We start from the raw sequence: 72,089 nt of genomic DNA, 5'->3' as shown, positions 1-72,089 counted from the left end.
TATTTAGTGCCCAACACCAAAAACCGCCATAACGCGTTTCAGCCTAAGGAGGCCTTGATCACATTACAACGTTTGAAAGGGCGGGATATTCCTTTTAAAGTGTACCAAGTCATGACATGTAATTGCAACAGCGTCAGCATAAACATAGAAAACATACTGCATTGAAAACTAATATAAGCAAAACTTGAAATGTGTCAAATTTGATTAAAACAGTCAGTTAATCAAATAGCCATAGACTTGAGTAAATAATATCACTAATAACACTAATTATTTAGATCAAATATAAAACATATAAATAAAGAAATACATTTGTTTAAAACATAAATATTCCTCAACATTGCTGTTAAAAAAAACTCTAAGCGGTAAAACCAATGTAAACCACGTGTCAATATATAGTGAGACTAGTAAAATCCAGTTTAAATCAATAAATAACTAAGATATACTGACATCTCTCAAACTTTTTTTTTTTTAAAAGTACATATAAGTGGTATCATCAGGTTAATCTAAAGTCACGTTGTTCTGACTAAATATAGAGAGAACAATATGAGATAAAGCCCAAGTGGGCAGATGCCTGATGTCATATTAGTTTTAAAAAGAAATTGTGCAAATTTCGCAAATAAATACAGTCATGAAATATGGTACAAACCCTGTGATAAAAAGTGACAAGATAATACATTTAGAATATTAAAATTAACCAAAATGATCAAATGAAGAAGCAGCTAGTTTCAGTGTACAATATAACAGGCATAATTTGATTTAAATTCACAGATAAGTAAAGCAATCCTCGCTAGCGTTCAATTCATTCAGTGTTTTAGAATCTAAGAGAATGATGTGTCTAGTCTCTAATTTCCGTAGTAGTGCCTCTCGGTCACCACCTCTCCTTTGAGGAGGGACTATATCAATTACAAAATACCTTAGATCTATAGGATTTTTGGTGTGTTTTTCCTCAAAATGTCGAGCGACTGGGTACGCGGTGTTGCCGTTGGTAATGGCCCGTAGGTGCTGGAGTATTCTTTTGTACACCTGTGGCCTGGTACTACCCACAGAGCGCAGGCCACAGGGACACTCCAGCACATACACCGTGTACTCAGTCCTACATGTTAGCTTATGTTTAATACATACAGGTTTCTCATTGAAAGGACTCTTGTATTCAGTTTTGCTGATTCCATTCCTGCATGCCTTACACGTCGAACATTTGAGGAAGCCTTTGCTGCTATTAAGCCAAGAGCCAGTAGTTCTCACTTCTGGGCTACTGGATACCAGACAATTGTTCATAGACCTAGCTCTCTTGTAAGCAATACTAGGAGAGCAAGTAACCTAATTGCCCAGTACTGGGTCACTGGTAATGAGAGCCCAATTCCTTTTCACAATACTACGAATGGTTTGGTGTTGACAGCTGCATGTGAAAATCACCCTGGTCTCAGTTAGTTCATCACTAGCTCTGTTCCTAGTGCTGCAAGTGCTACTAGTCAATAGCTGTAACCTACCATGAGAGTTAGCTCATTTCATTGCCTTGTCTAAGAGATTAAGTTTGTAACCTCTTCTCTAAAACCTGGCCTTGCATGCTACCTGTGCCTCTCTGCAATCCACGTCCGTACTACATATTCTCCAGATACAAGGTATTTCTCCGTTTGGTATACTTCGTATAAGATGAGCAGGATGATGACTAGAAGCATGTACCACGGCATTATCGGCTGTGGGCTTTCTGAACAATTTAGTTTCCAATTTACCATTGCGAATAAAAATCTCTACATCCAAAAAGCATATTGATTTGGCGCTGATTCGACTGGTGAACCCAAGGTTCAAATTGTTATCTTTAACATTATCTATGAACTGTACTGCTTCGCTTTCCAGACCATCCCAAACAATCAAAAGGTCGTCTATGTATCTCATCCATTTGACGACTTTTGAACACATGATTGTCGGGTAATTGGGTTTGAGGACCTGTTCCTCCCGGTATCCCATGTGAAGACAGGCATAACTAGGGGAGAAACAGGCCCCATAGCCACACCCCTGACCTGCTGGAACAACTGGTTAGCGAATAGAAAGAAATTATTTTCAAGGCATAAGTTAATCATAGACAAAATCATCTTGCTATGTTCATTCAAACAAGAGGGTCTCATGCTTCGATAGTGTTGCACGGCTTTCAAACCATCCCTGTGGTAAATACTTGTATACAGGGAGGTAACATCTAGGGATATCAGCAAATAACCGGGTTGCCATGTGAAATTAGCAAGTTTGCTTAGTAAGTCTCCTGTATCTAAGACAAAGGATGGACATTTTTTAAAATACTCTTGAAGAAAAAAGTCCACATATTTGCTGACATTCTCTAGGATACTATAGCAGGCGGAAATGATTGGTCGACCTGGTGGCTTAATGCAATTCTAATGTATCTTTGGGATGAAGTATACTACAGGCATGACTGGATGTTCTTTTTTCATGAACTTAAACTCCTCCATAGATATTAGGCCCATGCTTCTCCACGCCATCAGGTTCGTATATATACAATTCCAAGCCTGCTGAACTTCACTCAATTTAGTCCTCTTGTAACAGTCTCTATCCTTAATTTGGCCAAGGGCTTCTTCCATGTACATTTGTCTCGGCCACATATATACATATATTACCTAATGGCAGTCGCCAGTAGGTAGTTATAGTTAGGACCTATTATCCATATGAAAATCGTAACATTCTTTTCCCAATAACTTTGGCGCTGGTTGACGAATTTTCACGAAATTTTCAAAACTCGTGAGGCGCTCTGGTCAGCTCCTATCTGAAAGGTTTCGGGGTGATTCGGCAAGCAGGGGCCTAGAAAAAAGGGGGTCACAAAACGTGTTTTCTCCATGTTATTTCCCATAGGAAACTTTAGACACGGCTACAGCCCGAACTGCATAACGGAATTACACCAAATTCGGCAAAAAGGTAGCCCTTGGTTCATAAAGAACTCTTTTTGTTAAATGGTGTAAATCCATTCAGTAGTTCCTGAGAAATTTGTAAACGAAAAAATATCAATATCTGGGCGGAGCCTAACCACATATGTCATCGTGAGATCTGATTGGCTGTCAGCATTTCATCCTGGAGTTGCTGGCAGCTATCTTGGAACCAATATACATGATAGTACCCCATTGAAATGCATTGTAGCGAATTAAAGATTTTGAGGGTTACCAAAAGGAGAGCTATAAAGGGTGATAACAGACTTTAGTTACATAAGAATTAATTTGTTGATGGTACCATACTAATTTCAGGAACTGTGGTGTGTTCTAAGGTGATTTTACCCTGTGAAAACCCTTCTGCTGGGATATCATGAATCATGTTTGAGAGAAAACTATTTTCACATACTTGTAACATAGAGTTTTGAAGGTGCTCCAGAAGCTAAAATGGGAGCATATTTTCTGTAAATTCACATTATCTTTCTCAGTCATGTGAGAATGAAGTCTGACATTCTCAGTAAACATGTACATCCAACAAGGGCAGACACTGTCAGTTGATTCCTTTGTGTTCTACTGCAGCTTCCCAGAGTGTTCTAAAGAACAACTAGAACGCTAACAGCCTTACTTATGACAAACGTGTGGCACACCTGAAGCCATCTTGATTGGAATAAACTGGTAACACTTAAAACATTTAATTTAAAAAGGAACAAAATGATGGGGTTCATTTTGTCATAGAAATTATGGTTAGTGCTGTAGAAAGAAAAAATAGGACATGCTTCAAGTGTGATCTCAAATATCTTCCTGTTATAACAGGAGCAGCCTGTCAGTTGATGCCTTCATGTTCTACTGCAGCTTCCCAGAGTGTTCTAAAGAAGCACTAGAGCACTAACAGTCTTAACTCGTAACTCTTGAAACATTTAATAAGGAACAAAACGAGGGGGTTCATTTTGCCATTAAAATTATGGTTAGTGCTGCAGAAAGAAAATGTAGGGCATGTTTTAAGTGAGATCTCAAATCCTCTTCTATTTCATTAGAAAATTCTGACATGCAGACTGAAATAATTACTTTCAATACCAGCAGTAGACTTCCAGTTAACTTTCTGGTGAGCAGTAGCTTTACTACAGTGATCTAATGAACAAGTAGCCTATTAACATTCTGAATTTATGGCAAATGTGTGACACATCTGAATGCCTTCTTGATGGAATCAAAGTAAAAACTGAAAGCATTTCCTACTGAGGAGACTGCAGTAAATGAGGAAATTAGGAAACTTCATAACAAATAAGTCTCCCAAGATGGCCACCAGAGAAAAAAGAACCCAAATGTAGCACAAATATCACCCAGGTGTAGCCCACATATAGCCCAATGACAGAAGTGCGCACAACACTTTTTATTTTTCATTTTTCTGCAGTTTTATATAGTGCTGACTGATCAAGTATTCGAGCGTTACATCTTACTCGGACCCCTTATTGCGTATTTTGCATGAAGTAGATGAGATTGATCTTGCGAAATATTGAACTTTACAACTTGAAGTTGCTCTGAACCGGGCTTTGTAACACCCGTTTTTACCTACTGGTTTTAATTAATTCTCACTGTATTGTATTAGGAAAGAGAATTTACTGTTTTTATGTTCACTTTTATGATCTATGTTTCTAAATCAGTTCGAATAAAGTTTAATGAATTCTATGGCAGGACAGAGGCGAGGATTATGCATATCTTTCCTCACTTTATTTGCATAGCAGTTCAAAGAAAACATAACATAACAATCATTAAACAAAAGACTACACAACCCATGAACCATTAGGGGGGTAGTCTCCAAAGCAACTATAGTCCAATCATATCACAGTCCATCATATATAATATCGTGACGTCCTTTCCGCTTCCTCTTTTTTCACTGCTCGTCAGTTAAGTGCATTCCTTACATTCTTGGCTTAATCTGACGTTGTTGCTGTTTATATAGCGGTTTCTTGTGCATGTTATTAGCATTATTGCCTTGATATTGTTTCATATTCCCTGCGCAGCAGGCTCTTGCCCGAGAGCGTTCTCCCCCTCGCAGTTTCTCCCGCAGTGCCCTCTGAGCACATTGAGATCCTGTCAGGCGCGTCTGGTGCGAGCGAGGCAGCTCCGTCGAGTGCTCCCACTGGTCTTTACACGCGTTTGGGAATCCGGTCACTCCTTTTGTATCCGCTTGATTTCCGACCAACCCACGCCTAATTTTAACACCGCTACGCGGTGATTTCCCCACACGGCCACGTTAGTGACCATCGCCACCTGGTGGTTGTAATTGGTATTGCACCTCAGTCTATTCTTATACCAGCTTTGGGGAAAGTCCAGCTGTTGGAGCACCGGCGAGGAGGCTGCTTTAAGGATTTTAAGGGCATTTGTTCTGTGCTCACATCCTCTGCTATCATGTCTTCTCCAGAAGACCATTTTTACTCCTCCTACCAGGAAGTGGAGGAGGACTGGCCCCCCAACTTCTCCCTCCAGCAGGGGACCAAGCCCTCTCTATTGCTATTTCTAGGGCGCTGGCTCCTCTTAGTGATCAGGTTGATAAGCTGGCGAAAAGCATCCCTGGGGTGTTCAGTGACCTAGCTCGGATGGCGGCGGATCCCATTAGCTCCCAGATGGGGAATAAAAGGGCCGTTAAGCATAATGCAGGGCATTTGGAAGGATTTGATACATTTACGGAGACCTTCCTCTAGAGTGTGCAAATGCTAAAACATGCACCCTGCCGGGAGGAGGAGGAGCCGGAGAAAATTGCGACGCTGTCACCACTATTGTAGACCCCGACGGTGGGTTTCCCTTAGAGGGAGAGGGTGTGTCGGAGGACGATTTCTCCTCCGATGAGGATAAGGACTCGGGGCGTCCCTGGTGTCCAGAGTCCCACTCCTCTCAGTCCCCGGTTGGGGATGGGGTCCACTCAGACATGTTCGAGCTTACCCAAATTTACCATCCTAGGTCTGCGGAGTGGACCCCTGATGCCAAAGTGGCAGAGTATGTGGTGGGGAAAATCCATTAACCCCTTGAAAGGGAAGACATGAATAGGATGAGGGGAGAATGCCCAATGCCCAAGGCCCTCACTGAAGGGGAAGATGGCACACATGCCTGAAATTGATAAGAAACAATGTTCCTTTTTCTCCAAGTATATGAGGGATCCCAAGAAAGGAATTGATAGTTCTTGGACGTGGTAGGGCCCTTGACCCAAATTATTCAATTGGCGGAGCGTTCAAAAGAGTCAGGATCCCCTTTGTCCATGGATATTGTGTTGGTTGGGCGCACTACCCTAAACCCTAAAACACTACCCCCAGCAAGCCACCCTACAGCATCCAAACATAACTGCACTACCCTAAACCCTAAAACACTACCACCAACATGACTCCCTACATTACCCAAACACCACTGCACTACCCTAAACCCTAATTCTATCCCCAGCACAACCCCCTATACTACACAAACACCACTGCACTGCCCTAAACCCTAAAACACTACCCCCAGAACGACCCCTTCACTACACAAACACCACGGCACTGCCTTAACCCCTACAACACTACCCCCAGCATGACCCCCTACACTACACTAACACCACTGCACTACCCTAAACCTTAAATCTACCCCCAGCATGACCCCCTACACTACACAAACACCACTGCACTACCCTAAACCCTAAAACACTACCCACAGCATGACCCCTTTCAGTACCTAAACACAACTGCACTACCCTAAACCCTAAAACACTACCCCCAGCATGACCCCTTGACTACCCAAACACAACTGCACTACCCTAAACTCAAAGACACTACCCCCAGCATGACCCCCTACACTACCCAAACACCACAGCACAACCCTAAACCCTAAAACACCCCCCTACACTACACAAACACCACTGCACTACCCTAAACCCTAAAACACTAGAACCCAGAACGACCCCCTACAGTACATAAAAACCACTGCACTACCCTAAACCCTGAAACACTACCCCTACACTACACAAACACCACTGCACTACCCATAACCCTAAAACAGTACCCCCAGCATGACTCCCTACACTAAACAAACACCACTGTACTACAGTAAACCCAAAACACTACCCCCTACACTACCGAAACACCACTGCAATACCCTAAACCCTAAAACCCTACACCCAACATGATCCCCTACACAAACATCACTGCACTACCCTAAACCATAACACTCTACCCCCAGCACGACCCCCTACACTACCCAAACACAACTGTACTACCCTAGACCCTAAAACGACCCCCAGCATGACCTCTCACACTACACAAACACCACTGCACTACCCTAAACCCTAAAACACTACCCCCAGCACGACCCCTACACTACCCAAACACCACTGCACTACCCTAAAACACTAACCCCAGCATGACCCCCTACACTACCCAAACACCACTGCTCTACCGTATACCCTAAAACTTGACCCCCTACATTACACAAACACAATTGCACTACCCTAAACCCTAACAAACTACCCACAGCATGACCCTCTACACTACACAAACACCCCTGCACTACCCTAAACCATAAAACACTACCCAACCACTGCACAACCCTAAACCCTAAAACACTACCCCCAGCATGACCTCCTAAACCTTAAATCTACCCCCAGCATGACCCCCTACACTACACAAACACCACTGCACTACCCTAAACCCTAAAACACTACCCACAGCATGACCCCTTTCAGTACCTAAACACAACTGCACTACCTTAAACCCTAAAACACTTCCCCCAGCATGACCCTTTGACTACCCAAACACAACTGCACTACCCTAAACCGAAAGACACTACCCCCAGCATGACCCCTACACTACCCAAACACCACAGCACAATCCTAAACCCTAAAACACACCCCCTACACTACACAAACACCACTGCACTACCCTAAACCCTAAAACACTAGAACCCAGAACGACCCCCTACAGTACATAAACACCACTGCACTACCCTAAACCCTGAAACACTACCCTTACACTACACAAACACCACTGCACTACCCATAACCCTAAAACAGTACCCCCAGCATGACTCCCTACACTAAACAAACACCACTGTACTACAGTAAACCCAAAACACTACCCCAGCACTACCCCCTACACTACCGAAACACCACTGCAATACCCTAAACCCTAAAACCCTACTCCCAGCATGATCCCCTACACAAACACCACTGCACTACCCTAAACCATAACACTCTACCCCCAGCACGACCCCCTACACTACCCAAACACAACTGTACTACCCTAGACCCTAAAACGACCCCCAGCATGACCTCTCACACTACACAAACACCACTGCACTACCCTAAACCCTAAAACACTACCCCCAGCACGACCCCTACACTACCCAAACACCACTGCACTACCCTAAAACACTAACCCCAGCATGACCCCCTACACTACCCAAACACCACTGCTCTACCGTATACCCTAAAACTTGACCCCCTACATTACACAAACACAATTGCACTACCCTAAACCCTAACAAACTACCCACAGCATGACCCTCTACACTACACAAACACCACTGCACTACCCTAAACCATAAAACACTACCCAACCACTGCACAACCCTAAACCCTAAAACACTACCCCCAGCATGACCTCCTAAACCTTAAATCTACCCCCAACATGACCCCCTACACTACACAAACACCACTGCACTACCCTAAACCCTAAAACACTACCCACAGCATGACCCCTTTCAGTACCTAAACACAACTGCACTACCTTAAACCCTAAAACACTTCCCCCAGCATGACCCTTTGACTACCCAAACACAACTGCACTACCCTAAACCGAAAGACACTACCCCCAGCATGACCCCTACACTACCCAAACACCACAGCACAATCCTAAACCCTAAAACACACCCCCTACACTACACAAACACCACTGCACTACCCTAAACCCTAAAACACTAGAACCCAGAACGACCCCCTACAGTACATAAACACCACTGCACTACCCTAAACCCTGAAACACTACCCTTACACTACACAAACACCACTGCACTACCCATAACCCTAAAACAGTACCCCCAGCATGACTCCCTACACTAAACAAACACCACTGTACTACAGTAAACCCAAAACACTACCCCAGCACTACCCCCTACACTACCGAAACACCACTGCAATACCCTAAACCCTAAAATCCTACACCCAGCATGATCCCCTACACAAACACCACTGCACTACCCTAAACCATAACACTCTACACCCAGCACGACCCCCTACACTACCCAAACACAACTGTACTACCCTAGACCCTAAAACGACCCCCAGCATGACCTCTCACACTACACAAACACCACTGCACTACCCTAAACCCTAAAACACTACCCCCAGCACGACCCCTACACTACCCAAACACCACTGCACTACCCTAAAACACTAACCCCAGCATGACCCCCTACACTACCCAAACACCACTGCTCTACCGTAAACCCCAAAACTTGACCCCCTACATTACACAAACACAATTGCACTACCCTAAACCCTAACAAACTACCCACAGCATGACCCTCTACACTACACAAACACCACTGCACTACCCTAAACCCTAAAACACTACCCAACCACTGCACAACCCTAAACCCTAAAACACTACCCCCAGCATGACCTCCTACACTACCTAAACACCACTGCACTACCCTAACCCCCCTACACTATACAAACACCACTGCACTACTCTAAACCCTAAAACACTACCCCCAGAACAACCCCCTCACAACACAAATACCACTGCACTACCCTAAATCCTACATCTACCCCCAGCACGACCCCCTACACTACCCAAACACAACTGCAATACCCTAACCCCTAAAAGACTTCCCCCAGCATGATCCCCTACACTACACAAACGCCACTGCACTACCCTAACCATAAAACACTACCCCAGCACAACCCCTGCACTACACAAACACCACTGCACTACCCAAAACCCTAAACCACTACCCCAGCACGACCCCCTACACTACCCAAACGCCACTGTACTACCCTAAACCCTAAAACACTACCCCCAGCACAACCCCCTACACTACTGCACTACCCTAAACCCTAAAACACTATTCCCAGCATGACCCCCTACACTAACCAAACACTACTGCACTACCCTAAACCCTAAAACACTACCCCAGCACGAACCCCTACACTACCCAAACACCACTGCACTACCGTAAACCCTAGAAAAGAAGCCCCCACCCCATGCCCAATCCCACTTACCTCTCACTCCTTGTGGTTCCTCTCTCTTCGTGGTTCCTGCTTCACGTTGTCTCTGAGGGGCAGTACTCATCATTGTGAGGAAACAGAACAGCCTATGTTTCCTTACAATGACGTTGATTGTCTAAAAGTTTTTTAGAACGCATGGTCATTTACCATAAATACCTTTACAACAAAATTTGTTGTAAAGCCATGCATGGTAAATGACCATGCGTTCTAAAAAAATGCGTAGTAATGACTTTGCGATGTACAACGCATGCGTGGTAATGCATGCGTTGTAATGGTATCGTGAAGTAAAAAAGTCGTTGTAACGGCTGTTTACTGATCGAAGCTGGCCCTTGTTCTTCAGTGAGATGTTTATTTGATTAATTAGGAGGAAGGAATGTGTTTGTTTTACTGAAAAGGGCATTCACAGCTGTTGTATTGTGAAAGTGTCTGCGTGGCCTGGTTTCACTTCCGGTGAGAGAGTGGAAGAGTCTGTTTGGATCTAAAGGAGTTCTGTTGTTGAACGGGGCCGGCGCGGCACGTCATAAGAAAACATAGCTAATGGAAAGCATCCTCCCTGAAGTGTGGAGCGTGACCCAGGTGCCGCCTCCAGGGTACGGGAGGCAGAAGCAGCATCGCAGGTCCTCTTGAAGACCGTTGTAGCACTAATTCTACATTTTGGTACTAGGGCATTTTAACTTCGTTGTTCCTGCCAGATACAAAGAGAAGATCCTGTGTTATTCAGTGCCCTCATTACCTTTTTTGTGGGTTGCGGTGCTTGTCACTTCGCTGCGCCGCTGGTGCACAAGACTGGGAACCCCACATGCTGTGGGATCTTCATGGCCTCGGATCACTGGTTTCGGTTTCTGGAGTGGCAACATAAAAAGTTACTCCCAAAGGACTAGCCTGCACACTTAGGTGAATATCCCCTGCACCAGCATTCCACGGAAATTGTTTCCTAGCTCTCCCACGTTGACGAGGACGTCATAATAGCACGACTCGGCTCGCGACACCGTATGACGTCATCGGAGCCATAAGAGGACCTGGTCGGCATGCTGACGTCATTTCCACCCATTTTCTCCATGCCACTGAAATGAAATGAAATGAAATGAAAAAGAAACTTATAAAGCGCACTGCGGCCAAGCGGCTTCCTGGCGCTGAGGATCACATCAATATCTGCCTAAAAGGTACGGGGGAGATTTAGCCAGGGAAAGCCTGAAGAAAGAAAAAAGTTTTAAGGGCTTTCCGAAAGTGAGAGAAGATAGGAATGGAGCGAATAGAGAGGGGGAGAGAGTTCCAGATCTGAGGAGCCCGCACAGAGAAACGGGTGCCACCAGTGCGGGATTTGCGGAAACGGGGGACGTGAAGAAGAGAGAGGGAAGAAGAGCGGAGAGAGCTGCTGGGGGCATGAGAAGAGATCAGAGAATTGCCAGACAAGCAAGTTTAAACTGGGACCTAAAATGAACGGGGAGCCAGTGAAGGGTTTTGAGGGCAGGAGTGATATGGGAGAACTTAGGAAGACGGAGAACAAGACGGGCCGCCTGGTTCTGGATGGCCTGGAGACGGCGAGTCTCGTAGGCGGGAATGCCTACAAACAGGCCATTTCCATAATCCAGGCGGGATGTATGAGGGCAGTAATGATGACTTTGAGGGCATCAACAGAAAAAAACCGGGAAATTTTGCGGATGAGGCGGAGGGAGAGGAAGCAGGAGGATACGACAGAACTAATGTGCGCATGCATAGAAAGATCATTGCTGATCTTGATGCCCAGGGTCCGAACAGAGGGAACAGGGGAGGGGGGAGGACCAAAAGAAAGGGGCCAATGGGCTGAAGACCAGGGATTAGAGGGGCCACCAGTGAGAACGAGCTCTGTCTTGTCAGGGTTGAGCTTCAAATGATTGAAGCTCATCCACTGGGAAATAAAGACAAGAGTAGAGCTGAGCTTGGGGAGGGAGTGAATGGGGGAGGATAGATCGAAAACGAGCTGGAGGTCATCTGCGTAGTTATACACCGAGACCCCCAGCTCAAGAAGCGAGGAAATGAGGGGGCGGATATAGAGATTGAAGAGAAGGGGGGAAAGAGAGGAACCTTGGGGTACCCTACAGGTGACCGGGAGGGGGGGTGCAGAGAAATCAGAGAGGTGAACTGCCTGTGATCGTCCCTGAAGAAAGGACGCGATCCAGGAGAGGGCAGAGCCCTGGATGCCCGCTGCGCTGACACGGTCAAGAAGAATGGCATGATCGACCGTGTCAAACGCAGCGGACAGATCCAAAAGGACTAAGGCCTGAGGAAGGTTACTATCGGCCTTGCCTTTCAATTCATCCAGGACCGCAAGGACCACACCCTCGGTTGAGTGGCCAGGTCGGAAGCCAGCCTGGTGAGAGGCCAAGATGTTATTCTCCTCGATGTAAGAGGAGAGGCAAGATGTCACGTAGCTCTCAAGAATCTTCCCTAGATAGGGAAGAAGGGAGATCGGCCTAAAATTCGATGGAAGGGAGGGGTCCAGGCCAGCTTTCTTCAGGATGGGAAACACAATGGCAGACTTAAGGGAAGAAGGGACAGAACCCAAAGCCAGGCAAGAGTTGAGAAAGGTTAGGGGGGGGGGTAGGGCAACTGGTGTATAGGGTTCTGAGGATGCGAGCAGGTGCACAGTCCGCCGGAGAACCAGACTTGACCTTAACGAGAAGGTCAAGGAAAAGCTCTGGTGAAATGGGTTTGAAGTGATCCAAAACAGAAGGGGAGAGGGAGGAATGATCCGGCAGGTCGAGGTGAGGCACAGTCGGGATGTTGGCCTTAATGGTGATTATTTTATTGATGAAATAGTCATTCAAAGAGTGACAGAGAGATTGAGAAGGAACAGGGGAAAGGCCTGCACGGTCAGAGGTGGCAAGGCTACGGACCAGTGAAAAGATCTCACGAGATTTATTGGCCGAAAGGGCGACGCGGTCCATGAAATATTTGGATTTGGCCGCTAAGATGGCCAATTTGTAGTTATTAAGGAGAGCCTTATAATTCAGGCGGAGAGTGGGACAGTAGTTGCGGCGCCAACGACGTTCAGACCGCCTAAGCTCTAGCTTCAGGGATCTGAGGTCGTTGGAAAACCACTTGTGGGCGTCGTGAAGGCGGGCCGATCTGATCTTTTTAAGTGGAGCGGCCTGGTCACAAGCCGAGGAAAGCCAGATGTGAATGGCATCCGCCTGATTTTCCACAGAGAGGTCGGTCAGGACAGGAGCCGATAGGGACAGAGAGGAGGAAAGATCATTGAGATCAACCTTATTCCAACTCCGAGCCCAGATGTTTTTGGGCAGAAGGGCTTTCTCGGGTTGACCTAGGAGGATGGAAAAGGAGATCAAAAAATGATCTGACCAAACACAGGGGGAGATCGAAGAGACCGAGGGATTACAACGTAAAGACCAGATCTGGTCGAGGATGTGACCGTGGGTGTGGGTGGGGGTCGAAACGTGAGGTAAAAAATTGAGACAACGAAGGGTAGCAGAGAAATCTTTAGAGGAAGAGTCCTCCCGCGGATCACCCGGCCAAAAATTAAAGTCCCCAAGCAGAAGTAGCGAGGAATTATTTACAGCCAGGGTGGCCAAGAGATCCTGCAGAGAAGACACAAAGGATGGCATGTTTTGAGGGGGGCGGTACAGAAGGATCACCGTGAGGGGGACCGGGAGGTTAAGAGAGCGGGCCACCAGAAAATCAACACTGGTGATACAAGGATGCAAAAGGAGCTGGAATTGCAAGGAGCGGCGAGCTATCATAGCCACGCCACCCCCAGTTCTTCCATCTGGGCGGTCAGCACGGAGGGCGTAATGAGTTGCAGGGAGAATGGCAAGAAGGTCCGGAAGTGAGTGGGAGGAAAGCCAGGTCTCAGTGAGGAAAAGGAAGTCCGGAGGGTCAGTGTCCAACAGATTGAAAAGAGCGGTTTGTTTTTTTACAGCAGAACGCGTGTTAAGAAGAATAGCAGAGGCAGCAGGGAAACCGGGGGAAGCACGAGCAGGGGAGGGCGTAGAAGAGATTGAAGGAGGAGGAGAGGGCAAGACAGCGCCAGAGAGGGGGGGGACATAGATACCGTGCGAAGATAGGTGTAGAGCTACGGAGGGGGAGAGGGGGATTGAAGCAGAGAGAGAGGAAAGTTGGGCCGAAGAATACGCCAGAGGAAGGGCAGAGTCTATGGCCCCTGGTCCCGGCCGGTCGCGGACGGGCGCAGACGGGCTTGCCTTAGGCGCGCCTTCGGCGCGCAAACGGCGCGCCCGCTGCGCCCGTCCGCTGCGCGAGCGGTGAAAGCACATGATAAATAGTGCAGCTAGAGGGCGTGGTCAAGGAGTGGGCGTGGCCGGGGGAGCGTCCGCTGAAGGCAGCAGGCGATTGAATGAGAGGCCGCGGCAGCGTCAAACTCGGCTGCGCGGGCGGCAGGGTCGAGGGCAGGGCCCCTGAGGCAAAGTGAGCAAAGTAAGTTTAAAAAGCGCGGAATAGCGCTAGATAGTGGGGGTACTGGGATTAAAACAAAGTAAGTCTAAATGCTCCCGCGGAAGGCAAGGGAGTGATCCAATGAGGGATGAGCTAGTATTCAGCTCCTAAATACCGGCCCAAGTGGGCGTGGTCAAGGAGTGGGCGTGGCCGGGGGAGCGTCCGCTGAAGGCAGCAGGCGATTGAATGAGAGGCCGCGGCAGCGTCAAGCTCGGCTGCGCGGGCGGCAGGGTCGAGGGCAGGGCCCCTGAGGCAAAGTGAGCAAAGTAAGTTTAAAAAGCGCGGAATAGCGCTAGATAGTGGGGGTGCTGGGATTAAAACAAAGTAAGTCTAAATGCTCCCGCGGAAGGCAAGGGAGTGATCCAATGAGGGATGAGCTAGTATTCAGCTCCTAAATACCGGCCCAAGTGGGCGTGGTCAAGGAGTGGGCGTGGCCGGGGGAGCGTCCGCTGAAGGCGGCAGGCGATTGAATGAGAGGCCGCGGCAGCGTCAAACTCGGCTGCGCGGGCGGCAGGGTCGAGGGCAGGGCCCCTGAGGCAAAGTGAGCAAAGTAAGTTTAAAAAGCGCGGAATAGCGCTAGATAGTGGGGGTGCTGGGATTAAAACAAAGTAAGTCTAAATGCTCCCGCGGAAGGCAAGGGAGTGATCCAATGAGGGATGAGCTAGTATTCAGCTCCTAAATACCGGCCCAAGTGGGCGTGGTCAAGGAGTGGGCGTGGCCGGGGGAGCGTCCGCTGAAGGCGGCAGGCGATTGAATGAGAGGCCGCGGCAGCGTCAAGCTCGGCTGCGCGGGCGGCAGGGTCGAGGGCAGGGCCCCTGAGGCAAAGTGAGCAAAGTAAGTTTAAAAAGCGCGGAATAGCGCTAGATAGTGGGGGTGCTGGGATTAAAACAAAGTAAGTCTAAATGCTCCTGCGGAAGGCAAGGGAGTGATCCAATGAGGGATGAGCTAGTATTCAGCTCCTAAATACCGGCCCAAGTGGGCGTGGTCAAGGAGTGGCCGTGGCCGGGGGAGCGTCCGCTGAAGGCGGCAGGCGATTGAATGAGAGGCCGCGGCAGCGTCAAACTCGGCTGCGCGGGCGGCAGGGTCGAGGGCAGGGCCCCTGAGGCAAAGTGAGCAAAGTAAGTTTAAAAAGCGCGGAATAGCGCTAGATAGTGGGGGTACTGGGATTAAAACAAAGTAAGTCTAAATGCTCCCGCGGAAGGCAAGGGAGTGATCCAATGAGGGATGAGCTAGTATTCAGCTCCTAAATACCGGCCCAAGTGGGCGTGGTCAAGGAGTGGGCGTGGCCGGGGGAGCGTCCGCTGAAGGCGGCAGGCGATTGAATGGGAGGCCGCGGCAGCGTCAAGCTCAGCTGCGCGGACGGCAGGGTCGAGGGCAGGGCCCCTGAGGCAAAGTGAGCAAAGTAAGTTTAAAAAGCGCGGAATAGCGCTAGATAGTGGGGGTGCTGGGATTAAAACAAAGTAAGTCTAAATGCTCCCGCGGAAGGCAAGGGAGTGATCCAATGAGGGATGAGCTAGTATTCAGCTCCTAAATACCGGCCCAAGTGGGCGTGGTCAAGGAGTGGGCGTGGCCGGGGGAGCGTCCGCTGAAGGCGGCAGGCGATTGAATGAGAGGCCGCGGCAGCGTCAAACTCGGCTGCGCGGGCGGCAGGGTCGAGGGCAGGGCCCCTGAGGCAAAGTGAGCAAAGTAAGTTTAAAAAGCGCGGAATAGCGCTAGATAGTGGGGGTACTGGGATTAAAACAAAGTAAGTCTAAATGCTCCCGCGGAAGGCAAGGGAGTGATCCAATGAGGGATGAGCTAGTATTCAGCTCCTAAATACCGGCCCAAGTGGGCGTGGTCAAGGAGCGGGCGTGGCCGGGGGAGCGTCCGCTGAAGGCGGCAGGCGATTGAATGAGAGGCCGCGGCAGCGTCAAGCTCGGCTGCGCGGGCGGCAGGGTCGAGGGCAGGGCCCCTGAGGCAAAGTGAGCAAAGTAAGTTTAAAAAGCGCGGAATAGCGCTAGATAGTGGGGGTGCTGGGATTAAAACAAAGTAAGTCTAAATGCTCCCGCGGAAGGCAAGGGAGTGATCCAATGAGGGATGAGCTAGTATTCAGCTCCTAAATACCGGCCCAAGTGGGCGTGGTCAAGGAGTGGGCGTGGCCGGGGGAGCGTCCGCTGAAGGCGGCAGGCGATTGAATGAGAGGCCGCGGCAGCGTCAAGCTCGGCTGCGCGGGCGGCAGGGTCGAGGGCAGGGCCCCTGAGGCAAAGTGAGCAAAGTAAGTTTAAAAAGCGCGGAATAGCGCTAGATAGTGGGGGTGCTGGGATTAAAACAAAGTAAGTCTAAATGCTCCCGCGGAAGGCAAGGGAGTGATCCAATGAGGGATGAGCTAGTATTCAGCTCCTAAATACCGGCCCAAGTGGGCGTGGTCAAACAGGTGGACCGAGACATTTTCACATGTATACATAGTATAATAAATATATATATATTCACTGAAAAAACCATAGGTTTTAGGCACATTATAGTTAGAAATTAGCATTTAAAAAAACCTTCGAAATTCACTGAAAAAACCATAGGTTTCAGGTGCGTTATAGTTAGTTGGGCATTTCACTCGTACAAAAACATAGAAATTCCCCCATTATAGTTAGTTCAGCTAACTATAACTCGCGCACCCGCAATGCACTGCTGATGATGTCACATCTTACATAACTCATGACATGGTCAGTGACATCACTCATGACATCACTGATGACATCTCAAATGACAGCGCTGATGACATCACTGATGACATCATCCAGTGAATGCGTGTTTTGCTGAAAATTAAATATGTTTTATGTATGTATATCTCAAGGTCGATGAAAGAATACATGGGTACATAAGTGTCTAAATGGATGATTTTATTTGTAAAATTGATTGTATAACTGACTGATTAAGTGTATCTTAGTGAATACATGGGTTAGTGAGTAATGTTTAAATAAGTAAACATCTGTATCAGTCTCTCACTTTGTGTATAAGTGGCTGCATGGGTTGGGGGTAGTTACATGAGTGTCTATATGGGTTATTAGTTAGTTTTTTGAGTATCAGTATGAGTGTCTGAGTGTGTATGGTTCGGTGAGGGGTATTGTAATGGTTGCAAGTAGGTTCCGCAGGAGCGTCAGGAATCCGAAGAATATTCCACAGCCTTCCCCTACGGTCTTCCGACTCTATCAAACACTAGAGTACGAGAGACTCGCCAGGGGAAAACAGGGAGACAAAACAAGGAAAGGTTGGGGGAAAAAGTGCATGAAGGTGGTCTTCAGAATGGATGCGTGGCAACTCCAAGTGGGGACTGGACAACAGGTAGGCTGCAAGAAAAGATAAGTAAGCAACCTTGTCTAAAGGAAACACATACCTACATACACTATGATACCTTTATGCATCTAAACATTACATACCAAAGGGTTGTCTGAAATGTCGCAGAACAGATATGTAGGATCATATTAGGAATCCTATCTGGAGCTGTGGCAAAAATGACACAACATAAACGTAAGCAACTTTTACTTCAATACAAGTAAGTGCAATACTATTTGACTGGTTATACTTCTCACTCTGGCTGTTGTAGAAGACTCGAAGAACACATCCAATAGTATGATGGAATGCAATAAAACTATCGCCAATATCCCTGTCGGTTGTATGAACATCTATGAAAACAAGACATATATTCAGATTTCAGTTCTTGACATGAACCTAAACGAATATAATGTGCAGCGCAAAGCGCTGTTACCGTGATTCTAAGTCGGGAAGATGTAGGCTGCCCCCCACTCAGGTCCACGCAAGAATACGTGAAGCTGACCCCAGGACAAGATATCAATCAAGGGGATAAGCTTCCAAAATGGGGAAAACAATAAATAAGAGGACCAGGGAATCTATATATTTCAGAGGGAGAAAAATAGGAGAAATAAACTAACTAACTATCTAAAGGGATAGTAAGAGAAAACCCAACCGGGCAGCGGAGACCAAGCCCGGCTGCCGGGTGGAGCAACTCAAACGAGGGAGAGACAGGAATAAGCCCGGCCGGACAGCGGAGAGCAAACCCTGCTGTCGGGCGGAGCTAAACGAAGAGGGGGGAATCAAGGAGGCAGAGCCAGCCGGATGGCGGAGAAAAACCCGGCCGCCGGGCGAGACTCTAGGCGGGGAAGAATGTTCACGGAAATACCCGTAAACGTACAGCAACCAAGTAACAGGCACAGAAAGAGAACGCCTGCTGTATTCTAGCCGCTGCAGGGGGAGGGAGAGTATACCGGAGCCCGCAAAGGAACGCGGGGGCCGGAGACACTCCCTCCGAGCTGAAAATGCAGGAAGTACACGGAAACGGAAGTCAGGCAAATCAGGAACAGGACGGACACTGCACAGACGGAGCTAGACGCAAGAACGTGAAGCGTCGCTCCTTAGGTCTTGGTGTCCTAAATAGCGAGAAATTTAAAGGGACAGTGTTGCAGGAGGCTCACGGCATGACAGGTATTACTTAGTGCATAGATGCATGAATGAGTGACTCACTGTTTGTATGTGTTGAAGACAGCATGTGTGCAGGACTGTATATGTGGATGAGTGTGTGTATGGGTGTTAGTGAGTGAATGACTGTCTCAATAGTGTCTTTATGAGTAACTACACATGTTTTAAACTAGTATATGTGAACAGATAAATGCAAACGCCAGCGAAAACCACTACAACTGTGTTTTATAGACTTCAAAGCCGCATTTGATCGTGTGAACCGCGGGCAGCTATGGACCAAATTACAGAATCTGGATCTCCCGGAAACAATGTTACGACCCATTATACAACTCTATACGTGCACGTGGGTCCGTGTGAAAATGGCGAATGGTACAGAATTATCCAAAAAAATACAAACTGAGATTGGACTAAAACAAGGTTGTGCATTAGCCCCCCATCTATGTAACCTCTTTATGGCAGACCTCTCACCTCGACTGGATCAAGCAAATACACATCCTCCACACTTGGGAACACTGTCCATACCGCATCTCTCGTACGCAGACGATATAGTTTTGTTTAGTCTGACCCGAGTAGGCCCACAAAGAGTACTTAATGAGCTCCTAATGTTTGCTAATACCAACGCACTGAAAATTAACAACACTAAAACAAAAACTATGTCAGTCACAAACTGCACATGGTATCAGTATCAATTCAAAATGGGAAACACGGGCCATGGAATAGTAAGTACTTATAAGTACCTGTGGGTATACATAGACAAAAGATTACATTTTCAATTTCAGAAACAATATCTGGAAAAAAAGGAAATGGCATTATTTATGCTTTTTGCACAATCGCAAAGAAATGATATGGTCCCTCCTTCAAGCCACTAATATCAGTGATGGCCGCGAAGCTACTACCTGCAATAACCTATGCAATTATAGTGTTAAATGGTAAAGATGGAAAACTCCTAGACTCTCTGCAAACAAAGGCCTATAAAAAAGTCTTCAGTCTACCACTGACAGCAGCCCCGGCACAGGTCCGACTGGAATTCGGCCTTATCAAGCAGAAGATAGGGAGAAAATATGCCATGATTAAAAAGCCCAGGAAGACGATCAAAATTCAAGCTACGGCAAATTCTTGAAAATGGCGTTGAAGGATACTGAGATAAAGGAACTTTGGGCGCAGAACCCTACCTTCCAAATCTTCAGTATCCTAACAAACAAAGCGGTGAAGCTACAATCATTATTAGAAGACAAATGTACCTTAGCAAAAAGATCTCACGGCTAGATGGTTCTCAAATCCTATACATCACTCCGGCCGGCGGAATACCTCGGCACAACATACTCGCCTCTCAGGAAATGCAAGCTAATGGCCATCAGATTTGGGGTATTACCAAGCCTGGCAGATCAACCAGCATAGAAGTATACAGGCGTTAAGTCTTATAGCTTATGTGGTGTAGCATGGCAAGATTTTATCCACCTCGTATGTGTCTGCCCCAGCCTAAAATCGAAACGGGTTTCGCAACTAAAAAAGGCTTTTAATGACAGAGGAATTCGAACTTGTAGATCTGCCATCATAAGAGGATTTGGTACAACAGACCCTCAGCTGACCTGTAAAATTATGAAATTCCTATTATTTTATGAGAAAAACTATGTGGCACTGCCAATACAGTAATGTTTAGGATTTTTTATTGCAATTAACAAAAAAAAATGTTTAAAACTTTTTCAATGTTATTATTTGCTATAACCGTAACTCGATAACAATCTGACGTTACAAAATTACGAACATATTTTAATTGGTCTCATGATAAGGACACCACTTCCGGTTTTCAGGACTAAACAATTAACATGTCTTTTCTTTTTTCTCTCATTTTATACACACTTTTAATCATTTTATATTGATACTTTACTTGTAGTATGACATTGTTATGGTTTTAATTAAAGAATTGAACTGAACTAAGTATTGGTGTATATAAGTGAGTATATGTGAGAGTAAGAGATTGGAAGAGTTCCTGTACAAATAAGTAGATGTTTCTATAAGTGATTGTTTAAGAGAGTTAGTATGTGTACGTTTCTGTAGAAGTAAGTGTGGTAGTGTGTGTATTACTGTATATGCAAGTAAATGGATGTTTGATACTTTGTTTGCATGTGTGACTATGTGTGTGAGTAACTCTATGGATGATTGGCGGTGTGTAACAGGATGTATAGGTGTATGAGTATAAATTGGTGAATGAGTGGATGAGTGTGTAGATCTTGGAATTACTGAATAGGTGTGTTGTAACTGGTATTGGTATGTCAATTGTTTTGAAAATGTTAGTTTGTATTTTTGAGTGTGTGTATCAAAGGTTATAGTAGGGTGAGAGTGGGTCTGCCACTCTATCACAAGGATGTTGTCATCAGTGATGTTATCAGTGATGTCATTTGAGATGTCATCAGTGATGTCATGAGTGATGTCACTGACCATGTCATGAGTGATGTATTATGTGACATCATCAGCAGTGCATTGCGGGCACGCGTGTTATAGTTAGCTGAACTAACTATAATGGGGGTATTTCTATGTTTTTGTACGAGTGAAATGTCCAACTAACTATAACGTCCCTGAAGCCTATGTTTTTTCCAGTGAATATATATACATATGTGTTCACTGAAAAAGCAATAGGTTTCAGGGATGTTATGGTTAGTTGGACATTTTTCTCATAGAAAACCATAGAAATTCCCCTGTTATAGTTAGTTGAGCTAACTATAACTCGCGCCCCCGCAATGCACTGATGATGATGTCACATACTACATCATTTATGACATCACAGATTACATCATCCAGTGAATGTGTGTTTATATATATATATATATATATATATATATATGCCAAGGTGTATTGAAGAATGAATGGGTGTATAATAGTCAGGATGGATGATTAGGTAGGTGTGTGACTGACTGTATAAGCGAGTGATTAATTGTGTCTTGCTTAATGCAAGTGCTAGTGACTGGTACATACATTCACACAGTTTAGGTTGTTAGTTGTTGTGTAAGCAGTTGCATGGTTTGGTTAGCAGCTAAATGAGGATCTATATGAGCTATTGATTGCTTGTCTGGGTACCTGTATGGGTGCCTGAGTGTCTGTGTGGATGATTGGTGGGTGTGACTCTGTGCATAGATGTGTGAGTGGATAAATCACTGGGTATATGTGTTCAAGTCTGTATCTGTAAAGGGCTGTATGGCTGGGTGAGTATGTGTATGAGTGTCTTGGTGAGTGAATGTTAGCCTCAGTGGTACATGTGTGAGTAACAAGCATATGTGAAAGGCAGTATATATGAGTGTTGGACTGTATAAATGACTATATGTGAAAGTGAGTGATTGTGAGAGTGCCTGTATGGATCAGTGTGTGCTTGTATTAGTTATTGTATTTGAGTGTAAGTATATGTTAGTATATCTTTAAATAAGTGCTGTAGTATGTGTATAACTGTACAGGTGAGTAAATGAAAGTGTGATTGATTATTTCCATGACTGACTAGGTGTGAGAGTAACTTTATGAATGAGAAGCGGTGTGTGAGTGTCTGTATAGATAATATGTGAGTGCATATGATAATGCTGTATTCATGGCTGACTGTATGTATGACTGACTGTATGGGTGAATGAGTGGATGTGTGTGTAGAGCTAGGAATTAGTGAGTGGACATGTCCTAACTGGTATTGGTATGTTCATGGTTTCGAAAATGATAGTCTGTATTTTAGAGTGGGTGTATCAAGTGTTATCTTAGGGTCTGATAAGGTGCATCAGATTTTCACATAAATTATGTCATCAGTGATGTCATCAGCGACCCTTGACCTTCTGGTAGGTCGCTCTCCCCTCCGCTGCAGTGCCACCAACGCCAGTGCCACTCTTGTGCCCTCTGCCGCCACCCCTCGCTCCTGATGCCTCCCTGTTCCTGGTGCCCCTATCGCCGACATCGCCGCCTTCTGCTCCTGAGTGCCTGTGCCCGGTCCCTTCTGCCTTCTGTACCCTGTCTGCCTGTGCCCCCACCCGTTCTCCTCTGTACCTCGTGTGCCTGCCCTTCTGCCCTGCCCTACTGTTATTCACCGTTGAGCGTGCTTGCCTTCGCCTGGCCTCGCTCTACCTGCTTCTGCCACTGTTTTTCCCACCGCTGCCTCCCTTGCGGCCCGCCCCCGTGCCCATTTGCTGCCCTCTTCCCGCCTCCCGCCTCCCAGCAGACCCTACCCTCCCCACCTCCCCCTCATATGGCGGCTGCTGCGCGGTAGAGAGAGCGACCCTTGACCTTCTAGTAGGTCCCTCTCTCCTCCGCTGCAGCACCACCAATGCCAGTGCCACTCTTGTGCCCTCTGCCACCTCCCCTCGCTCCTGCTGCCTCCCTGCCCCTGGTGCCCCTATCGCCGACATCGCCGCCTTCTGCCCCTGAGTGCCTGTGCCCGGTCCCTTCTGCCTTCTGTACCCTGTCTGCCTGTGCCCCGCCCGTTCTCCTCTGTACCCCATGTGCCTGCCCTTCTGCCCTGCCCTACTGTTTTTCGCCGTTGAGCGTGCTTGCCTTTCCCTGGCCTCGCTCTACCTGCTTCTGCTGCCCTTTTCCCCGCCACTGCCTCCCCTGTGACCCACCCCTCCGTGCCTATTCGCTGCCCTCTTCCCGCCTCCGGCCTCCCAGCAGACCCTCCCTCCCCACCTCCCCCTCATATGGCAGCCGCTGCGCGGCAGTGCCGCTAGCGCACCGATGGCACGCCTAAAGCTAGCCCATCTGCGCCCGTCTGCGCCTGGACCGCGCCCAGCACCAGAACCCCTGGCCCCCGCACCATCGATGAAGCACAACTCCACTACGACGCCAACACCCTCATCACTCTCAACCACGGACCGACCACCAACTGCTACAAGGCCACCCCCAAGCGCACCCACGGCCCCTTCATCTCCCGGAATTGCATTTTCGCCTGCACCAACGACACCGATGCACCCACAACAACGGAACCCAACTGGTGCGATGCATCCTGCTCAACACCCGCTCTGTACGCAAGCACGCCGTCGAGCTCTGGGACCTATTCACCACCACATCACCAGACGTCGCCTTCCTGACCGAGACCTGGCTGAACGAAACCTCCTCCCTAGACATCGTAGTGGCCATCCCCACCGGATACAAAATCTCACGCAGAGATCGCACCAACGGAGTCGGAGGAGGAATCGCCATCATCCACAAGAACACCATCAAGGTATAAACAAACACCGATGACACCCTCACCACCGCTGAACACCTGCACTTCAAGATCCACACGGACCCCAAGACCACCCTCAGAGGCACACTCGTCTACAGACCACCCGGCCCACGTCCCCAATTCTGCAACTCCATCACCGACTTCATCAGCTTGCACGCACTGACCTCCACCAACTACATCCTGCTCGGTGACCTGAACTACCACCTGGAAAACAACAACGACAGCAACTCCTCCACCCTGATCGACAACCTCGCCACCCTCGGGATGAAACAGATCGTCACCACCCCGACCCCCATCTCCAGCCACACGCTCGATGCCATCTTCTCCTCCAGCCCCCACGTTGCCTTCAGCCACGCTTCCGAGCTCAGCTGGACCGACCACCACTGCGTCCACTTCACCTTCCAGAAACCGGTCACCCACCACCGCACCCTACATATCCCCCGCCAACGTTGGGGCAAAGTCACCAAAGAACTACTACAAACACACCTCGCACTCAATCCACCGACCAGCCCCACCGACCCCGATGAGGGGGCCCGCACCCTCAGACTCTGGATGGAAGCATGCGCCAACACCGTAGCACCATTGGCACAACCCACTGACAGAGACACACCAGCCAGAGAGCCAGCTGGTTCACCTCGGACCTCCTGGCCTCCAAACGCACCTGCCGGAAACTCAAAAACATCTGGCTCAGCGATAGAACGCCCACCAACCGCGCAGCCCACAAAGACGCCATCCGCAACCATTTAAAGACCGCCTTGACAACAACGCCCACAACAGCAAAGAGCTCTTCAACATTGTGAAAGAACTCTCCAATCCTAGCTCCTGCACCAACGACATCTCGCCGTCACAAGCCCTGTGCGACACCCTTGCTGCCTTTTTCTACCGCAAGATCACCGACATTCACAACAGCTTCAACCCCCGGCTGAACCCTGCGGACCCCGCCACGACGAACAATCTGAACCCCACCCACCACGACCTTCTGACCACCTGGACCAACGTAAGCACCGAAGACATAATCAAGACCATGAACACCATCCACTCAGGCTCCCCGTCTGATCCCCTTCTGCACCGCATCGCCAACAAAGCCGACAGCCTCATCGCGCCCCAACTGCGCAACATCATCAACCTCTCCTTCGGAACCGCCACCTTCCCTGGGAGCTGGAAACACGCCGAGGTCAAAGCCCTACTAAAGAAACCCAAGGCGGACCCGAGCGACCTCAAGAACTTCCGTCCCATCTCCCTGCTTCCGTTCCCTGCGAAAGTCAACAAAAATATTGTCAACACCCAGCTCACCCGCTACCTAGAAGACAACAGCATCCTGGACCCCTCCCAGTCAGGATTCCGCAGCAACCACAGCACTGAGACCGCCCTCATCGCCGCCACAGACGACATCAGAATACTACTCGACAACGGCGATACAGCGGCCCTCATCCTCCTGGACCTCTCCGCCGCCTTCGACACCGTTTGCCACCACATACTTCGCACATGCCTCTACGACGCAGGGATCCGAGGCAAGGCCCTGGATTGGACCTCCTCCTTCCTCACCGACAGAACCCAGAGAGTCCGCCTCCCCTCGTTCCAATCCGGAACCACCAAAACCATCTGCGGCGTCCCGCAGGGATGCTCCCTCAGCCCGATGCTGTTCAATGTCTACCTGGTGCCCCTCGCCCGCATCACCAGACTACACACCTCAAAATAATCTCCTACGCTGACGACACCAAGCTGATTCTCTCCCTCACCAAGGACCCCCTCATCGCCAAATCCAACCTGAACCAGGGTATGAAAGCCGTCGCCGATTGGATGGAGGCAAGCCGGCTCAAAGTGAACACAGACAAAACAGAGATCCTCTTCTTCGGGCCCAACCCCTCAGTGTGGGATGACTCCTGATGGCCAGCATCACTGGGAACCCCCCGGCGCCAACCAACCACGCACGCAACCTAGGGGTCATCCTCGATTCCAAGCTCAGCATGACCAACCAAGTCAACGCAGTCTCCTCCTCCTGCTTCCACACCCTCCATATGCTCCGCAAGATCTACAGATGGATCCCGGCGGACACACGGAAAACCGTCACCACGCCCTCGTGAGCAGCCGACTCGACTACGGTAATACCCTCAACGTCGGAGCCCCCTCCAAACTCATCAACAGACTCCAAAGAATCCAGAATGCCTCCGCACGCCTGTTCCTAGGCGTCCCACGCCGGGACCACATCACCCCGCACCTGAGAGACCTGCACTGGCTCCCCGTCGACAAAAAAATCACATTCAAAATCATGATCCACGCATACAAAGCTCTCCACATGACCGGCTCAGCCTACCTCAACAACAGACTCTCCTTCTACGTACCCAATAGGAAACTCTGCTCCACCGACCTGTCCCTGGCCGCCATCCCGTGCATCCACAGAACCACTTCCGGGGGCAGATCATTCTCCCACCGCGCCGCCAAGACCTGGAATGCCCTCCCCCTCCACCTATGACAGACCGCAGACCTTCCAGCCTTCCAGCCTTCAGAAGACTGCTTAAGAACTGGATCTTCGACCACTAGCTGCAGCCCCTCCCCCCCCGCGCCTTGAGACCCTAGCGTGTAAGCGGTGCACTCTACAAATCCCCTGATTGATTGATTGATTGATTGATTGATTGAGTGATGTCATTTGAGATATCATCAGTGATGTCACTGACCATGTCATGAATGATGTAATATGTGACGTCATCAGCAGTGCATTGCGGGGGCGTGAGTTATAGTTAGCTCAACTAACTATAACTGGGGAATTTCTATGGTTTTCTATGAGTGAAATGTTCAACTAACTATAACATCCCTGAAACCTATGTTTTTTTCAGTGAATTTCTAAGGTTTTTTAAATGCTAATTTCTAACTATAACGAGCCTGAAACCTATGGTTTTTTCAGTGAATTTCAATGTTTTTTTAAAAGCTAATTTCTAACTATAACATGCCTGAAACCAATGGTTTTTTCAGTGAATTTCAAAGGTTTTTTAAATGCTAATTTCTAACTATAACGTGCCTGAGACCTATGTTTTTCAGTATATATATACTACTCTTATAAAGAGAGAACTGTGAACCTTTGAGGCGGGTAAACTCTGGAAGTACAGCACCAATCATAACACCCAATACACCATTGGAAAGGGGAGTGAATGCAGATGGACATAGGCTACACATCTGGGCACCATATAAATTAGAAACGTAAAACACCATAGGGGGGTAAAGTAGTCCCTTCTAGTTGTTCTAAACGACAGTGGCCGTGTTGGTGGGCGTGGTGTGGTCATCATTGGGGGGCATGGCGTGTGCTCTCTCATCGACCTCAAACTACACTACAGTGGGCGGAAGCGCCCAGGGCCGGACTGGCTACCGGGCAGTTGTGTGTGCTGCCGAGCGAGGGGCTAATTTCTCTGTGGTGGGAGCTTATTTCGTTGATGGGGACCTGCGTGCGATTTGAAATAAAAAAAGCAAAACGAATTTCGTTTTGCACACGCAGGTCCCCATCAACAAAATTAGCCCCCAGCACGGCAGCACACACAACTGCCCGGTAGCCAGTCCGGCCCTGGAAGCACCGCACGTTAAACAGAGTGCTGGCAATTACAAACTAAACACACCATCGCATCATGAACAAAATTTCGAAGTACAAACGCAAGTTCGCCCACAACTTTCATCAACAAGTGGGCGTGGCGTGGCCGTCATTAGGGGGCATGGCGTGTGCTCTGTCATCGACGTCAAACTACACTACTACAGTGGTTGGAAATGCTGCACGTTAAACAGAGTGTTGACAATCGTATCAATCCTTTCACATTCACAGGGGGCCCCATTGGACGCCTAATGAAGGTGTCAATGTGCGCGAAAAAGGATTACAATTCCAAGCGCCGCACGTTAAACACAGTGCTCACAATTCCAAACGAAGCACACCATCGCTTCATCACAATTGGGGGGCGTGGCGTGTGCTCTCTTATCGACATCAATAAACAACTTTTAACAACCGTGTCAATCCTTTCACATTCGCAGGGGGCCGGATAACAAGAAGAATCGCCTCATTGGACACGTACTCATTTGCCTGCATCAACACGCGCACAGTTACAGATAAGGAATGCAGATGCGACCTCATTGCATGCGTTAATGTACACACACGGGCGGCAATAGCTCTTAGAGTTCTTTAAGAATGCAGCAGCCTACGTAGTGCAGCCATGTTGGCGGTTAATACAGCACTTCAAATTTATTTTTTATTTTAAGGTTTTGTAGAGCGCGTAGTAACCCTGGAGCATCCCAGCGCTTGAACCTGAACTCAGGGGGGGGTCAGCATCGGAAGGGGAAAGGGGTTAAGGGAAGAGAAGGGTCTTCAGTGCCTTCCTGAACTGAAGAAGATAGGGTTCGGTTCTCAGTCTCCGGGGGAGGTTGTTCCAGAGTTTAGCCGTGTGGACCGAAAAGCGGCGACCTCCGGACCGGGTTTTTTTGACTCTGGGGACAGTAATGAAGTTCTCTCCGCTTGAACGGAGGGCCCTACTTGCTTTGTAAGGGATGATGAAATCCTTAAGGAGGGGTGGGCCTTTGTCATGAAGAGTCTTATGGGCCAGACAAAGGGCCTTGAAAGCAACCCTTTCTCTGACTGGGAGCCAATGCAGGAGCTTCAAGGCTGGCTTTGCTGAGGATCTGGCGGGGGTGTCGGTAAGTAGACGAGCCGCGGCGTTTTGAATTTTCTGCAGGGTATTGAGTGTGGCTTCGGGGGCACCCAGGTAGATTGCATTGCAGTAGTCAAGCCTCGCCAGAATGAGGCCCTGAATCAGAAGTTTCTTGGAAGTGGCGGGAAGCAGGGGGAAGACTTTTCTGCAGGCCCTGAGGAGGCCGAAGCAGATTCCTGCCGTCTTTTTGGCCTGTGTTCTAAAGCTCAGGTCCTTTTCGAGCCATACGCCCAGGCTCTTGACCTCCTCCTTGGGGGCTGGGGGGTCACCTAGACAGTCAGGCCAGATGTCTGGCGGCAGGGAGGGCCCTTTATGTCCGAGCAGCAGAATCTCGGTCTTGGACCCGTTCAATTTTAGTGCTGAGGAATCCATCCAATTGTGGATTTCCGTGAGACAGCTATGAAGGTCAGAGTGGGAATGGTGAGGGTGTGAGAGGGTTACCACCAGCTGGGTATCGTCGGCGTAGTTGATAATCGAGACGCCGAACGGGTTGACTAGTTTCTCCAGCGGGGACATATACACGTTGAATAACGTAGGGCTAAGAGATGAGCCCTGCGGCACTCCACAGCGGAGGGGGATTGCGGGGGAGTGGCTGTCATTCTCCCAGACTTGAAAGGAGCGACCATCTAGAAAAGATTTTAGCCACTTCAAGGCCGTGCCCCTTACTCCGATGTCTCCCAGTCGTTGGATTAGGGTGTGGTGGCTCACAGTGTCGAAGGCCGCACTGAGGTCCAGGAGGATCACTGCCACTGATCCTCCGGTGTCCAGAATGCTTCTGGCCTTCTCCACTGCTGCCAGGAGGGCGGTGTCAGTGCCCTGTCCTGGGCGACACCCTGTCTGGGAGATCCCGAGTAAGTTGTTGCTCTCCAGGAATAGTGATAGTTTTTTATTCACTAGCTTCTCTGTGATCTTACTATTTCCTGGGAGGAGGGAGATAGGTCTATAGTTGGCTAGGTCCAGGGGGTCTAGAGAGGGTTTCTTTAGGAGGCCTTTAACCACTGCCGCTTTCCAGCTCGGAGGGACTAGACCCTGCGAAAGGGAGGAGTTGATAAGGGACGTGAGGGGGGGGATGATGGTGCTGGACACTTTTTTCAGAAAACGGAGAGGGGCGGGATAATGCAACGCGAGTCTCATCGGAGCACCCCATCTAGGGGCGTGGCAGTATGCATATATAAAGGTGAAGTGATCAGGCACGTCATGTTTCCGCAAAGCCTGTGAGGAAGAAGCTCTGTCTTCGAAACCCGTCAGGCGACGGATCAACTGTTGGACTCTTTCAGTGTGTTGTGAGCTGCCCATACCTGAATAAAGTTATACACACTGCAGTCGAGTGCTTCCCATACGTTGGACAACCTTGAGCAGGAATTTAATCAGGCGGCAGTCCTGCTGTTGGGAATTGCACCACCCTGCAAAATCGAGGGGGCCACGAGGCGACAGCTGCGAAGCCTTGTGTGTGGACTACAGTGAAGGATTGAGGGCAACTCCACATTCTGGGGCTCATTTAGAGTTCTTAAGAATGCAGCAGCTAAGCAGTGCAGCCATGTTGGCGGTTAATACGGCACTTCAAATCCCATAATGCAACACGAGTCTCATCGGAGCACCCCTTCCAGGGACTTGGCAGTATGCATATATAAAGGTGAAGTGATCAGGCACGTCATGTTTCCGCAAAGCCTCTGAGGAAGAAGCTCTGTCTTCAAAACGCGTCAGGCGACGGAACAACTGTTGGACTCTTTCAGTGTGTTGTGAGCTGCCCATACCTGAATAAAGTTATACACACTGCAGTCGAGTGCTTCCCATACGTTGGACAACCTTGAGCAGGAATTTAAACAGGCGGCAGTCCTGCCGTTGGGAATTGCACCACCCCGCGAAATCGAGGGGGCCACTAGGTGACGGCTGCGAAGCCTTGTGTGTGGACTACAGTGAAGAATTGAGGGCAACTCCATAATCTGGGGCTCATTTAGAGTTCTTTAAGAATGCAGCAGCTGAAGCAGTGCAGTCATGTTGGGGGTTAATACGACACTTCAAATCCCATAATGCAACGCGAGTCTCATCGGAGCACCCCATCCAGGGGCGTGGCAGTATGCATATATAAAGGTGAAGTGATCAGGCACGTCATGTTTCCGCAAAGCTTCTGAGGTAGAAGCTCTGTCTTCAAAACGCGTCAGGCGATGGAACAACTGTTGGACTCTTTCAGTGTGTTGTGAGCTGCCCATACCTGAATAAAGTTATACACACTGCAGTCGAGTGCTTCCCATACGTTGGACAACCTTGAGCAGGAATTTAAACAGGCGGCAGTCCTGCAGTCGGGAATTGCGCCACCGCGCGAAATCGAGGGGGCCACAAGGCGACAGCTGCGAAGCCTTGTGTGCGGACTACAGTGAAGGATTGAGGGCAACTCCACATTCTGGGGCTCATTTAGAGTTCTTTAAGAATGCAGCAGCTTAAGCAGTGCAGCCATGTTGGCGGTTAATACGGCACTTCAAATCCCATAATGCAACGCAAGTCTCATCGGAGCACCCCATATAAGGGCGTGGCAGTATGCATATATAAAGGTGAAGTGATCAGGCACGTCATGTTTCCGTAAAGCTTCTGAGGAAGAAGCTCTGTCTTCGAAACGCGTCAGGCGACGGAGCAACTGTTGGACTCTTTCAGTGTGTTGTGAGCTGCCCATACCTGAATAAAGTTATACACACTGCAGTCGAGTGCTTCCCATACGTTGGACAACCTTGAGCAGGAATTTAATCAGGCGGCAGTCCTGCTGTTGGGAATTGCACCACCCTGCAAAATCGAGGGGGCCACAAGGCGACAGCTGCGAAGCCTTGTGTGCGGACTACAGTGAAGGATTGAGGGCAACTCCACATTCTGGGGCTCATTTAGAGTTCTTAAGAATGCAGCAGCTAAGCAGTGCAGCCATGTTGGCGGTTAATACGGCACTTCAAATCCCATAATGCAACGCGAGTCTCATCGGAGCACCCCATCCAGGGACGTGACAGTATGCATATATAAAGGTGTAGTGATCAGGCACGTCATGTTTCCGCAAAGCCTCTGAGGAAGAAGCGCTGTCTTCAAAACGCGTCAGGCGACGGAACAACTGTTGGACTCTTTCAGTGTGTTGTGAGCTGCCCATACCTGAATAAAGTTATACACACTGCAGTCGAGTGCTTCCCATACGTTGGACATCCTTGAGCAGGAATTTAAACAGGCGGCAGTCCTGCCGTTGGGAATTGCACCACCCCGCAAAATCGAGGGGGCCACTAGGCAACGGCTGCGAAGCCTTGTGTGTGGACTACAGTGAAGGATTGAGGGCAACTCCACATTCTGGGGCTCATTTAGAGTTCTTTAAGAATGCAGCAGCTTAAGCAGTGCAGCCATGTTGGCGGTTAATACGGCACTTCAAATCCCATAATGCAACGCGAGTCTCATCGGAGCACCCCATCCAGGGTCGTGGCAGTATGCATATATAAAGGTGAAGTGATCAGGCACGTCATGTTTCCGCAAAGCCTCTGAGGAAGAAGCTCTGTCTTCAAAACGCGTCAGGCGACGGAACAACTGTTGGACTCTTTCAGTGTGTTGTGAGCTGCCCATACCTGAATAAAGTTATACACACTGCAGTCGAGTGCTTCCAATACATTGGACAACCTTGAGCAGGAATATACACACACACACACACACACACACACACACAAAGGCTGGACCTAAAATCCTTATGTATGCTCTAAATTATTTCCACTTAAATGGATTGAGCACTGTAAAAGTAATTAGCATACCAAGTTCTTGCGCATGTGGGAAATCAATTTACGGTGTATTGGTAATGCTCTTCCTCAATCCATGACTGACAGACTGCAGCTATTAAAACATATTGACAGTCATCTAAGTGAGAATCCATGAGACTGCATAGCTCAGTGAAACGAATTACAGGTGAGTGGAAACACGGCCGGCTTGAGGTCGGTCCAGTGAGCTTCCGCTCTGGACCCACCCATCTAGGTAGCTACAGTATGTTGTCAGCCCCATTGGGGATAGAAGTGGCACCAAGGGCAAAGATAATTATAAAATATTTCATTCCCACTGGATTTCCTGCAGGATATTTGCCCCAAAGATAAGTCCACATGCACTATATAGCAGGATAGGGTATAGGTGCTGAGAAGTGGAACAGTAAAGACATTGCTGCAGATTGGTCCCACTCACCTTGTTTACATTCCCGCCCTCAAAAGCAGAAAAGGGCACATTCAGGGAAAAGTGTCCTCTCTATGAGTCTGTATTTTAATATTGGGTCGGTAGATAAGGTTTAGAGGCATGCATCTCTTTCTGCTGGCACAGAAGGAGCCTGCTTTAGGTTGGTGCAGCTTGCCCCAGCAGTTGGTCCACTACTAAATTCTCCCTTACTGTCTCTGCCCACCAGCTCCTGGGGTGATTTTATATACGTATAGATCACCCTAATAAGAATCTGAGCGCAAATATTGTGATAAGTTATATAACTTGGATAATATAGTAATTCCCCACAGCTTCCGGTAGCATCAATAGCGGATTGAATTAGGTCTTTTTGTTATTCTACCCAGGAAGAAAGCTGAAGAAACAGCACTTGGCTGGGATTTAGGCCAGCAATATTGTAGCTGAGGGTTGAATCATGACTGCCAAGACGTTACACTCATGGAAATTGGTTTTTACAAGAGCTTGCAAAAAAAACAAGGCATCTAAGGAATACGTCAATACAGATAAATACCTTAAAAGGTTTACTGCTATATCCTCCTTCTTCTCTAAAAGAAAGGCAGCATTAAACAAAGTGGCTGCTATAAAGAACAAATCCAAATTGCCCCCTGGAAAAGTCAAAGCAGAAATAGAAATGCTTTGTGTGTCAAACCAAGATTTAATTCACTTTGAAATAGTGTGATCGTGTCATGTACTGAAATAAGTTTTGAAACTAGGGAGGAAGGCCCTTTACCAGAAGATTTTACCCTCCCAGATATCAATAGTGGCTTGGCCATGAACAGCCCTCAGACATCTAAAGTACTCACCGATATTGCATCCTTATTATACCTATGGGAAATCATAAGGGAGACAGCTATTTGGCCCCCTCTCAAGATGCAATGTATTTAGTAGTACTCCCAGTGGAATTTCTATAACAAATTCAAGGGCGTCAGTCATTCCAGATTTGTCTTTGAGTCCACATTTACCCAGTAGCCAACCAGGGATTAAGGTTCTGACGACCGAATCTTTGCATTGTCTGTTAAGAGCCGCGTCCTCTATATTGGGCCTGATGGAGAAATCTGTGACCAACCCTGATCAAATTCTTAATTCTTATTATCCCTGACTAAATCTGTTATTTTGGACCAAAGACTTATAAATGGAAAAGCCTCCTCATCTTTTCCTATTTCCTCTAATAAGTCTGCTCTTTTCAAAGGAGAATGTCCATCTCAACATAATTTCTGTAGCCCACATCCAATTAAATCCCCTGAAGTAAATGCTGCCTCAAATTTCAGATGCAGGGTCTCTAGTACCTAGGCAGGTGCGTCCTTTAGTAAGAAAAAAAGGGAAGGAAAATGTGGATCACTTTGGAAAATACAAACTTTTTTCGCTCCAGAATTTTTTTAAGCTTGAGGTCTCTGCGCCATCGCCATCGACATCCCCTTGGCGAAATGTGACAAAAATGAGTAGGGTAAAGAATGTCTTCCCTATCTTCCATGAAAGAAATGATATAACAGTCCAACTATCTGTAGTGGAGGACAAGAAGCTCAATAGTACAAATAAAAGTGTCCACATGCAGAACATGGCAAAGAGGAACAACATCCATAGAATAAATAAAAAAAGAACAAAGACATTGTGCTTCAATTCAAATTCGACCTTGTAGTCCATCCTGATTGCAGCAAAGAGGGAAGAAGGGCAAGTTGAAGCACTATCAAGAGACTATTTGTCGTCACTGAAGAACAGCCATATCCTAACTTCAGATTTGCAAAGCATTGATAATCTGGGGACCACGGTTCGATCCCCGGCTCCGGCGGCAGGTTAGCCCAGCACCATGTGACTCTGGGCAATAGCTCGCTTAATCTTCCCGACGGCCCCCCAGCGCCTAGAGACCCTTACGGGTGATTGTGCGCTTTACAAATGTGGACTTTACTTTACTTTATAATGCAGCAGCTTCCAGCCGAGTAATCACATAATTTGAACCTTAATGCTGCATTATATTCTTCCATGCTAGGGTATACTATTATCTTTAATCCATAATGGGAGAGGGTCTAGGGAAGATATCTTGGCCAGTGATCCAATGCTGGTACCTCCTTCTCTAGAGTTCTTTTACGGTACCTCCTTCTCTAGAATTATTTTCCATTTTTGATCAGGAGTTGCATTTGAATAGGTCCTTTCTACTGGGTTGTGTTTCAGACATCCCCAACCTTCAAATGGTACAGAGCAGTGACCTCGCTATGGTTCAAGTTTTAGATCATAGTAGACACGGAGGGGCTAGAGTGACCTTCTATTTTAGGGTGATTTCCAACTTAATAATCTTGAATAGTGATAAATTGAGATGCCTTGTTATTGATGTTCTCGTTCCACGGAAGAAGAGACCATTTTAAAAAGTTTCACGTAATTTCAGTGGTCTTAACGGCCAGGTCAACCGCCATTCTGGGCTCTTTTCTGCAGAAACCCCTCTCTTGGAGGGAGAAACCATAATGTGCCTGCAATATTTCCAAATTATAGTCGGTAGATAAAAGAGGCCTAATGTTATTAGAAGTCTTGAGAAATACAGATATAATAATTCCTAATGGGAGAATAGGAAATGATATTCCAGCAAAAGCTATGCATAAATCGAACTCTGGTGGATCAAATATTGATTATTTAATTGTTTCAGCTGATACTTTTAATAGGCTGTCGCATATGGAAGCTCAAGAAAACTCACATAGCGATCATATGTTGATCCCCTGTAAAATCAACGTGACCCTAACAGAACTAGAACCATGGAATTTTGAAGCAAGATCTGTAGGTTTAAAAAAAATCTAATGATAGAATATACTGGAATACCAAAGCAGCGTTAAAATTAAAAGAGTCATTGGCAATCATAATGGGAGATCAGCCGCAAACAAGAATAGGAGCTGAGCAGCCTTCTCCGCCAGACTCAGCTGCCGTCCCTGGAATGCTCAACATTCAAACAATGCTGTGGAATCTCTGAGCTGTGAGATTCCACCTCTAGATAATGAACACAAGCAGGAGATATTTACAACAACCCTCTTTCTGATAAGACAGATCATAGAGTTACCACATCTCTTGCAGAGATTTGTGCAACCTGCAGGTTCACTCTCAGGTCCCACAATGATCAAATCTTGTTTCTATCCTTCAGATGTGGATAAAATTGGGACCTGTGAGTCAGCCGCGGTTGGTAGTGGAGTACCTGCTGGGGCGGTGACGTGGGGAGGGGTAGGGGCAGGGTGGGGGTTCGTAATGTATGGATAATGGATGTTTGCAGGTAAGTAAACATATAAATAATTCAAACAAATTTCGTTGCGTGCACTGCATCCCCAAATGCAATGCAGTGCACGCAACAAAATTCGTTTGAATTATTTATATGTTTACTTACCTGCAAACATCCATTATCCATACATTACTAACCCCCACCCTGCCCCTCCCCCTCTCTACGTCACCGCCCTGGCAGGTACTCCCCTACCGACCGCGGCTGCTGTGAGTATCTGAGTAACTCAAGTAGTTGAACTTCCAGCAGCACGTTATCACATTTTAATCCCACATAAAAGAACATCACGTGGGTGTCATCTACAATCCTGACTTCTGGACTGTCCAGGATCCTACCCTCCCAAATTCTCCACCCAACACCACCTTCTTAACCATAATGCTCTGCTACGCCTTTCCATTTTATGCCACACCCAGCTCCGTAGAACAGCACTTCAATGATGTGTAGCTACGTTCATGCTTCACAAATCCACATACACACAATCATGTAACATGAAATGCAAACACATAATATATGAATCTGACAATAATAACACCTGCAATTTGTTGCCTCAAGTTAATTTACTGACGGTGCACAAAATTAATCTTGTCAATTTTAGTTACTCATCCATGCATTAATGTTTAAAATCTGGTGAAAACAAAAAATTAAACCTTTTCCAAGGATTTCACCTCTTGGGATACACCAATTAAATAGCTCAGGTGCCTGAGGCACTTAGAAATATCTATGGGCAACTCTGCACAAGAGGATCCAGTGGACTTTAAAATGCTTTAGTTCCTATTGCGCCATATGTAGGGATATGTAACCTGAACTGAAGGTTTTACTTTACAATTACAAGTAAGAGAGCATGTGATGTTACTGCACATCTTGTAGATACATGTGTGGTGACAGATGTGGCTGCAAACGCGAGTTTATGTGTTTTTGAAGGTGGCTGTTACTGGTACATTGCCAGGAGCAAGCCACGCTTCCACTGTGAGCTGCCTAGTTGACCCTTTTCTCCTCCATATGCTGATCATGGGCAAATTACCTTTGGAAAGGCGATGCCCCGGTAGTCAAAGTGGGAATCATTACAAGTGCCAGTACGAACAGGTAGGAAATAACAGCACATTTATAGCACTGATCATCGCTATCCAATCTTAGCTTTGTAAATCTGAGTAGATGGTACATTATCACCTGCACATGTGCTATCTCATTGATATAATCCTCTCTACTGGCACCCTGGGTCAGATCACAAAATATTTTTCACTTGGGATATTTCATGACCTTGGTAGTAAGTTAAGGCAATGCTTGCTGCAAATACATTTTTCAATCATATTATGAAAGCAGGCTTTGGATGTGGTCATTTGTGATAAGAATGTTTGTGCCCATTTGTAGAGTGGCAGTTCTTTGGAGTGGCGAAGTGTTTTGTTGATTTTTGCTGCTTCAGCTTGTTCACTATGTAAGAAAGCATTCAGCCCAAGCTGTGGCAGAGACTGTGTGTTCCCTCGCTGCTCCCAGTGCTTGCTTCATGTGATGCGGTCACTTCATTCAGCCCCTAGGTCTTGGTTAGGTATCTTAACAGGGCTATATAAGCCTTGCACATTTTCCAGCTTCTGACCCAGAGTGTCTCTCAGTCTGGCGACTGTAACGTGTGATATTTATATCACTATCATGCAGCAAAATTCTGGTAGGAAGTACTAGATCGATGCAGTTATTATCATACGTCATGGAAGTGCTTTTGTAAAGACAGAACACATATAAATGTAAACAGCACATTCATTTTTGTGTCTCGTCTAAGCCTGCGCCATAAAATGCAATGGGGTTTGCATCCGCGCTGCTAGAAGTGGACTTCACAGGCAGGCGATATTACTCAATTTACTGTAGCGTTTCGATTCTTTTTCCTCTCTGTGCAACTCCGGGCTCTGAAGCTACCATAGTATAACAAGCAATGCTTTAGAAACCCTGAAGAAGGAAAGAAGCAAGATACCGAAGAGGCGAAATAGGCACTTAACATTACCGCACCCACCAATTTTGGACCTTGTTAGTCATGCTTATAAAGGAGAGCTTTCTTGGAAGTAGGATTGCATGAAAAATGAATCAGTGTTCATTCTTCACAGTCACTTAAAGTGTCCATTGGATTGAGAAAATAAGAATTATTTTTTGTGAATATTTCGTTTTCCACATTAGCAGGAGCCATATCAAAATCCATCTAAGAACATAGCATTCCAAGCAATTAGTCTCAAAGCAGCTATTTATCTTTTAGACAGAACTTTAATAAAAACCATCTACATTGCTGTTGCATCTGAGTTAAATTGCATCTTGGTACTTCATTTAACAAATCACACTCTCTTGAATCATTAAGTTACTCAGTATAGTAAATGTTTCATTTATACAAAAGTACAATGCCATTATCGCATATGCATGTGCGTCCATATAGCACATAAATCCGCATTCATCTTTTATGCACTGGAGAGCCTTTAATAATATCCACCCTCAGACACCACACAGTTGCACATGCCACGCAAATGCTCTAATGGTATTGTTTTGTCTGAAGTACAGAATTTTCAGCCAAACCAGTGCTGCTTGATGTCATTGTAAGGCCCTTTCTAAAGACTGGAAGTGCAGCCAGACCGGGTGCACGTGCAAGCTCACTGATGGTGCATCCATGATTTGTAGGGACACGTTATCCACTCACAATAAAACATAGATCTGAATTTTGTGACTTCTTGTTGGTGACTTTGAGAAGATTCACTGAGGAGTATCTCACAATGCCTTGCACCCTGCAACGAGGAGGGTGTAGATCTGACCAACCCTCTTTCCTCCCAGAGTGCTCTGCTTCCTTCCATAAGTAATCTTCTATATGCTAAGGCACTTCTCATACCTAGTCTTTGAGGAAGAGCCAGAACGTCTTTAAACAATTCAAGCCTGAACACTCCATTGGGGTATTTTCTTTATCGTGTTACATGCTGTTATAAAGCAAGATTATGTACATTGTACATGCACCTGATGCGCCTTGGGGATAGTGTAGATCTTAATACGGCCCTGATTGTTACTAATATGGTGAATGACATTGGGATGTGAACATCTCTAAACCCTTGTGCATAATTCATAACGATAAAACAGAAAGGCAAAGTTTGACAAAACTGGGCTATTATTTGTTTAACTCCCATCCAAGGCATTGACTCCTCACTCATTGTTTTAGCATCAAAATTATTCAACTGCCTAACACCAATATCAAATAAATATTTAAGAGCCAAATCATATAAGATCCAATTAAGACAATAAAGAAAGAAAGAGATACGTGGAATCTAGCCTCTAATATGACGTTGGATCTAGGCATTAACATGTAGCATTCATCCCCAAAAGAAGAGACATAAATACAAATAACATCATTGTTAGAAATGGGATGTCTGGTTGGCTAGGGCTTGTGCCTAAGCCAGGCAGAAACCCCCACTCTAGTCAGGGCAAGGGAGTTACACGCTGAAGATAACCCCTGCTCACCCCCTTGGTAGTTGGCACGAGCAGTCAGGTTTATCCCAGAGGCAATGTGAAAAGTGTTTGCGCAACACAAACACACAGCAGCAACACACTAGGCACAACACAAAAGAAACTCCACACAAGGTTATATATAAAAATAGCCTTTTTATTATCCAAAACACATTAAAATAGTAATCACACCATATACACTGTGCCAACTGGCACTAGGCAATATTTACAGGGGATAATTTACACTACAGGGCCAATTGGGCCACAGTCAGAACCATCACAAAGTACTAATAACACTTGTAGCAATTAACGCAACCAGTCACTACTGGTATAATGATGACCTTAGAAAACACAACCAATTACTGCTGGAAAATACTGTGCGCAGCATTATATCACCTTAGCAGTACAAACACAGTATGCAATAAATCACATTATGCCCTCAGCATCACATTAGGCGTAAAACACATTATGCGCCAACCTCATAAGTGTAAACCACATTAGGCAATAAACATCACCAGCATAAACACAGTATGCCCTAATCATGGGGCATAACACCCTAAAATCACCCCCAGGCCAACTGGCCTTCCTTTGGGGCTCAAAATGCCCTCTATCCAGAAATGTCAGGGCTCCTTCAGGACCGTCTAATGGTCCTCTGGCTGCCAATCCAGCAAAATCACAGAGGGCAAAGCAAGCATAGTATCCGGGTGGGCACCCTCTTTCCAAACAAGCACATATGCGGGTGGGCACCCACCAGAAAGCACCAAACGCTGGGTGGGCACACCCTGTCAAATATGCATAAAGTGTGGTAGGGTCCCGCTCTTCCTGGCAAAAATGCGGGGGGGAATCCCCACGTCGGGATTCCCTCTAAATGGGATGTTGCTCCGCGCTGCAAAGCCCTGGCACTCTCCTCTTGAGCAATTAAAGTATAGCGCTCATGAGGCACTAGAAGTAACAGCTCCAGCCAGCAAAGTTCTAGGGGCACAAGGCTGGACCCAGGCATGCCAGCTCTCAGTGCCCTCCAACAGGGAGGTAGACTCTTGTGGCGGTTCCTCCTGGAGCCCAGCAGCAGGTCCCCTCAGCACCAGGAACCACACATTCATGGAGTCACAGCCCCTATATCTATATTACATCTTTGCTTTGTCTGCCCTGGCACAGGACTTGGGGGAACCAGCCAAAACTGGTTCAGGGGGGAATTGGAGCCCTTTGTTTGCAAGGCTCCTCTTCCCCTTTGTCAGGTGGGGGCTCGTCATCAGACACACCACAGGGGGGCGGAGCCAGCATTGTACAGTCTAGGCACAGACCTATTCAGGGACCAGGGACTTGTCCTCCCACTAGTCCAAATGCAGATGTCCCATTCAGCCTATTGCTGCCTCACCCTGCCTCTCCTGGAGCCACACACACCTCACCAGCCCCTGTCACTCAAAAGCCAGACATGCAATTCACATCAGGCAGGCAGACACATACCACACAGAAATGCCAACTTCTAAAAGTGGCATTTCTAAAACAGTTATAATAAATCTGCGCACACCATTGCGCAGCATTTATTATTCCCATTCCACATATACAAAACTTGATCACGCTGCTCCTCTCATAACAGGAATTACACTTATCAGGGAATCCCCAATGCATTCCTATGGGAGGCCAGCCTTACAGTAGTGAGAAACCAAAATGGCTGTTTGTCACTACCAGGACATGTCACACACTTAAGGTACATGTCCTACCTTTTACCTACAATGCACCCTGCCCATAGTGCTAGTCAGGGCCTACTTTAGGCGTGACTGACATGCAGTAAAAGGGGGGTCACAGACATGGCAGACACTTTAGGTGTCACATCACAGCGGCAGTAACACTGCGCGCACTAGCCCTGCAATGATACAGGCCTGAGACAGGTTTGAAAGGCTACTTTAGTGGGTTGCACAATCAGCACTGCAAGCCCACCAGTAGCATTTAATTTACCGGCCCTTGGTATCTGAGATACCACTTTACAAGGGACTGACAGGTAAATTAAATATGCCAACAGGTGTAGACCAATCTTACCATGTTTACCACAGAGAGCACACACAGTTTACACTGGACAACAGTGCTAAAGTGCCCAGATTCCTAGAACCACCAACACCATGTCAGAAAAAAGGCTAGAAGAAAGGCAAAATGTTTAGGGATGACCCTGCAAAAAGGGGCAAGTCCAATAATAATCATTTAATTAGGTGTGGATTTACTTTCTAGTGAAGGAAATTAATTAAAGAATGTGATCACCAGTTAAAAATTATTTGTGGGTGTCTGCACACAAATGGAATTTCATTGACTGCAATGGGACACCTAGGCAACTACACCAGGTACAACAAACATGAATCTAAAAGAATCTTAAATAATTTACAATATAATAGATTTTGTATTGTTTGTCAACTATTTTCAAATATGGGCATCTATTGAAGGTCTATGAAGTAATGACTTGACTATTTCTTTAACTATATATTTTGTGGACAGGCTGCACTGCAGTTAAGAACAGGAGCGTGTTGCTGCTTGACCTCTAAAAAATTAGAGTTAAAGAAACCCACTTGTCAAGCATGACGGAGAGGAGTGGGCAACTACTATACAGTGAGCAAAATAAGCTTTTGCAACAACCTGCTTTTAGCTCACACAGGCATTTTGCCAGAAGAAGATCACAGAGGTGGAGCCTTAGGAGTTCATGGCTACAGCCCCTGGAACATTCAACCTATCCATTAGACCACAGTTTATCTCTAAACTCCCCAATGCTCTTCTCAAAATCAAACTTTCTAAAACAAGCATATGAAAGACAACTTAGCCAATAGTGGCTGGTCAAATTCAAACTACTCGCCAGCCCAGAATGTCTTCTATCCGGCATGTAGGTATTCTGCCCACCTCTTAACTGTGCCATAAGCCACCCGGGCTGTATTGAAGCCTTAATCAAACGTATCTCATTTGCTACTCTATAATGCCCCTGGTATATGCGGAATAGAGTACCCCCTGCCATCCATCAGAAGGATATTGAACATCACTGAGGAGTTCTGTGAACATATAGAGGAGCAAGGCCAAAGATTAAGTTCCTTTATCAGTACAAGGAACTCCACCCTTATAGTAGTTCCTTTATAAGTACATGAAACTCCACCTTATGGCACATGGTCACACCATCACTCCTCTCATAAACCGTTTAAGTCCTTGTGTGTTTCTCTTACATACGAAAGAGCTAGGAAGCTTACAGACATTAAGAATGAAAGTAGAATCTGTAGTGCAAAATTAAATATTCAAAAAAGCACTTAAATATTGTTGCAAATGGGTTCTGCCAATTAAGTATGCCAGGATTTCTTTTGCTTTTTGATCACTTGCTTTTTGGACCTTTACAGTGGGTCAGTTTCACTACCTGGGTCTCACTCATGGATTGCACATGTTTACAGCTAGTGTTCCAACTTTATAAAGTAAGGCAGATGAGAAGTACCTAGGGTTAGGGGCACTTGGCTGGGTACATGTGCATGTGCACACATGTGCACACTTGTGCGGTCTGCATCGGAGAGACTACAGTCCTGTGCAGACTCGTACTTAACACAGGTAACCTGCCTGTGGCAGTTTTAAACTTCAAATTCGATGTTTCAAAATACTCCATTTGGCAGGGTTAAAATATCATTTAAATATATATATATATATTTTTTAACTTTTTATTGGCATTTTGAATCAATATAGACATTATTGGCAAATCAGAGTAACTTTTCCTCACCACCAAGAACCCACTGACTCCCCCCACCCTCCACCCACCCTAACAGTATCCCGATCAGCAATTCAACATTGTCTGTCCCTGTTCCACCAGAGGGCGGCTCATCACATGCTCGCGTCTTCCAGGGAGGTCTCGCAAGTCCCAGCCTCTTAACTAACAAGGGACCACATCCCAATCAGCGTGGTTATGAGCAAGTCAATCATTCCTCAGGCCCACATCCAAACCATGGTATTTTCTCCATTTCCCCCACATCTTGCGAAACTTCCGAGGACAGCCTCTAGCTTTGTACGTCACACTCTCAGCCGCCATGTATAAATCCTTTCCCCTCCTCCATTCTCCCACCCTAGGGGGTAATGGTGCTCCCCATGCTCGTGTCAAATCTCTCTTCGCCACCACTAAGGCCAGTAGGGCAAACATCAGGTGTGGGCGACTCAGATCCACCTCAGTAGATATTCCCAGCAACACAAACTTGGGGTCAAGTGGAAGCGTCACCTCCAGAATTTTGCTCAACTCTCCCAGGATATGCGTCCAGTAAGTGTTAATGGTAGGGCATTCCCATAAAGTGTGGAAGAAGGTTCCCTGTGGGTGTCCGCATTTCAAACAACAGGGATTGCTAGCTCTGCCCATGCGGTGCATTCTAGCCCTATCATAATAGACCCTATGTAATATTTTATACTGTATAAGATGTAGTCGGGTTTTGATCGCCACCTCTCTATGGTGTATCAGAGCCTTGTCCCAGTCTACGGTGTCCAGGTCACTCACACCCTGTTCCCAAACTGCCCTCAGTTTCCCCAATCCATCTGGCGCATTATTGATCAACGTTTTATATGTCAGGGACACCAATTTATTGGAAACACGTTCTTGTAGCAGGCAACCCTCCAACGGAGCATCTTCCGGTAACGGGGGGTGGGTGGGAGGGCTAGGGGGGGCGAGGGTCGCCTCCGCCTTGCAGGCATGGCGTAACTGTGCGTATTTAAAGAACTGCGCTGGGGTCAACCCATACTCCGCCCATAGAGATTCGTATGTCTTAAGCTCTCCTCTCGCCATTACGTCTACCAGCGTTGAGATCCCTATGGCATCCAATCCTCCAAAACCCGTGAGTTTATGCAGTTCTCTCAGCCACGTGCAAGACCATATCGGTGTCTGCTTGGTCGGATTGTGTGTCCACCCCATCATCTTCGTTGCCCTGTCCCATACTTCTATGGTGATTTGTGTGGCCGATAAAAGCCGTCGCTTCCCAACTCCCCTGTATAAATAGTGCAGGCTAGTGCGACGCTCCATAGTGGCCCTTTCTAGCCTATAAGTCGGGTGATCAGCAGGCGCATGGAGCCATTCATTTATTGGTGCAAGATGTTCGGCCCAATAGTAGTCCTCCACATCCGGTAGGGAGATCCCCCCATTATATTGATTCCGCTGGAGCGTAGCAAGGGCTATCCTGGGTTGCTTTCCGAGCCATAAAAGGGCCCGTAGCTCTGCGTGTATCGACTGGAATGTCTGCCTAGGCAAGGGGAAGTATTCATTCTGCAGGGCATACAGGAAGCAGGGCAATGTAATCATTTTGAACAAAGCTGCTCGGCCCAGGAGCGTAAGGGGGAGGGACCTCCACCGGTGGGCGTCTTCCGCAAAGTTCTTAATCACCCTGAGGACATTGTTTTGATTAGAGAGTTGTTTGTCGGTTGTCAGATAAATCCCCAAGTATTTAAACCCTGACTGGGTAACCTGTAGGGCTCCTGGCATCGGAGGTCAATCTTCCTCTATGCGCGGGCAGTATAAAATTGATTTATGCCAGTTTATTTTGTAGCCTGAAAAGAAGCCATACCTGTGCAGAAGCTTAAACAATGCCAGAACAGTGGTCGCCAGCTGTGTCACGTATAGGAGGATATCGTCTGCGTACAGCGAGATCTTCTCCTCCTGTAGTTCTACCTGCGTGATACGGAAGCCATGCACCTCTTCCGCCTGACGGATTGCACAAGCTACTATTTTGACCGTGAGGGGGAATAACAACTGGGATAGGGGGCATCCCTGACGGGTCCCCCTTCGAACGGGGAAATCGTCAGAAAGTACTCCATTTACTCTAACCCGGGCTCTGGGGTCCGTATATAAAAGACCCACCCATCGTCTAAAATTGGGGCCGACCCCGAACTTGATCAGTGTCGCCTCCAAAAAGGGCCAGTGAACTGCGTCAAATGCCTTTTCAGCGTCTAAGGAAAGGAACATATGTGGGTCTTCCCTCTGCTTCACCTCCATAAGCTAGTTATGGGTACGCAGAAGATTCTGCCTTGTCGCCCTGTCCGGCAGGAATCCCGTCTGGTCTTGATGTACCATTCCAGAGATCACCTGACGTAGTCGGAGGGCTAGAACCGTAGCCAGGAGCTTAGCCTCCACATTGAGGAGGGATATCGGTCTATAAGACTCGCAGGCGTCGGGTGGTCTGCCTTGTTTATATATTGGCACAATAGTGCCCATCCTAAGGTCCGGCGGGAGGGCGCCATCCTGTGTCGCATCTCTGTAGAGTGCCAGAAGATGAGGTATTAAAGGTCTGCTCCTTTCTTAAAAAATTCGGCGGGGAGCGCATTCGGACCCGGAGTCTTCCCCGGTCGGAGCATAGCCATTGCCTCCCTTAACTCAGCAGCCGTTATGTCAGCCTCGAGGGTATCATTGTTGTCATCAGTTAAGACTGGGGTATGGATCTCAGTCAGATAGGCCGTACTCTCTTCCGGGCATATCATTTAAATATTAATATCTCACCCATATGTAGGCCTTCTTACCCATACAGGCAGGGAACATGATATTTAAAAGCAGGACATGTACAAATTAATGTTGAGAATTCCTTTATGATGAAATAACCCCAGAAATGATTTTCACTGTAGCAAGGTTGTCTGCAATCATTGGGCTACTTTGTTACATTTATTAAGTACTAAATCCGATTTTAGAACAGTAGGAAATTACTTCTTGCTCTCATTTTAATTGTAATTTGAAGTCTTTTTTAATGGTTAAGTCAGATTTTAAATAAATTTCTATTTTTGTAGATGCCATTTTAGAAAGTAGACATTGGATCACTGGCAGACCCTTGAACTGATGACATTGAGCTATTCATAAACACATGCAGAAAAGTATGTGAAGCACATATTGATCAATTTGCAGTTCCTGTGTTTGGATTGGTGAATCCATCCAATGTGTTTCTGATGCTCAGCTTAGTGGACCTGCCGTTCAGTTCTGTTTCATACTGCATAAGACTTACAGAGAACTCCACCTCCTCTGAAGTTGGGATTCTCGGAACCCTGCATAAAGTTTCTGGGGCCTTTCTGTGAGCAGCCAGCTGCCTTCAACTGTTGATGGCTTCCCCACTAGGAAATCTGTATTGGAGCCAGACAGTGTTCAAAGGGTCTGGGTGTTGAGGGGAGTGGGTCTTCCTGACAGAATGGCTGGGAAAGAGCTGGCACCTGCCCTAAGTGCATTTCAAGAGGATCTGCTCCAGCTCACACACTAGACAGGCTAGAGCCAAACCTTTAGGAAAGGGAGAAACTGACCAGAACCAAATTTAGAGCCCACTTGCTAGCACTGGGCAGAAAAGTGCATTCCCAGAACGTGAAGGAAGAACAAGACACTGAACTTGGATGGCGATGCCAGTTGAAAGGACAAGACACCTTATGCCCCTGAATGGACTAAGGACTTTGCCTGCAGCTGACCTTCATGACTTGGTGGGTCTTTCCAGGGCCAGTGTTGCTTGCCCCTCATACCCCCTGAGGACTAGCTGGGCGAATACTTGGAATTCACCTTCACCCTGGGACAGCAGGAGGCCATGGGATCTTTGGAGGGCAAAGCACAGTAGTAGGCTGGTACAGGGAGCCAGTAACACCAGCTTCCTGCTAGTCACTAGAGATCACTACCAGGAGTAAGATGAGCACAAGATCTAAGAGATTAGCTAAGTTATGTCCTTTTAAAGTTCCTGATTTTTTACCTTTTAAGAAGAATGGAGCACGTGGGTCTTCACTATAATATATTTCAAATTGTATCAGTGAGGCCCAACCCCTAAGGGATGACACAATGCTACTCCAAATTGGTTAATTCATTTAACTTTCAATGGGTGTGTGTGAGCCCTCCTTCCGGAACTCATTCTTGGTCCTGGTGTTTCTTTCCCCAGGGCTCAATGCAAGAGAATGATCAGCGCAGCAGTGGCGGCCCCAGGTACCCTATTGTCAGGACCCAGAACAGCCAAGCAGGTGGGAAGACTGTTGGAGTGTTGTGGTGCTCTTTCCTGTGCTCCTGGGAGGCTTGAGCCCCGGGAACAACACAGGACCCCTAATCCACCCTCTGTGGGTGTGCTAAAGGTAGCAGTAAAGTACCCACATTCCCCACAGGGACAGGAGCACAGGCGGAAGGAAGCTGAAGAGCCAAGCAGGTAGCACAAGAGTGGTGCCTCGGGTGGGGTAATGGCAGGCAAAAACCAAAAGGACATATGAGGCGAGAAAACAAAGCAAAGCAGAAGGCCCGCTGCTCATATATTTACTGTTCTGGCAAAGGAGAACAGTGCATAGTGCTCTGCAGGGCTTAATTTGCATAATTGTTGGTCTGCTGGTGCCCCATGGAGGGGTAGGGGCACCACCAACAGATCAAAGCAGTGTTGTTGCGGAGCTGCAAGAGTTGTAACCTCCCTGCCCCCAGAAATGGTCCTCAAAACATATCCCTATGTCTCCTGTATCATTGAACTTGAATCCATGAACCCAGGAATGTTTGACATGAGTTTTAAAGCATTCTAGTTTTGGAGTTTTGCTCTAGGGCACCAGAGTGTAGGGACTCCTTGTGATTGGTACTATGACTGCATTACTGTGGCTTTAATAGTGTAAAAAGAAGACTCTAGCACAAGTCTTATGTTGTTTTGATCACTGATGCTTTATTGACTATTTCGTTGATGAAGATTGCAGTGCATACATTTTCAGTGACTGTAATTGATTTTGGCTCTTGTTTCCATTGATCCAATGGTGACTTTTAACATATGGTTACTTTAATGTGGTTGCTCTTTGAAGAAGCCAGTAGGCTTGCATTATATTATAATGTGGTGAATCCATGTCAAAGACAATAGGCTTGCCTTGTATTTTGATTTGCTGACCCCTCAATAAAGCCAGTAGGCCTCCTTTATGTATTATGACACCCCCTTATATTGTGGTGTTTTATTTGGTATACTGGGGGGTATTGTGACTGTGAGGGTCATAACCCACTAAGAATTAACCCTGGGCGTCCGAATCGGCTACGCCCACGGAGTAAGCGTAGTGATGCCTCCTACGCATTTTGCGTAGACAGCGTAGCCGGCAACACTACGCCCACTCCGTGTGCGTAGCCGAGTCGGCCGCCACCCGCCTCCCTCCCGCCCCCCTCCCACCCTCCCCTACATACATTATTTAAGAAAAAAACCCTTAATAAAGCAATTTTAAAGCACTTACCGTGTCCGGGGCTCGTCCGGGGCTCCCTCTTGGAATAGCGTCCCTTCACAGATACCAATGCGCATGCGCGGCCGCCCGCGCATGCGCATTGGTATCCATGATGACGCGATTCCAAGAGGGAGCCCCGGACGAGCCCCGGACACGGTAAGTGCTTTAAAATTACTTTATTAAGGGTTTTTTTCTTAAATAATGTATGTAGAGGAGAGCGGGAGGGAGGTGAGTAGTGGGGCTACGCGGAGTGCGGGAGTGGGCGTAGCTTCTCGCCCACTCCGCGTAGCTCCGCGGAGCCCCACTACGCCCACTACGCCCAGGCTTACTAAGAATCAAATGTAATTTCATAATGTCAACAACGATATTTCCACCTGCCTAATGTATATATTTGTAAATGACTGCGTAGTATTTAATAGTGTGTGTAATAAATTAACTTTTCCTTTTGAAAGAAAAATCACTCCCTGAACAAGCAATTATTCAGTCAAGTGCTACAAGGGCATTCTTGGCTCCCATTAAGGAGACAATTTTGGAGCTACTTCCTGCACAGGACTCACCTCCTACACAACTAATAACCCAGTTTCTTACAGATATTTCTTGCAAAAAATATTAGACAATTTAATACAACTGAGACTGTGTAGAAACATACAGAGAGATTCTCTCTGTCCTATATTTACCTAAAGTCTTAAAAAAAAACGTGTTCCCATAAATATTTATTTTCTGTTGAATACTATTCATCTAGAAAAAGAGAGCAGAAGAAGGAAAGGCCAGGTTTCATTGTTGCTGTTTAAATTGCAGCTTTAATTACTCTCTGTGTCCTGCCTTTTTCCTTGGCAGCTGACTCTGGCAACAGGCATTATGATGTCAGGACCCAGCTATAATAACATATTACAGTTGAGCAACTATGTAGTTTCTTTTTTACAAGTGACTGGAGACATCGCATGGAATGTTTGGGGGATGTCTATCATAACCCGTCAACGTAAGGTACACGTGTTAGATTTGGCATCTTTGGCGGGGTTTCCCTTGACTTTTTGCCTCTTATTTTTTTGTAAACAGACTTTATTCAGAAGATTTCAAGTGCATAAATTAGCCAGTGGTATTAGAGCACTTAGCTTGTGACCAGTAACAGATACAGATATCGATGAGCATGGATGTTGGGCGCATATTTCCCAGTGCAGATTCAGCCATGCGTAGCCCATGCAGAATCGTGATCAAGTACAATGTTCAAGTTCGAGTTCTCAGGGAAGTTATGTGCTGTGTCGTTATGGTTAGGAGATCGGCATCTCAATAAGTTGTCACAGACCAAACTCAATTAGATCACAACAAACAATAACCAATAAGAATAACGCACCTCTTCTCCTCCCACCTATGCAACTCCCTCCACCCTCCAGGCATGCCACTCGGTCACCAGTCATTTCGTGGAGGATCATACCCATCCATGTAGAACAACAGGTACAGTAATTCCAATAGGGAGGCATCAATCACTGGTAGGCCGCAATTTACTATGCGTTTGCATTCCTCCCATAGGGCTCAACCCAATAGGGCATCGTTTCAGTTCTCACTCACAGGTCCACTCACCCAGTGTGCAGTTTAGTATTATCTGCCGGGTGCTTGAGCAGCTCAACTAGTGCCTCCCACGCTCTCGCCCCTTCCAGCATTTTTTCATTATCTATTCTCTGAGCCATTTGCAGCCTAAGGATCCCCTCACAATCCGCCCATTTTGTGAATCCCCTCTGCCACCTCGGGATACTAGGAGCGCTTGCCACCTTCCAGTGGCTGGTAATTTCTCGTTTAGCCAGGACTAACCCCAGGTCTATAAACTTACTGGTAACTTTATTCCGGGCCGTATGAGAAAACCAATGCAGCAGGCAATAACCCGGAGTCAGTGTGTTGTCTCTTTCCGTTATGTCAACCAGTGTAGACAGTATCCCCCTCCAAAACCCCTCTAACAGTGGACACTCCCAAAAAATATGGAAAAATTCGGGGATCAACTTTTTGCCTCTTTCTCCTGTATTTTTGATGCTGTGCTGGATTTTGTTTTTGCTGGCTTAGATGCTTTGGGCACTTTGCCATTGCTGATCAGTGTCAAAGTGCAAGTGCTTCCTGTGTAAATTGTTATTATGATTGGTTTTCCCTGATTGGCATACTTGATTTACTGGTCAGTCTCTAGTAAAGTGCACTGAGTGTGCCGGGGCTGGTAAATCAAACCTACTAGTGGGCCAGCAGCACTGAGTGTGCCACCCACATGAGTAGTTCTGAAACGGTAACTCAGACCTGCCACTGCAGTGTCTGTGCACAGTTGTTAACTGCCATGTCGACTTGGCAAGTGCACCCACTTGCCAGGCCCTAGCCTTCCCTTTTCCTGCATGTTAGTCACCTCTAAGGTAGGCCCAAGGTACCCCTGTGGGTACAGTGCAGTGTATGGGAAAGGTAGGACATGCCCTAATGTGTGTGGCATGTCCTGATAGTGAATTATTGCCAATTTCGTTTTTCACCATTGCAAGGCTACTTGTTCCCATAGGACAGAATGGGGAGTTTGTTTATAACATCTTATAAACATAAGTGCCTCTGGGAACAAGGTAGAAAAATAAAGTTTAGCATGCCTGAACTCAGAATGTTAAAATGTGTCTTTTAGTGGGTGTGATTTTTACATTCTGTGTTTGAAAATATCACTTTTAGAAAGTAGGTATTTTCTTTTCTAGCCATCCAGTGTGCCTCTGCTAGGATGTGGACTGACTGTCTGGGTTTGGAGTGTCAGGGGCTGGGGAGGAGCAGTGGTTCCAGAGAGCATGATGAGTCAGGGCTGGGCTGAATAGATCTGGGCTTCATTTAGAGTAAGGGGGATTTCCTTTCACCTGAATGGGCCTGGCCTGCTTTCTACAATGCTGTCTCCACCTCCTGCCAGGAAGCTGCAGCAAATAGGACAGAACTGGTTTTGACTGGGCACAGGGCTTCTCTGCACAAAGACATTTTAAAGTATAAGTATTAGATCTAAAACCCCTGAACTTTAGACTACTTCTGGAATCAAGAAGAACCTTTGTCAAGAAGAAGAGCTGGAGAAATCGAGGAGAAGTACTGCCCTTGCTGTGTGTCTGGGGTTGACCTGCAGTTGCTATTTCTGCCAAGGAAAGGAGAAGGACTTTGCTGTGTGCTGTGTCCGCTGCTTGCAGAAAGTCTCCAAGGGCCTGTGTAGAGCTTGCCTCCTATTTTGAAGTATCAGGAACACAAAGACTTCACCCTAGTTCCTCTGAACTACCTTTCTGGGAGTTCTGACCTGCCAGGAGTGCCAGTGACTATGTGGCGCCTCTGGAGGTTGCTTCTGCTACTGGGAGCTGGAAAACAACGCAACAACAAGAAAATTGGGACATCGCTGTTCTTGCGACAGTTTATTCGACGCAACTCAGTGGTGCGAGAAGAATCTCCCACACCGCACCGCTGCTGCTGAAACCGACGCAGCACCTGTCACCGCTTCAAGAATCGATGCATCGAGGGTTCGCGGTTGAAAAAGCCAATGCAGCAATGCTCAACGCCGCCACATCGATCGCCGACGCATCCCAGATTTCCACGCATCGTCCCTGTGCGGCAAGTAATCCCCGATGCATCACCCGTGGATCGGAGTCATCTCAGAAATGATGCATTGCTTCTCCCTACAGACCGGACCCAACACACCGCTCCCCTGTGTTCAGCAGAACTGTTGCATCACATCCACAAAGGTCTCAAGAACCAACGTATATCTTTGTTTTATGACGCTTCCCATCGCTGCAGCTGTTTGGCTTGGTGAATTTTGTCGCAACAACAGGTACTTTGCAAGAAATCACGCACCCATAGTTTTCTGTGGCTGCAGTTGCTAAAACCTTTTGAAAGTCATTTTTCTTAATACTTGTATGTTGGATTTTAGTTGTTTTGGTCTTGTTAAATTTAGATAAAGATATTTTATTTTTCTAAACTGGTGTGGTGTCCATTTGTGGTGTTTTCACTATGTTGCTGTGAGTGTTGGTACAAATACTTTACACATTGCCTTTGGGATAAGCCTGTTGCTCGTGCCAAGCTACCAATGGGGTGAGCAGGGGTTATCTAAAGTGTGTATCCCCCTTACCCTGACTAGAAGCTAGGGTCCCTATTTGGACCAACTAGAGACCCCTATTTCTAACAACACCCATGTTTATGACATACATGGATGCACATGTCCATGCTTCAAGAAATCCATCTGGCAAGCAGAGAGGGGCAAAAACTCCAAAATAGGCGTAAGGGGTGCGTGTCTACTGGATACTCATCCTATGTAATAATGAAACTAGAGACGTACATTTATACATAGATTACACACTCCCATATAATACACATGAGTTAAAGCTGTGCCCTATGTATAAGGATATTGAAATTCACCAGTTCTTAATTTGAGACATGGTTGTTGTTTGGGACCACTGGCTCTCATCTATGGGGAACAGCACTTATTTTTCCTCATCAGACATTGACCATGAGCAAGTGAGGGAAGAACACACAAAATTTAAAGATGGAGGAAGAGAAACACAGAAATGCCAACACAAAGGGAGACACAGGAGCCAGTATAAGTGAGATAAAGGGTCATGGAGAGTCTGATAGTAGATGGAGGAGGTCGGTTCAAGACAACGCAGCCTTGGCATTCAGGGCGCCGATGTTCAAAAGCACTAGCCATGGGTTTCTGAATAGAGCGCTGGGCACTGGCACTCATTTTATTACAAATTAAGCACTACAAGTCACTAAGGTGCTTCATGAGGATATGGAGGAGTGAGGCTGAAGGTCGAGCTCCTCTATAAGGTTACAGATCTCCAAGGCAACTTGAAATACCAAGTAATGCACTGCACAGGGAATTTTATTTCTTATTACACATTACTATACCCTTCTCCTTTTCTTTTGGTTTATTGCTCCTTCATATGAATGAATATAATTGCAAACATGAAGAATGAATATGGAATTGGTAATGCAAACTTTAACACACCAATGCACTGCCAGTAATGTAAGGCAAAAACGTTATATGTTGTTTGATATGTCATTTTGAAAAATAGGTATAGATCATAATTTGTGCTAAAAGCGGAGAGATTTCTGCCTTCATGTAACTAACTATAGCTTTGAAAAAATTAACATGCTGCCATAAGTGGGTCATTTCTGATAATGTCCATTTATTTAGAAAAACTGAGAAGAGCTAAAAAGCTGGCTTGTGTTTTGCTTGCTCAAAAAGCAGCTGTAATGCTGCTCGGGGGCCTGACTTATACACTGTCTGCAGGCATAGTGACATACAAAAGTATACATAAAGTGATGGATGGAATGCTTGAATTAATCTCAGCCATGATAATTATTCAGGGTTGCATCCCAGTCCATTGTTATTTACACACCATGCCACCTCAATTTGGACCCAGCTATATGCAAATCAGTCTTGACCCTGCTCCAGTGGGAACAGTCCAGCACGAACTGCCAAGGCAAGTCCTCCCTTAACCAGAACACAATCAACCCAGGACCAGGTTTGCAATTGTTATGGGCCCACGCCTGGGTATACCCATCCCACTTAGGGCGACATACAAAAGTATGAATCAAGTGATGGATGGAATGCTTGAATTAATTTCAGACACTAACAATTACTCTGGGTTGCATCCCAGTCCATTGTTATTTTGTACACCATGCAACCTCAGTTTGGACCCAGAAATATGCAAATTGGTCTTCACCCTGCTCTTTTGGAAGCAGTTCAGACCAAACTGCCAAGTCAGGTCAGCCCTGGAGCAGAACACAAGCAACCCAGTTAAGCAGCTATATAATTTTCTTATTACAAATAACCCAAATACTGTAATAAGAAAATTATAGATGGGAACTGCAGGTTCCTATGTGCCATATCATTCTAAATTTGCAGATTTGCAAAAATAGAAAAATGGGTTGAGTGACCAAAAAAGACAACATGTCAAGTGCCGTTGACACCACCACCCCTCGAAAAAACACTCAAAACAAGACCTGTAATGCCATACTTTATTCGACCCTCCCGGCGCCTGCCATGCAGTCTTACAGACTCGTATTGTAATTGGACATTATTAAAAGGATACATTGCAGGTTTGGGATCCTTCTCCAGTGTACGTCTAACAGATCTCTAAAGATAAGCCTGTCTGATTGATGCATCCCATGTCTGTTAACAAACACAATGCACAGAGAGTGCGTTCTGCTCCCAAATATTATCGACTTCCCTGCCAATATTGAAGGCCAAAGGCGCTTTATGTTCGGCGCTCCGATAGATGCTCCGGGGAAGCTATAGGTGGCTGCACGGGCCTCAGCCAGCAGTACTTGGAAATCCTGCTCCAGCCAAACAAGTAAATGGACTCCGTGGTGTCTTTTTGTTGCTTGGAATTAAGTATCCCTGAAAAATCATTGGCCAAAATACCTTGGGGAGTAAACGTGGGTGATAATGGTTCACGGGAGGTTGTAAAACAATAATGAACCAGACTAATCAATTGTTCTGAACGGCGATAGATCACTGTAGAAGAAAAAAATACACATCGCTATTGATCCGGGGCGCGTTCTGCTACTTTTCATTCTGGTGACACTTGACTGTTTCCCTTTAAGGTGCAACGGGCGGCGGGAGAGACGGAACCCGCGGAGGAGGATTGCAAACAAAATCACTTGCAGGCCTACTCATGCGCGATGGTGCCCGTGCCAGGCTCTTAATTTTATCTGTTTATTGCAGAAGAAATGCCTGCAGGTGATGATAAAGATAACATGAGCAGATTACAAGCCTGAGCCGAACAAAGCAAAGGTGCTTAAAACCAAATGAAGGGGCGGACTGTTCCGCTAAACAGATGAAATATACAACTGAGCCGAGCCGGCCCTGCTGTCTTTCAATTATTGCAGCTCGTTTTCGTGTATTATTGGACGATCCTAGGTGTGCGGAACTCTAACTAATATTAATAGATTTTTGTCTGTAATGCTATAAAAGGGAATTGTATAAAGACCTGAACGAACGTCTCCTTTACATACTGATTACAAGCTAAAGAGCTTCTTTCAGAGGGCACAACCAGGAATTTTCATTTTGTTGATAAATATATATTTGCATGGATTTAGTATTACTTTTAAAGCATGATGGGCTACACATGGAGGGCTCTCAACGGGTTGCATTGATACTGGTATGCAATATGAGCCAATCATTAATTAAATATATAAGCCTGAGGCACTTCACAGCAAGGGTCCCTTGGATACTAATACAAACGAAAAAGTGATTCCCTTTCCATTTTCCCCCTTTGCTGGAATATACAATGTAGCCATACATTGGGTGCAGGGGGTCTTTTACATCCCTGTGCCCTGGCAGCACTGCATCTGCTGCATTAAATATAGCTACAACCCGGGATTGCATGTCAGGTTCAAAGAACACATAACAGGAACTTTGAGGACGTAGAGGAATGGTTTGTGAGAAGGACATGACCTTAATTATTTGTGGTAGAAACAAAAAAATCTGAGATCTCGGATGAGGAACCTAGCTGCTAAGGTAGATTATCACCAGTGATAGATGTAATCTTGAAAGGAAAAATGTCCTTTCTTGAGTCCCCTCACTCATCGGAGTTTCCTCACGGTGACATGCTTCTTCATAGGGGTCATCCCAACCCGCTGCGGGTTGAGGCGTGCTACGACTTGCGAAAATACGTAGGAGCACTTGTAGTGAAGAACTATGTGTGGTGCAGTGGTGTATGTGGAGTGGAGTGGAGTGATCTAAAAATACCTAACTAGTGGACGAAATTGCTTTATTCTTGCTCCTAGTTGATAATTAAAAGTGGGGTGGGTCTCTAAGTCTAGAGAGGGGCTAGAGAGTTCCGTGTTTAATTTGTACAGTTTCTCCCCTTGCTGGGATGCTGTTGATCTCAAACCTCAAATTGTAGACCTATTACTTGCCGCCGCCTTCCAACAGATAACGGTTAACTGGAAGGATTTCTCCAAGATTTCATTCAAAGCCTGGTGGTTTAATGTATGCCATAACCATAGACTTGACACCGCTCATGTCTTCCCGGCGAGTATGGCTACTAAACGCATGGACTTATGGACTCCCGTCACACTTTATCTGGACTCATGTAGTAAACGCTTGTTTCATCCTCCGCCTCTGCAACAGGAAGTCTCTAAACCTCCTTAAACGCCCGATACATTCTATTTATTCTCCATTGTACCATTATTCTTTTAATTCTTTCTGATGTTTTCATGGTTTTCATATTTTATGCTTAGTATATTTTCCCTTTCCCTCTTTCCTTTCTCTTATCTTGTACCCAGATTTCTTTCATTATAAGGATTGCATTTGTATAATTGCATTGTTCTGCTCAGAGTTTTTTCCTTGATATCATATTGTATTTTGCTTTGACACCTGGCTTTATTTCTTATTAATTTCAATAAAAATTTTCTTGAACTAAAAAAAAAGTGGGGTGGGTCTCTAAGTCTAGAGAGGGGCTAGAGAGTTCCGTGTTTAATTTGTACAGTTTCTCTCCTTGCTGGTTACCTACTCGGCTTCCATCGAGACCGGTCTCAAGGGAATCCGAGTAGGTAACTAGCAAGGAGCCCCTGGATCTGACCATGAGGCTCAATATAGCTTTTTGAAACATATCTACTGAACATTATCATATGTCGTATGTATATGGTTTCTATTAATGTTCATTACCTGGCATTGTGTGATTAGTTTTTTCACTGAACTTTGGAGTGGTACACACAGGGCTGGTTCCCTGTGGTGTCCTGAGGAAGAGCTAGGGGGTAAGCTCGAAACATGTTGGCTCTCTGCTATGACTCCTGACTCATTGAAACCCAGGCAGACCTAGAGTCCCACCCCACTTTTAATATATCAACTAGGAGCAAGAAAAAAGCAATTCAGCCTACTAGTTAGGTATTTTTAAATCACTCCACTCCACATACACCACTACACCACACATACTTCCTCCCTACAAGTGCTCCTACGTATTTTCGCAAGTCGTAGCACGACTCAACCCGCAGCGGGTTGGGAAGGCCCCTATGATGAAGCATGTCACCGTGAGGAAACTCCAGTGAGTGCGGAAACTCAAGAAAGGAAATTTTTCCTTTCAAGATTACATCTGGCTGATGAAGGGTATTACCCAGAAACCGGTCCCAGGATGTTTGTTTCAGGTTCAGGGAAGACCTGGCTTGGCAGTTCGGGCTGGACTGTTCCCATGAGTCACAGGGTCAAGACTGATTTGCATGTAGCTGGGTCTAAACTGAGGTGACGAAGTGAGCGAGTTAAAGAATGATAATGGAATCAATCCAGATCTGTGATCAGGGGTGAGTGTATGAAAAGTTACAGTGCTCCGTCCATCATCTCCTTTTGTTTACTTTGCTGTTTTTCTAACAGGTAATGCAGCTCAGGATGGAGACAGCTCAGTGCGCATGTGTCTTTGGCAGGCCTGAGTCTGCCAGCAAAACCCTATGTGCACTGAGAACAGTGCTGTGCACCACACCCCTTCCAGCCTCACAGCCTGTCATCGTTTGCCCTGCTCCCCAAGACTCGTTTGTGCTGAAAAGTAAAACGATTATAAAACTATGTTATTTTCGTTTCATTTTCTGAGGTTTGGGGCTGCTGGCGTGGGGGGGGGGGACAATGCTCCTCCGCCATAGCAGAGGAGATGCCGCTGCTCTACCTTCCACCAGACCACAGTTTATCACTCTACTCCTCAAAATACTTCTCAGAATGAAACGTTTGAAATAAATATAAGCATGAAAACAGAACCAGTTTCATGGAGTAACTCAATCACCCAGGCAGCTCGAGTTCTAACTGATCGCTTTTCACTATATCCTCCATTGTGTACATAGATGGTTTGTTCAACTCTTAAGTTTGCGATAAGTTGACCTGAACCCTTACCTTAATCAAACATAAGTTAAGGGAGGGGATTTGCTCTGAATTCATCAACATTGCATCTGTTTTTAATGCTGGTATGGAGAGTCGGTGTAGGGAAGATCCCTTTAGGCTCGATCAAGAATCAGGTTGGGGTTTAATGCACAGAAACAGCTGAGTGAGTGTGGTTTGCAGATGTTGAATGAGAAATTCTGAGCATGCAGTTTTTGCCCCAAGAAAGTGTGTTTTGGTGCGATGGAAAATTTGGGTGGAAAGGATGAATTGGATAATTCCAGACATTCCGAGCTCAACTGAAGGAAAGAAGATAGGAACCCAAGTGCGAACTGGAATGTGTTTGATGATCAGTCTTGCAATATCTAATGAACAGAATGGGTCAGCTCTCCATTCAAAAGAAGTCAAAACAAACGTTTCTCTACATAGGACAAATGTTTAGCAAACGTAAATGGCCATACACACTAATATATTTAACATACTTGTGAAAAATATTCTTTGTTGAATTATTACTATTGGGGCATGTACCATTCGCATTGGTGCCCGTCTCTAGGAGAATCACTTTCAAGGTGCTTTGTCTTGCATTCATATTTCTTCCTGATTTAGCTCTCTGAGAATGCTTCTTGAATAAACTCCGAAATTCAGATTGAGGTTAGTAGTATTGGCTCCTTTATAGGTTTTAAAGTACAAATTTCAATGAAGCGAAGATGTTCTGTTATGGCTCACAAACTAAGGAATGTAATAAAATGTTAGATATGAAAGCTAAAACGAGTTCTATCTACAAGTGTCCGTCCAATCTCAAATTCAATACAAGAGAATTGGAGATTTTATGTTTTGTACGACAGACTATTGAAAAGATAAAATACATTCATTAATATATGGATAACGCAGGGGGTCAAAAAAGCATGGTTCCCATTTTAAATCCCATAAATGTTTCTATCCACTATAGGAACATCTGTTGAACAGGATTACACCAACCTTGACATGAAGCGAAAACATTGCTTTAAGAAGTGCATTTGCTTTGTTTGTTGCGAATCTGTTCAATCGTTTTTGAGAAATGAGCTTTACAAGAAGGCGTCAGGTCAGCTTTGAAGGATTAAACTAAAGAGATAGAAGACCTCACTGACCTTGTCAGTGTGTGTTTGCTCCCCCCACTGCGCAGCTCCACATTGTAGTGGTCTGCCCTCCTGAGCTCTTGGCTCGCAGTTTCAGGCCCTCCTCCACACACAGGTCTCACCTACACCTCATCCCAGTTGGCCCACTGGTGAGCTCTTCTTCTGTCTGCTGTTGTGTAATTTCTTTTCTTGTTATTATATTGCTGTTCTTTTTTTCCTTAATTTCATTGCCTTTTCTGTATTTCTTTTCACTGCCTCCTGCTGCTGTCCATAACTTTCACTCCAGTAACCCCTTCCGGTCGCTGCTAGCTCCCTGCGGCCCACTACCCTTCCAAGCAACATTTTCCCACCTCCTAGCTAATCAGCCTCTGGCCTTCCCAACACTACTTAATGGCGGCTGCTGCACAGTGAAGGAGCGACCTCAGTGACCTTGTCAGCATAAGTAAGAAAAAATAGCCAGTGGTGACCGCGTTTTTTGTCTCGATGTTCTATTTGCAAAAGCAATATATCTTTATGTCCAATAGACCCTTCTGGTCATGGGGATATATAAAGTTTGTAGTTTCCCACATTTGTCCTGATAAAAATGGTACCCCATGTGTGTGGTGGGGTTTAGCCCCAACAACAGGAATGGAACGTACCAGGGACCATGCAAAGACCACATAGACTTCACAACGGCCTTGTTTAGTCACACAAAAAACACTCTTCACAACGGCTGACCAAAGGTTCAGCACATCTATCCCTGTCTGTGAAAATGAAGTCATGTCTGTGCATCCACTTCCAGAACCCTTCGCCGTTGAGCTCCACTGGAATCCAGACAAAACAATTCTTAGAAGATGGAAGGTCCACCAAGAATGGAGTCAAAACCATATAAGTGGGTCCGTCAGGTTCTTTATTTTTCACAGTAGTAAAAATGGGCATCAGCCAACGCGTTTCATTCCTATGAAGGAACTTCAGCAGGGCTTTGTATAACAAGTGGGATATCCAACACTTTCCTTAGTATAGCAAAACGTCAACTGGTAGCAATTCGAAAAGGAGCACCACAATAAGGGTCCAAGTATATTAGATCCAGCCTTGTGATCTGAATGTTCTTCTTCCCAGTATACAGCAAGTCGCCCGATAGAAGTAGAAAGTTAGTTCAGTCTGTGCATAGGATGGTCACTAGCCCCAGCCCCACAAGAGTTTGCCATTTTTAGTAGGATATGTGGGGGAATCCTGGGTGACAGGAATGTGGAGAAAGTATGTGTTTTGTAGCAAAGTCTGAGGTTTGCATCCTATTATGAGTAAAAAATGTCATGGAATACACACAAGTAACACAACCCTGGCATCCCCTGGGTGTCTAAGTTTCAGAAATGTCTGGGTTTAGTACGGTTTCCTGGTTGGCAGCTGACCTCGAGGCCGAATAGTGAAACTATTCAGCATGGCAATTGAGACAATATTGGGATTTACATCCACTCTGCTGGGCCATATGTAAAAATGACACCCATAAGAATAGAAATACCATCTTGCTTGTCATGGAGGTATGGATGCATCAATCCGCAGAGGAGCAGAAATACTGTTTGGGTTTTAGCATTGGGAGCTGATGTCACAATCGTCTGGCCCTCACCCCAATATGTGTCTAAAAAAATTCACTGGCATCCATCCATGGCCTTTTCCCCCAACTGAGGCAGAAAGACTATGTTTCTCCTTTTGAGATGGTGGCATGGCCCAATCCCAGGGTGGGTTGCCCCACCCCTTTTTAGCCCAACTTTAAAATGCCTGGTATCTTGTGGGCTTTATACCCTTTCATAGGGGGCAGATTAGGGATGAATGCCCTAATAAGGGAAATTTCCTATCTACACCCCATGGTGGTGAAAAGGCTCTATTGCTACTTCTGCATGCGGATGTAAATTAACCCAGAATGGGCTGCCATAATCTTTTTGTAATACACACCAGAGATATGGTAGTGGTAATAGTACTGAGTCAACTAACAGAGTGCCATTATCCTAAGAGAGTCTTTTGAAAAGCATGGATGGAAAAGCCTCAGCCACATCATTGTGGTATGCTTCATCATAGGTGATTCAGTCCCACCCTGGTCGGATATTACCACCAAATGTTTCTCATCCTCAAGAGGAGGGAGATCCAAACAATCCATACTGGATAAGCAAGGGATCCAGATGATGTATTAGAACTACTGCGGTGCAAACCCAATATATATCTCTTTATTCATAGGGTACACTGGACAGAATTAAAAGCTAATTTGATGTACCTGGAGGTATCATGTCTCAGTCATCCTTCCTGTCAATATATTTCTGCCTATGCCCATAGCCTGAAAAATCAGTGTAAAGAAGGTCATGTGGATGTCAGAGTCCTGAGGAAATCCATGCTAGAGGTAAAAATAGGTCTTACCTTACTGATCTTTCATGCGGTTCACAGAGGAAGAAGTAGGTGAGAACACAGGTCGACCTAGTTAACAAATGTGTGTCTACAGAAGTGCCCCCTGCACCCAGACCGATGGAGCCTGAAACAGATAGGATGGCTTTCATAAAGATGGATTGGCAAGGTAAGATCCATGACAAATGTATGCCAATAAATAGAATAAGCACAACATCATTAAATAAGAATACAAACCAAAAAATAGTCAAAAATGTATACCTGCCTCATTGATGGTGAGTGGTAATATAATATTACATTTGAGATAATTTAAGATATTTCTAATCGAATCTGCCATATTAAGAGTGATTTCATGGGCATTGCATTTGCCATGCAAGTTAAAGTTTGCAGAGCTAAATGTAACTGGTGAAATTCAATGGTTTTTCAATTCTAAGTTATAACCAAACTGTATTTAGTGAGAGAATATATGTGTGTGTGTGTGTGGTATGTGCGCATGGATGCGCGTATTTGTGTGTGTGTATACATATATGTGTGTTTGCTATGGCAGGACAGGAGCCGTGCGGTTCCCGCCCTGTCATAGCAAACACTGGTTTGGATTTTGGAAGCGAGAGCAGATTTCCTGCTCTTGCTTCCAAAATCTAAAGCAGATTTCCTTTCCACAAGGGGAGGTACATGTTAGCATAAATGGACTGAGGATAGGGTCCATGTGGCCCCCTCCAAATATTGTTAATTACATTTGAAATACTGGCCATGCCCTGAGGGATGGGGTCCCCAAGGCCGAAAATGGCATCTGAAGGGGGGCCACGCAGCCCCCTTACTGTATTATTTAAAAAAAAAAATAGTGATCAGGCCCTGGGGGAATGGGGTCACCAGGTCCCAAACAATAGGAAAAGAAAGGGGCCACACAGCCCCCCCTTTAACAAAACGTCCCTGGGGTCCAACCAGCCCACCAGGTACCACCAGTATGCACCACAGAGCTGCAGTGCAGAGAGGTGGTCTGAGGCCACGCCCCTTTTACACCTCTCTGCAACATAACTCTGTTGCGCTTACTGGAGGTACCTGGTGGGCTAGTTGGCCCCCAGAGACCCTCAGGATTCAAGGGAACTTAATCCCACAACTTAAAACATGCCACAGAGTGGATTTGCATACTTGTCACATCAGGCCCCGCCCCCTGCCTTCCCCACTGTGCAAACGTGCCCCGTGGCGCGTTTTAAGTTGGGGATTAAGTCCCCTTGAATCCTGAGGGTCCCTGGGGTCCAACTAGCCCACCAGGTATCTTCAGGAAGCACCACAGTCAGTCACGGACCCACTAAATCTAACATCCAGACACTTATACATCCACTAATTCTTCAATACACCTTGGTATATATATAATACGTATTTAAAATGTAAAGAAACACACAGTCACTGGATGATGTCATCAGTGATGTAATTTGAGATGTCATCAGTGATGTCACTGACCATGTCATGAATGATGTAATATGTGACGTCATCAGCAGTGCATTGCGGGGGCGCGAGTTATAGTTAGCTGAACTAACTATAACGGCAGAATTTCTATGGTTTTGTTATGTTATGTTAATATGTTATGTTAATAACAACTTATAGAGTGTGTGGACACCCGTAGGCCCGTAGTCTGAGGGGATTAGTCAAAAGTTCCTAAGCATAAGCTTGCTCAAACAGCCAAGTCTTCAGGGATTTCCTGGCGACCAGAATATTATCGCAGCTCCTGAGTGTCAAGGGAAGAGAGTTCCAGAAACTGGGGGCTATGTACGTGAAACAGCATCCTCCTTGCCATTTCCATTTGAATGAAGAAGTTGTTACCAGCTGAAGGTAAGAACTTACGTGCAGGGCTGTGAAGACTAAGCATCCCGTCTTAAAGGCTGCCCGTTGGGTCATCGGTAACCAATGAAGTTTCAACAATCCCGGTCTGGCTGACTGACATTTAGGCTGTTTAAAAATGAGTCTTGCTGCCTGGTTCTGGACAATCTGTAATCGTTTTAATAGACCTGTTGGCAGGCCGAGGTAAATTGCGTTCGAGAAGTCGAGCCGCGAAATTACCAGGGCTATCACCACCTGTATGAGAGCTGAATGTGTCAGCAGGTGGGCGATTTTTTTAATTTTACGACGTTGAAAAAAACTGGAAGAGTTCACTGCTCCTACCTGCCCTTTGAGTGACAGATCAGCAGTAAGAATAACCCCTAGGCTTTTCACCGAGGGGGAGGGAGTGGGTGGAGGCCCCAAGTCCGCCAGCCAATGGTGTGGGCCCCAGCTGATCTCGCTCCTCCCAGGCAGCACTAGTTCCATCTTGCCTGGGTTGAGTTTCAGGCGGTTCAAGTCGATCCAACGCTGGATATGGGATTTGTACAAGTGAAATGTCCAACTAACTATAATATCCCTGAAACCTATGTTTTTTTCAGTGAATTAGTAAGATTTTTTAAATACTAATTTCTAACTATAGCATGCCTGAAACCTATGTTTTATTCAGTGAATATATATATATAGGGAGGGCAGCTGCCCGTAATTGCATTGAATAAAAAACAATGACTGCTTGCACTCTACGGTGTTGGATGGCCTGTTATTGAGCATTTTGCATTTTCTTGGGGAAGAGGTCGTTACCTGCTTGAGTACCGCCTGGGATTCAGCGGCTCAGGATTTCTTTTGGATATATATATATATATATATATATATATATATATATATATATATATATATATATATATATATACATACATATATATATATATATGTGTATATATATATATATATATATATATATTACCTACTGGCGGTCGCCAGTAGGTATATATAGTTAGGATTTTTTCCCTATGGGATTTTTGAAAATGCTATGTCTAATAACTTTGGCGTTTGTGGACGGAATTGGCTGAAATTTTCAGGAAAATGGCACATTTTGTTTCTGAGCAGCCCTTGAAAATTTGGGGGGGGGTTCGTCAAGGGGGGGCCGAGAAAAAAGGGGGGTCCCAAAACGTGTTTTTAACATTGAGTTTTCCATAGGGCGGTTGGCCTCACTTTTAGCCCGAACGGCTGAATGGATTTGCAAGAAACTTGGCAAAATTGTAGGGACTGGTAGCCCGATGTGCCTTTTGTAGGTCTCAATATATGTGCTACAGTGGATTTTGAGAAATTAACGTTTAAAAAAAGATATATATCTGTAACAGCGGACCGGGCAGCGCTCCAGTACGCGTACTTTTCGCGCAACGGAGCTTTGTGAAGCGAAGCTGATTGGTTCTCCGGCGTCTGTAAACATTCCAAACAGTCCGTAGCGGCCGCCATCTTGTCTCTCGGTAGGATCGAGAGACAAGAGGAGGCCAAAGCGAAGGGGCAAATGACCATAAGGGGGCATAGTAGATCCTCGCTGACCCCCTAGGTTTGATGTGGAGGTTTTAAAAGGGCCCCGCTGGGCAAAAAAAAATAATAATAATAATAATCGAACGGCTGAATGGATTTGCACGAAACTTGGCAAAATATTAGGGACTGGTAGCCCGATGTGCCTTTGCTAGGTCTCAATATATGTGCTCCAGTGGATTTTGAGAAATTAACGTTCAAAAAAAGATATATATCTGTAACAGCGCTCCGCTTCGCGTACTTTTCGCGTTACGGAGCTTTGCGAAGCTGATTGGTTCTCCGGCGTCTGTCAACATTCCAAACAGTCCGTAGCGGCCGCCATCTTGTCTCTCGGTAGGATTGAGAGACAAGAGGAGGCCAAAGCGAAGGGGGAAATGACCATAAGGGGGCATAGTAGATCCTTCCTGACCTCTTAGGTTTGATGTACCATTTTGCCAAGTTTGGTGTAATTCCGTTCAGCCATTCAGGCTGTAGACGTATGTAAATGTCCTATGGAAAATTGCATGGGGAAAACACATTTGAAAGTGTTGAAATTTAGAACCAATTAAAATGTTAGTTTGGTTTTGTATTTGTGTGTGATGAAAGTTAATTGGTTATGTATATATGTCAAATGAGAGGAAACCACAGCCATTTTGTGATACTACTGTCTGAGGTACATTTGTGAGGAATTTTTGGTGGTGAATTTCTGGTGTTTGATTTACACAGTACTAACACTTCTCCTACTTTTAAAAAGGTGAGTTGTTAATTTGTAAGGGGAACTATGTTGTACACTTGAAGATAATTTGAAAAATGTTTTCTGTTATTTATTTGCAGTCCTTCTGTTATACTAAATACTTGATAAAGTTAGTTTTATATTATGTATTACTAAAAACGATAAATGAAAGTGATTATTTTTTTCTGCAATTTACAGCAAGCAATTTCAAAATAAAATGGCTCACAATGAAGAGACCGTGGCAATTTCTTTTGAATTGTCCACTACATTGATTGAAATTGAGAGCCCCAATAATGAAATATTGTCACAAGGAGGAGATGACTTGTATGATTCCATTAGATTGATTGAAATGGACAGCACCAATAATGAAATATTGTCACAAGGAGATGACTTGAATGATTCCACTACATTGATTGAAATTGAGAGCACCAATAATGAAATATTGTCACAAGGAGGAGATGACTTGTATGATTCCATTAGATTGATTGAAATGGACAGCACCAATAATGAAATATTGTCACAAGGAGGAGATGACTTGAATGATTCCACTACATTGATTAAAATTGAGAGCACCAATAATGAAATATTGTCACGAGGAGATTACTTGAATGATTCCACTACATTGATTGAAATTGACAGCACCAATAATGAAATATTGTCACAAGGAGGAGATGACTTGAATGATTTTTTTGATCAATCTGTTGATGGCGAATTTATCGAATGTTTGGAGACCATAGAGTTACAAGAATCATCATTGCAGACTTTTCATGAGGAAATTGCTGATGAGGACATGTTACTAGTTCTTTCAAATTTAGAAAATTCTGAAGAATAAATTTATATTTAGAAATCAAAAATTGTTTGAGACATTATTCATTTTTATTTTTAATTCATGAGGTTGTAGCGAAGTGATTGTAGTATAAAATGAGACTTATAGTATAGAGTGCAACATTTTTATGTTACATGGTAAGTTTACTCATATTTACTTCCCTTCTGCCACTATATTATCTCCAATGTGTATTTGACATCTCTTCTTCATCTCCGGCCTCCTTTCTCTCACTGTGTGTCTCCGATGCATCTTATCGCTGCTATTTTGTGTAATTACAGAAGAGAGTAAAATAAAATAGTTCGGAACGTGAAAAGGGGGCAAAGTAGAGTACCCCTCACCCCCTAGGCCTTTTTAGGCGGTCCCAAAAGGATCAGTTTCTGCTTTCCTAAGAGATTATGGTATGAGTTCCATATACCACAATAATTTGCATTACAACATGCAAGATATCTATCTCCTATTACCAACTTTTGGAGATATTCGCGCTAAGCGCGATTATCTCCAAAAGCTAACACCTGCCCTGAGCAGTTCTTAGCCATGTTATCCAATGGGAGATGGATAACATGGCTAAGAGCATTAGCTCGGTAATGCATGAATATCGCTGACTTTTTAGCGATATTCATGCATTGCGGCCGTTTATTATCGCATTTGCGATAAACCTTGATAAGAGCAAGGTTTATCTTCGATAATTTCTGACGATGCTTAGCGGTAAAAAATTCGTTGGTAAGCATCGTTAGCGATAAATATCGCTTAACTTTGGTAATATGCACCAACGTCTGTTAACGTTCGATTCGAAGGAAATGAGGAAGTGTTGAAAAACATTGTCTGCGCCATCTTGCCTTTTTTGAAATGCCACACTTTTGTCGTGCACGGCAGCCATTTTAGATGCCTTGACCAGACCCACTCTCTGCACGCTGTCGATTCGTAGCATGGCTCCCCACCCTCGCAAGCATCTTCCCCAGGCACTGGTCACCCCCGCTCTCGGTCTTATGCATCGGCAATAAACCTCCCCCCATCTGCGCTGCTCTTCCCTGAAAATCACACTCTGTGCCCGCCCGACACCTCCCTTTCGCCCTATTCACTACCGCACCCTCTGACACTCCTCTTCCTCTGTGTCCGATTGTCCAGGCTATCACCTAGCCCTGCAGATGTAGTTTATGGCCCCAGCTGTAAAGAATCACCCCTCTTCAAAGGAGTTATAGTAGATCAAGGCCCACACCCGATGAGATCCGTCACACCACACGTGTTCCTACTATCTGAAAACCATCCTGTATTGTGATTGGGGAGGGGACCGAGCCTGAAGCGGAAGATTCCAGGAATGACTCTTTGTACATCAAAGTTTTTACAATTATGTGTCACATTAAAAATATATAGCACTCCAACAAAGTAGTAGGAATATAAAACTTTAATAACATATAAATATATACAACAAAACAAAAACAGTAAAAACATTTAAACAACGAAGAGACCGTGGCAATTTCTTTTGAATTCCTGATGAGGACATGTTACTAGTTCTTTCAAATTATGAAAATTCAGAAGATGTTGCCTGGGGGTGGGTCGTCAGTAGCAGTCTGTTGTGCGAATAGTTCCAAGGCAGCAGAACGCGCTGAAATCTAGATGGCACGAAAGTGATGTCTAGCAAGTTGCCGCCCAGCAAATAACGGCGTGGGGCGCCGCGGGGGTGAGTGAGTCCAGTAGGCACCACAGCTATTCTTACCGGCATTGCAGAATTACTGCTGGGGACAATGCCTGTGCTGTAGCAGGGTCACAGCAGAAACAAAAAGGATTCTGTTGAAGATGTTGTTGGTTTTCAATTTGAAAACAGTTCTGGTGTCAACTGCTATGCTAATGTAGTGGTTAATGTTTTGTTTTCTCTAGAAAATGTAAAAGAGGGGGAGCCAGTCCAAAGTTCCGTTAAAAGGGCAAAGGAAAGGATCGGTGGTTTGAACTATCAGTCAAAAAGGGGAGGGGGTGCAACAATTTTTCCTACCGGGTCACACTGTGCTTTCACCGGAACTGAGGTCTGCAGGATTCTAGTAATTCAAAGTGAGGCTGGCGCCAGCATGGGAGCGCCGACGTCCCGCGGATACAGTTTCGTCACTCCACGGGCGATCATGGCAGTCATTCCCCATCGGGGGTCGGAGACTCCCGCGGCTCCTCTAGAATCTTCAAGGTCGTGGAGGACTACGGTGGTGGAGTCAACCAGTGACCGGGCCATTTCTTTATGCTGGGCCCGCTCTTGCCAGGTCGACCGCCATTTTGAGAGTTCGGTAGCTACTGGCGATCGCGGGGTCAAATGAGCGGACGGGCTCCACCCTGCCGGGCGAGACGTTGCAGCATGGCCACAGTGGAAGAACCCTTTTCCGGGCACCTGGAGCGCTGAGGGTGCAGGTGGGAAGCCTCCACCTGGGGAGGCGGGAGAGGCCTGTTCGCATCGTCTCTCCCTCCCAGTGCACCCCACGGCGTCTCGCTTGAGATTTGTTATGGCCGGACCAGGCGATGAGGACGAGGGGGGGGGGAGTCGGAGGCATGTGCAAGACATCCCCCCCCAGTGTTGTCGCAGCCATTATTCAAGAAAGAAGAAGTGTCCCGTCCGTCTTCGGGCCGGGCTTCCGGTAGATGTCGGCCGGACGCCCCTGGCTCTGGCCCCATGAACGGGTTTCTTGGTTTATCGGCTGCAGCCGGATCCCGTCGGCCTCGGCCCCCCGACCGTTGGTGGCCGGACCGGAAGAGCATGTGGCGGGACTACCTGAAACTGTCAAGGGCCACCGCGGCCGGACTGGGAGAGAGAGGGGAGGGTCGAGGAGATATTCCCCCCCCTGCAACTCTTCAGCGTTGTAAAGGCAATCCCCTGGCCGGGTCCTGCTGGCCTCGGCCTCTCCTCCGGCTACACCCTACGTTAGGATCTCCTGGCCGAGGCGTGGCAGCAGGACCCGCCTTATATGGGCTGCTCCCGGCTGGGCGTAGCCGCAACCCTGCCCCACCTTGGAAGTTTCCAGAGTGGGGGCGGATGTTCTACTGACTTGCATTTTCCCTAGTCTATCGATTTTTTTGGCGTGGCAGGCGGTGGGACAGCGAGGGGTGATTTGGTTTCTCTTACTGTTTTTCTGGTCTCTCACCACTGGCATATTTTAACGTTTTCTTGTTTCTAGGACATTAATAGGTTTTATCATTACGTTATGTTATCGTTTCTTTGTTCGTTGTTTAATAAAAGTTCATGTTCATCAGTGGCCTACTGATTTTCGTTTTCCTATTCTTTTCTTTCCAGGTTGTTTCATGCTAAAGTTTCTGTTAACAGGATACAGTGATCACTTCGTTATTATTGCATATGTCCTTTTCACTAGGGGTGCTCTCTGGTCGGGCCAGATGACGTATCTCTAGTAAATGGTCCGGGTGAAACAGGTGCATCAATCAGTGGGGAGTAGATAGGCATGACAGATTACAACGGGGGAGAAAGGTCCGCATTACGTACCCTTTCACTATTTGCAAAGATTTTCCTACGTATATTTGCAAACAGGGAATACCTCCAAAAAGAACCAATTCCCAAACAGTCAATGTTTGGGGAAACAATCAATCAATGAGGAACGAAATAGGCACGACGTGTTAAAGGTTTGCGTTACCTACCCTTCACTATCTGCAAAGGGAGAGAGAATATTCCTATTCTTCCTCGTTTGCAGGCAGAGAAGATTCTTAAGAGAATCAACTTCGAACAATTCAATGCTCGATTCAAACAATCAACAAGGGGTACTGTGAACACAAATGAACGCCGCTTATGTACATACACATTGGTATTATCAACAGGTTGTTCCTAATGTTTCTATTTTAGGGAGGTCAAAAAGAGATCCCATTAGTGGCCTACTGATTTTGCTCGATTCCTTTTGTTTTTTTACACGATTTTTCGCTATCTGCAAAGACTAAACAGAGTCTTGCGACTCTGTGCTTGTTTGTAAATAGAGAATGAACCAAAGAGAACAATCAATCAAATGGAGAGAGAAGCAGGCACGACGGATTACAACGGGGGCAACGGGGGCAAAGGCCTGCGTTAACTACCCTTCACTATCTGCAAAGAGAGTACTCCTAATAGAAATGAGGGGTGGGGGGCAGCATTCAAAGCAGATCAGTGTGCATAAACACGAAAATGTTTTTACTTACCACGTACTTGACATTCGACAGCTTATGATATTTGCTATTAAAAAACCATTGAAATTCACTGAAAAAACCATAGGTTATAGACCATATATAGTTAGGAATTAGCATTTAAAAAACCTTATTTTACTCACACAAAACCATTGAAATTCCATATATAGTTAGTTGCACTAACTATATATCGCGCACCCGCAATCCACTGCTGATCATGTCACATATTACATCATTCATGACATGGTCAGTGACATCACTGATGACATCACTGATGACATCTCAAATGACATCACTGATGACATCACTGATGACATCTCATTTGACATCATTCTTGTGCTAATACGATAAACTTTTTCAGACTCTAATATAACCTTAGATACACTCAGTGTATACAGACACTCACACACTGCCACTCATCCATGGAGTTACTCACACACCCAGTCAGTCATGCAAAGAAACAATCTCACCTCCATTTCTTCAACTATACAGTTAAACACACCTTACTTATTGAAACATATACTAACACATATTTACTCTCTTATACAATCCCTGATACAAGTTCACAATGATCGATACAACCACTCACTCATTCAGTGGCTCTCATGCACAGTTATTTATATATGCCAACTCTCACATGTACTGTGTTTAACATATGTACTTACTATGACATGTAGCATTGAGATATCCATTCACTCATCAATACA

The sequence above is a fragment of the Lissotriton helveticus genome, chromosome 2_2 (genome assembly GCF_964261635.1).
Source record: "Lissotriton helveticus chromosome 2_2, aLisHel1.1, whole genome shotgun sequence".
Classification (NCBI taxonomy): Eukaryota; Metazoa; Chordata; class Amphibia; order Caudata; family Salamandridae; genus Lissotriton; species Lissotriton helveticus.
This window is presented reverse-complemented; position numbering follows the sequence as displayed.